This window comes from Cornus florida, unplaced genomic scaffold (genome assembly GCF_030987335.1).
Source record: "Cornus florida cultivar Cherokee Brave unplaced genomic scaffold, ASM3098733v1 CherokeeBrave_3.0.0_Hap2_Chr03, whole genome shotgun sequence".
Taxonomy (NCBI): domain Eukaryota; kingdom Viridiplantae; phylum Streptophyta; class Magnoliopsida; order Cornales; family Cornaceae; genus Cornus; species Cornus florida.
In genome coordinates, this window is record NW_026775573.1 from 56,182,371 (window position 1) to 56,254,459 (window position 72,089).

General features: G+C 36.4%; 2 protein-coding genes across 4 annotated transcripts; both read right to left on the bottom strand.

The window, feature by feature from the left end:
* Window positions 1-8,626: 8,626 nt before the first annotated feature.
* Window positions 8,627-17,577, bottom strand: LOC132301631 (inactive protein kinase SELMODRAFT_444075-like). Its single transcript, XM_059798870.1, has 9 exons — window positions 17,400-17,577; window positions 17,086-17,228; window positions 15,160-15,257; window positions 13,519-13,691; window positions 12,346-13,116; window positions 12,076-12,224; window positions 11,555-11,776; window positions 11,302-11,448; window positions 8,627-8,947 (listed from the first exon to the last, which is right to left on the bottom strand). The coding sequence occupies exons 1-9, from the start codon at window positions 17,575-17,577 to the stop codon at window positions 8,627-8,629; spliced, it is 2,202 nt and encodes a 733-aa protein (XP_059654853.1).
* A 10,184-nt stretch (window positions 17,578-27,761) lies between these two features.
* On the bottom strand, window positions 27,762-40,885 carry LOC132300581 (transcription factor GAMYB-like). Of its 3 annotated transcripts, none has more exons than XM_059797734.1 (4): window positions 40,799-40,885; window positions 39,017-39,439; window positions 28,791-29,796; window positions 27,762-28,325 (listed from the first exon to the last, which is right to left on the bottom strand). In XM_059797734.1, the coding sequence occupies exons 2-4, from the start codon at window positions 39,368-39,370 to the stop codon at window positions 28,057-28,059; spliced, it is 1,629 nt and encodes a 542-aa protein (XP_059653717.1). In that variant the 5' UTR covers window positions 39,371-39,439; window positions 40,799-40,885; the 3' UTR covers window positions 27,762-28,056. The 3 variants fall into 3 exon arrangements, with proteins under 3 accessions (XP_059653717.1, XP_059653719.1, XP_059653718.1); XM_059797736.1 differs by lacking the exon at window positions 40,799-40,885 and adding an exon at window positions 40,437-40,757; XM_059797735.1 differs by lacking the exon at window positions 40,799-40,885 and having other exon boundaries at window positions 39,017-40,757.
* Between the last annotated feature and the right edge of the window lie 31,204 nt (window positions 40,886-72,089).

Genomic DNA, 72,089 nt, shown 5'->3' on the forward strand with positions numbered 1-72,089 from the left:
TGGTCTAGCAACCACATGTTCTAGTCTTTCCACTATTTGATTTCGCATTTAATTTCAAGTTGTTAATCGTGAATTGCTTACAGCTTGAGAATTAATACTTACTTTAAGTATTTGAATCCTACTTAGTATACTTGAACTTGTATATTTACTCCATGAGTTTAAATTTCATTTAGTATACTTGTGCCGTGTATACTTGTCTTATGTGTATTTTGTTTAGCTTTGTATACTTGTGTTTGTATACCTGATTTATGAGTACTCTATATATATCGAATACTTGTGTATGTATGTTAGATAATGCCTATCTTGTTTAACATGATTTAAGGTACTTGAATATGTATGCTTGTATGTCATGTATTATGTTTTAATACGGTTTGGTGTACTTGAGCATGTATACTTGTATGCCATTGTTCATTTCAATTGCGTGAGTAGCTTAGGATGCTCCCCGAGTCTCATCTTGATATCGACGTTAGGTGGCATGAGCCCTTTTAACTTATTTCACCTTAAGGTGATAATTTTATAAAATGCTAGGTCGATGCATGCTCATTCCCTATAAGTAAACTTGTTTACTCACCCCGAAGTTACCGGGTTATTTTCAGGTACGAATACCTTAGTTCGAGGTGCGCATCATTCCTTAGATGACTTGTTGCTTTTAAGTTTATATTTTATGCAAATGTTAGCATGAAATGTCATTTTGTAGTTATATATATCAAAACTTGTATCCTTGATTCCAAATATGTAATGTGTACCTAAGTACACTTTTTGGATACTTATTTCGTATGTATGACATGATGCCAATGGCCATTAGTTCTAAAGTTTACAAATATGTTTTTAAAACTTGAGATTTTAGTACTTGGTACTATTTATCGACTTTTTTTTGAAAAATGTGTCGATCGATCCAAAACTTCCAGGGGTCTTGTGGGTGTATTTTAAGATTGCATTTTCAATTTAGGCAATTTAAAAACCTCCCGAAGCCCCATTTCCTTTCCTTTGGCAGCAGCTCGGAAAGATTTTAAATTTCTTGACCTAATTTTCTTGAGGGTATTCTGGGCATTTTACAGTGCATTTTCTTTATTTCCGTCTGCGTTGTCAGGTAGAAAACTCGATTTTAAGGAGGGTTCTTCTTCGTGTTTTTCCAGAAAAATTTGTTTGATGGCCCGTTTTTGCTCTCAGTTACGGACAGATCCTGTAGCAGCTTTTTAACCCTCTTGACCTCTTCTGATCTAAGGGCATTTTGGGTATTTCACAGCGAGTTCTTTTTCGTTTTCCTCCCCGCGGTCGGGTAAAAAACTCGATTTTAGGAGAGGTTTCTTCTTCGTGTTTTTCCTGAAAAATTCGTTTTGGACCTCGTTTCGACTCTCAATTCTGGCTAAACCCTTTTTCTTCCCCTAGCATGTCAGGATGCTCGTGTGGATGCTCGTGGGGTGCTCGTGGTGCCCAGTCTCTACGTCCTGACATCAATTTGTATTTTCGCTCGTTCTCCTTCAGTCGGACTCCAAATTGAGTGAACGTTTTTTTGACCTTGACTAATTTTTCGCTGTCTTTCTAACGGTGTGCTCGATTGTACCAAAATCTTTCTGGATAATTACCAGTTTACCCTTTTAGCCTTAAATGCTCTTTTTTCTTCGTCTTGCCGTTTCTCTTTCGTCCGGACTCCGAATCATGTGATTCTTGAATCCATCTTGATTAGTTTTTCATTGTCTTTCCAGCGGTGTGCTCGATGGCACTGGAATCTACACTTTTAGAAATGACTATTTTGCCCATGGGGGCTTAATTGTTATTTTTCCAATCTTTTGCTTTCGCATCAGTACTCATTGAGTTCCACAACCTCATGGAAGGTCTTCAAAGTGTCAAAAAGGTGTGTTGTGCCTTGGGAGACCATTGTCTTATTATTTGCTTCCGCATTTCGAATCCATTAATGGGTCGACACACTAGGTTTGAAAATCCAGGGCCGTCACATTTTAGACCATTTGTGGATGTTATCGGGATAGATTTATATCATAGTTGAGCTGGGAACTGTTAGCCGGCCGATAACCCATTTTGGGAAGAAGCCAAGACCTTGGAATTTTTATCATCGTTTTAACTGGCCGACACAAGTCTGTCGACCGACCGATGCACCACTGTCTAATTACCTTTATACCCTTCTTCAGTCGTTGAAGTTGAGGTGATTTATAATCTTTAAAATAATTGTAATTAATTATATTTCCACATTGGAAATAACCGTAATGCCTTAGATGACCTCGGGTTCAAGTAACGACCCAGTTAGCGATTCGGACCCCCGAGTTCGGGTCGTTACAGTGAAGTTAAGGATTTGTTTTGGATAGTTACCAACCATTGCACCCATTTTATTTACATTGTAATAATCATGGATTGTATCTTTGGGACCATGAATTTTGGATAGTTATGTATATTCATTTTTAGACATGTAATCTTAATCCTAAATGATGAATTTCATGAGGTATATGTAAAATTAAACTGAACTTGGGAACTTTGTCCTTGTGAAAATGAATTAATTTGACTATATAATTCAGCTAGACGGGAAATGGATGAGTAGTCAATTGAATGATTTATCATATACATGTGTGTGGGTGTAACGGGAGCCTTGAATATCTTATATATCACTCTTATCACAAGTTGGAGTACACCCTAATGATCCTCCATGGGACCTAAGTGGTGTCCATAACCATTTCCACCCAAATTAGGCTTTTCTAGGCCATTTTTATCATTCTTGCCATGTTGAACCGATTCAACCCCCTTAAACCTATTCAAGAGTGAAATTAGGTTCCAAACATGGGCACACTGCCTATATTGAACCAGTTCAAGTTCCCCAGAACCATATTATCTTAGCAACTTCCAACTTTGGATCCCTAATTTCGAGCAGTCATAACTTCTTCGTTTCAAATCCAAATAGGGTGATTCTTGCATTCAAATTGAATAATTTTGAGTCAGTTTTCCAATGATACTAACGCCATATTCAGATTACCACCATACTAAGAGATATATGTGTTTAAGTTAGACAGTGTCAAGATTTCTCTTAAACCGAGCATGGGTTAACAAACCACTAAGGTCCTTAGATAATCTTACAATGTTATGGAATGATTATAATGGATTGTATAAACCATATTTAACTTACTTAGGGTCAAATTGTGTTAGGTTTTTTGAATAAAATATAAAAGTTTTTTAAAACTTATTTTTGAAGAAGTGTGACCCCTTATGACTAGTTGTGTCTATTGGCTAAGGGTGTGAAAATAGCCTATAAATTTATGGTTATTGTAATAGATTACATACGGTTTTTACTTCCATCCTTTATATTTCTTTTTATTTAAACCTCTATTTCATTCCACCAAAATATTATATATATATATATATATATATATATATCTGAGTTTATGGGCAACATGACACAAAGACTTGGTGATTCGTCTCTCTGTGAACGTGCTTATAGAGGATACTGGAGTTGTATCTTGGAGCTTTTTATAGTCGTCACAACATGCACGTAGGGAGGCTGTAAAGGCTTTAGGACAGCGCATACTGCGTGCCTCTCCATTAAACAGGCCAGAAGTTTCTTTACTCCTCTTATTGATTTTATATATTTTACTAGCCTATTATTTCAGTATATTGTTTTATTTATACTATATATATTGTGTTATGATTATATTGTGATATGAATATATAAGTGTAACATTTTAATATGATTACGTGAATGAACTTAAAAATAAGATGGTATAAAAATATTAAAAATCCCCAACATTTTAATGCCTTTACATTCGTCTCTTTATATATCGTTCTATGTTTCCAAAGTTTTAAGTTGGTTGTCAATTTGATCTTCGTATCATCTTTCATATTTTATGTCGGTAATAAAATGATAGATTATGTTTTGCATTCACGCAATGATAATGATAGTGATAATATAGAATGTTTCATGTGTATTGAATCTCTTTTGAGTCATTGCCTATTCTGCCTCATATAAAATTGAATTAATACATCAATATATGTTACTGTTAATTGTTCCTTGTTTGTTACTGTTAATTGTTCCTTGTTTGAGTATTTGTTTGATATGTTGTATTGAGTAAGCTACGAGTAAAATAAAAGAAGTAGAAAGGAAAAACAAAAAAAAACAAAAAACCTTCACAGCCATTAGATTGTCAACACTGTAATGTCACAGTTTTTATTTATTTTTTATTTTATAAAAGCGTTGTATAAACTAAAAACTCTAAATGAATTCTAAAAGAAATTGTGTCCTTTTAAATAAAATTACTGAGGAATCACGTCTTTTAGAAAAGCTGTATACTGGTATAATCTGGAGACTGTTTACTTCTGAATTTTTAATATCCTTATATGAAAGAGTGAAAAGTCACGTCTCTTTGCATAAACTTATAACCTGATATTTTTTTTGTTTTAAAATTTAGAAGAATAATAGAGTAAGTTTGGTTTAATTTATGTTTTGGATATCTATATATTCATATAGTTAATTAATTGGTTAACATTAAAATTATTTTATTATCAGCTGTGCATTGTTATAATTACAACGCTATTGGAAACTCTGAGTAGGTGTTGGGAGACACCTTTGAATAAATTACTTTAAAAGATTATTGTTAGTTGAATTAACCGGAACTCATCCGGAATGTTTATTACCTTTGTCTAAAATAATGAAAACTCACATCGTTTAACTAATGTGATTATCTAAAATTAAAATTCTATAAGATTGTTGTTTCTATCTATAATCGTTATTAAAAGTCGCGTCTTTTACAAAAGTGTTTAAATTGTAACTTCTTTTTTTTTTTGTCATTTTGAATTCTAAAAGAAGTTACCTTCTGGAAGTAATTACCGTTGAATAAAAATATGATGAAAAAAAAATAAATCGTGTCTTTTAGAAAAGTAATCTAGTGAAACTAAATCTTACAATGTGTCCATATACTGTTGCACCTAATTACTGAGTTATTGACTTTGATTGGGAGTGATATTCAATTAATGTTATTGGAATATCCATCTCTGAAATTATTTCTAAAAGTTTAAAAGAAAAAGGAAAAAAAATTATAACATATATATATTTGTAGAGTGGTTAGAATTCAGGCTACGTGTTTGTATACGTATACATATATATATATATATATATATATATAATTATTATTTCACTGTTATTGATTCTATTTGGAATTATTATTAAAAAAAATTTAAGTAAGAAAACTTATTCAGTTAAACTCCTCTTTAATTCAGATTTTAAAACCATTAATTTATTTAAGTTAAAAGGATACCCAAACAAGAAGGGTGACTGTGTTTTATATCCATCATACAATTAGAAAAGTGACATATCTTTAGAGAGAGAGGTATTGAAAATTTAAATCTTCTTATTTTATATTCTATCCCAATTCAATAAAACTTTGTTTGTGTTACTGAAAATTTCATAAAGTAGTCGTTAATTTTTTCAGCTTGTATATCTGGTCTATGTAAGTGATTGTCGTATCATACTCATATGTAATGCAACTTTAGCGTTGTCATGACTCATGATATACATTATACAACATACATCGATTTTTCTGGGAATCAAGTATATTGGGATTCAACTTAATAAATGCTCTATGTAACTACTTTATGATACCTTACAAATTTATATTAGTGTACCAATGTGTGTGTGTGTGTGTATATATGAAGATGCAGATTGAGATGACATTAGAAAAAATAATTCACAATGTTATTTATAATGTTTTCATGCATTAATGTATACTAATCGAAATTGCATCACCCATATAGTCTATATAAAGAAATACAGGCATATCACAAATCTTTTTTTAGATATTATATTAATATGAAAGTTAAATAATATAGACTATGTATTATTAGGATAAGATGGTGAAAACTATCTGACATTGAATTTAGTAATAAAATTTTGTTGAATGTAATTATTTAATACCTTGAAATGTGGGGGTATATATATATAGTGCAAAATTATATGTATCATTATTGTAAGAATTTTTGTGATGATGAGAATGCTCTTTTTTGGCATGAGTTAGATATTTTCAGTATGCTACTCTATGCAAAGGGTATGCTTATAATTTTATTTCTACAGAAAATATTTATGAATTAATCGTTGTGTTGTTCTAGCCTTTGAGACAGGTTAACAGTTGATTCAAGTTAATGGCTAGCGATACAAGTTGGAAGATGCATGCACTACAAAGATGAATTAAAATAAAAAGACCAAGTGTCTTTTCTTTCTAGGAGTGTAGTCCTAGAACTCTCTAGAGAATGAAAATAATAATGAGACTAATGATGTCTTATTTTTCTAGGAGCGTAGTGCTAAAAGTGTTGAGGGGGATGGGTTAAGCCCCAAGAGAGTCACCTTCGGAAGTAACCCGTCCTTTGTGATTGGAGATATCATAAATTAGGTTCAACGGGTAAAAACAATCTGTACTGTGTGACTTATTTATAGCAATATCTTTTTAGGAGGTTTCTCATGAAGATACACTCCTACCCATCCCTATGGCACCAATGCTATTTAGTGTGATGTTAGGAAGGGCATTGCCCTGATGAGCCCGAGGCAAGCAAACTCTTGCAAGGTATAGGTCACATGTACCTTTGGAGGACTCACCTAAGTGAGAGTTGTCGTGAGGCCGCGACTATGCGAATTGGGTTGTTCTTTAGTAACTCTCATGAGAATCAAGATACCAGCGCATGGCCATTAATAGCGCTACATCGCTAACCAAGTCTTAAGTCAATATTGTGTGTGTTACATGTTGAAATCTGATTCAAGGGGCTGAGTTCAAGACTGAGTCACTCGGGTTCCTCAGATGGAGACATTAACACGAAGTGCAAGTTCAAGTCCGGAAGACTCTTACACCTATTGCATAGTATTCAGTTGCCAAGTTATTTTATTTTTCCATATTTCTATATTTATATCTTTATATGATATTTTGAAGTTTGAAGTTTTAAAAACTTGTGGGGAATTGTTAGGTTTTTTGAATAAAATATAAAAGTTTTTTAAAACTTATTTTTGAAGAGGTGTGACCCCTTATGACTAGTTGTGGTCTATTTGGCTAAGGGTGTGAAAATAGCCTATAAATATATAGTTATTGTAATAGATTATATACGGTTTTGCCTTCCATCCTTTATATTTCTTTCTGTTTAAACCTCTATTTCATTCCACCAAAATATTATATATATATATATATATCTGAGTTTATGGGCAACATGACACAAAGACTCGATGATTCATCTCTTTGTGAATGTGCTTATAGAGACACTGGAGTTGTATCTTGGAGCCTTTTATAGTCGTCACAACCTGCACGTAGGGAGGTTATAAAGGCTTTAGGACAGCGCATACTACGTGCCTATCCATTAAACAAGCCAGAAGTTTCTTTACTCTTCTTATTGATTTTATATATTTTACTGGCCTATTATTTCAGTATATTGTTTTATTTATACTATATATATATTGTTATGATTATATTGTGATATGAATATATAAGTGTAACATTTTAATATGACTACGTGAATGAACTTAAAAATAAGATGGTATAAAAATATTAAAAATCCCCAACAAATTGTTCCTCTTTAATGTAAAATTACCATTTTACCCCTAATGTGTCCACGGGTTCAGGTGAGGACCATGTTAGCGATTCGGATCTCCAGATTCGGGTCGTTATATATACAGAATGATCTAACCGATTAGATGCATTGAGACAGAGAAATAAGTTCTCTAGAAAACATGATGTAACCATTTAGATCAAAACATGTAACCGATCAGATCACATGAAGTAACTGGTTAGTTCACGCAAAGTAACCGATCAGTTAAACTAAACCAGATAAATGTTTTTGAGCATTTATCTTCATGTAACCGGTTAGACAAGATTATGTAACCATTTAGATGAGATCTAAATCTCATCTAACTGAGTAGATCAAGCCATGTAATCGGTTAGTTGGTCACCTATAAATGCCCATAACGGTTGTAAATGCATTTAATGCTTGTCAAATATCTCCAACAGTCATATTCCGACAATTAGTTCCTTTCATTTACCTTCAACAGCAAAAAGACTCTAGATAAGAGTAGGTATTGATTAAGGTAAGATCTATCTTTGATAAAACATTTGAAAGACCATTCAAGAGCATTTACTCAAGCAATCATTTCTCTTGTTCATTCAATCATCATCATAAATTTGAGCTTCATTTGATTCATTTTTACTCCTAGTCTTGTGAGCTTACATTTGTACAACAATCTTCAAAGAGATACTTTTGTACTATTACTTGTTACTTCAAAAACATTGTAAGGGTTCGTGTGACCTAAAAGAAGATTAGGAAAAGGTACGTTGTTCTCTTAGCAATCAAAGGAGAAGCAAAGATTTGCTTCTTGTGAAGATTTGCTCTCCACTCGTAAGGAAAATCCATTAGTGGATTAGGAAAGTCTCAAGAGGGATCTTGAACCGAGGAGTATGAGTTTTCAAACCTCGCAAAAATTGTCGCGTTATAGTTTGCAATTTCTCTACCTTTATTTCTCTTACATTAATGCTATAAATTGTCTACTTGCTTCACTTGATTATTGCATATATATTTGTATTTAAAATACCATTAGGAAGTAGATTTCCATTAATTGCAAAAACTAGATCAAAGGTACAGCAGTTAGCGATGACTACCACACTTAAATGACCATGTCATTATAACTCGTTTGTGTTGCCCTCTTTTTTTCGTAAGTCTTTCCAACATCAGAAGAGGATTGTCCAGAACTTTTTGCAGACAAGGTATGTGTTAATACAAAAGAGGGTGAAAGTGACCTACTCATGTGATTTCTGTTATTAGCTGATGATGATAATTCTTCATTTTTGCCAGCTGCTGCATAATCTTCTGATCCAGGGGACTCCCCAATGCTATTCTGTGAATCTGATAGCACAGGAGAGAACTCCATACAATCATTATCATTAGTTGTGTTGCCTTGATCTATGTAATTCAAATAATTAAGTACCTGCATTAATATCGAGTAGGAAATTAGTGAGATCACTTGAAAAGTTATATCATATAATTTTATATGCTCCAACTGATTGCAGACTAGGGTGTTGTTTGATACAGAAAAGATTAAGCACTAAAAATTTTAAGTTGTAGTTAGAAATTGAAAATTTCTTTGATACTTCTTTAATTTAAATTTAAGCGTTTAATGTTCAATAATAAGTGAATATCATGTTGGAACGTCCGAAGGAAGACGGGGTTGCCCATAAAATATGTAAAATAGAGAAGTGTATATATACATATATCTCTCACTCATAGAGAAGAGACAATATAGAAGTTTGACAGAGAGTAATAATGAAGGTAATAATAATTAGGGGTGAGCAAATAATCCGTCAATCCGGTCCGAACCAATCCATGGTTTGGTTTAGTTTTCAGATCTAATGATTCGATGATGGTTTAAAAAAATAGCAATCTGCTATTCGCGGTTCGGTTAACGGATTGAGCCCTGAAAAAACCAATCCGAACCGTTGCCTAAATAATATATTAATATATCATATATATATAACTATATATATACAATATACAATATTGAATATACTTACTGTATTTCTATTTTTTTTTATTCATTATTCTATTTGGATAATTTATATTGCCTATTATTAAGTATATAATTTACAAATCTATTGTTGTTATTTGGTATATGATTTACAAATTTTATTGCTATTACTGTTAGCATGTTACCTGATATATGATTTACAAATCTATTTTATTTTTCTAGTTTCAAGTACTAGTTTTTAATTCCTAATTTGATATTTTAATGGGTATAAAATCTAATTATTTTGGGCTATTTGAAAAGCCCAATCTGCCCAAACCGATCCGTTATTTCACGGATCGGTTTGGTTCGGATTGAAGGTCCACATGAATCGGTTCGGTTTCAAATTTCTCCAATCCGTGAGGACCGGTTCGAATTGAACTTTACCCCAAACCGAATCGATTCGATCCGTGATCACCCCTAATAATAATTTTTAGTAAAACATAGCAATATAGGTAATAATGAGGAAAACATAATAATAAAATGGCTAATAAAATATATTAAACCAAAATAAATAAGATTTTTATTAAAATATCCACACAGTCCCCACATATTTTAATAAAAATAAAAATATATTTAACCTCATTTTAGGTGGTATAATTAAATATTATTATTATTTTTTTTTCTTTTTTTGATTGGTATCGATGTTGTGTTATCATCAAACACAATTAACCGGCACTTATTTTTTAAGTGGCATCTATATTACATTATCAAACATACTCAATTGAATAAGTATTTAATTTGTCCACAATTAAGTATTGAATTAAGTTATCAAATAAGACCTCCATTAACGGTTAATCAAGCCATTGTACTTGGCCTAATGGCCCACCATGTAATTATCATTCATATATTTCAATTGCTCAAAATTCCGAAAAAAAAATAATAATAATAATAAAAATTGTAAACAAGACCTAAGAGGGTAGAAGAGAAAGCTAGAGCTGCTAAAAATAGAGGACATAAACCCTATTACACTGTAAAAGATAGACATAAATAGAGTAGAATAATTGTTGATAAGAATTTAAAAATATATTTTTTTTCTATTAGTAGCAATGGGTAGAATAATGTTAGTAAAAATTGTAATATCAGAAAATATAGTTAAACTAATTAGTGCTTATGCACCCCAAGTTGGACTATATGAGCATATTAAAGGATATTTTGATATATATAGATGCATTATTTCAAGGTATACATGGAGGAGGAAAATTATCTATTGGATGAGACTTTAATGGTCATATAGGACTGAGCTATCATAGAATTTATAATAGCATATAATCTTATAATAATGAAAATGTACTTATTTTAAAAAGAGATACGAACATTTAATATCAATTAAAAGTGAATCAAATATGACTTAGATTAAGGTTTTTCTCACTAGAAGTGTAAATAGACTCACTTTCAAAGATTGTACGATTATTTTAGGAGTGAGCTTAACATCGATCTCAACATAGGCTGAAAATATCAAGGAAGAGAAAAGGGATTATAAACCAAAAACTAGGTGGTAGAATTTGAATTATAATAAAATAGAATTTTAAATCTTTTCTTGCATCATATTATATATAATAGATCAATAATTTGTAAAGGCTTTCGGAGCTTACATTACTTGATACTACATATATATGAATATATATATATTGCTAGACATGTCAAAGCATAGGCATTTGCATCTTTTATAGGGTATGTTATTGTGTTCAACATGCAATGAAATGTGATTTTTGAAGGCAATTTTCAACCTTGACTTGCTGTTTTATAGCGTGCAGAGATTAGGCTCAAACATAACTTACCCAGATCATAGATATTCTCTTATGAGAATCCTTGGTCAGACATTTTTCTGCCACTCGAACCATCCAAAGGAGCTGGTGAACATCATGGAATTCTAACCTTTCGTCAATTAAATCCGGGTAGTTCTTTTCTTTCAGAAGTGGTCTTGCCTGTAAAAGCAAGCCATAGAAACCGCATACCATAAGAAATTTTTTTCCATGTGAATGTATATGAATTGAACAAAAAAAAAAAAAAGGTGGTGTTTCTGGTTGTTACCCATCCCACAAGACTTTTGTCTCCAAGTATCTTGTCATTCATCGTCAGTCCAGTGATCAGCTGTAACAGAACTACACCAAAGGAATAAACATCTGTCTTGGTTGACACTTTCCCACTTTCTGCATATTCCGGGGCTAAGTATCCGAGAGTACCAACAACTCTGGTCTCTGTGGATCGATCCGCGTCTTCATATTGAGTTCTTGCAAGACCAAAATCTCCTAGCTAACACATTGAACATGTTACAAAGGCCCAATTGGACACTGGTTTAGTTGCATATACAAGGTTTATTTGATGCTTTTATGTTGTTTTCTAGAACTCAAATTGGCCATTTTTAGCTCCAACATAGAGCCTTCTATGGAGTGGATTACCTAACTAATCCTATCACAAATATGAAGATAAATCTATTTTGTATCAATGACCTAATTTTAAGTTGATTCTTGAGCTTTTTCTTCTTTGAATATCTAAGAAACCTGCCTAAACAGTAAATATCATCAAGTTGAAGTAAGTATCTAGTGAATTACCAGTGGTTCATGATCATGGGTTATGAGAATGTTGCTTGGTCTCATGTCTCTATGGATGATGTTATTTCTGTGCAGATATTCCAATCCTTTGGCAGCTCCCAACGCTATTTTTATCCTCTGGTCCCAACTAAGAGGGCTTCGGGCAGATTCTGCACATTCCGAAAAAAAATACAAATAAAAATAAAATTCCTCTTGAATTAATGTCATACTTGGTGACACAGGTAAGCTCCTAGGTACGATATAAATTTGATAGCTTTGTTGTTTTCTTACTTGACAAATGTTGATCCAGCGAGCCGTTGCAAACATACTCATAAACAAGAAGCCTTCGACTTCCTTCCGAGCATGAGCCCAACAGCATCACCAAGTTCTCGTGTCTCGCCTTGCTGAGTACATGAACTTCAGTCTTGAATTCCTTCTCTCCTTGCGAGCTTGCAACTTTATGTTGCTTCACTGCAATCTTCACCCCGTTTTTCAGCTCCCCTTGGTAGACAGAGCCAAATCCACCTTCAGATAGGAAGTTCTTCTTGGAAAACCCTTGTGTGGCTGCATGGAGCTCTGCATACGTGAAGTCTTTCTTCAATTCAATCCTGGGCCGTGTGTTATTGCAAACGCTGCAAACGGAATTTCTAAAACTCTCCTCCGCTTTAGGCAATCCCTTCCTATCACCATCACTGATGTGCTGCTCTTTTTGTTTTTCATCTGGACTACCTGTAATATATGCTTCCGTTTGTTCTCTGCCGGCTGTCTCTTGTTCTGCATTTGTAATATAGTCTGCATCCTCAATGCGCAAGGAGGAGCTCCTCGCCTCAGAAATGCTAAAACTTGAGGTGTCAGTGTACCCCAAGCTTGAACTTGAAGCTGAAGTACTGAAAAAGCTTGCGGTTTCAGTGAAGCCTAGGCTTGAACTTGAGGATGAAGTACTCAACATTTGCTCGTTCAGTGAGAATTTGTATACTAAAGGCAATTTCTGTGAGTAGTCCCATGGGGGTACATCACCACCTTGTTCTTTGCCTAAGGTGGTCTTTTGAGACCTTGAGTATTCTGAAATGTCATGAACAAATATGTGAGTGCAATTCTTAACCTGCATTTGTTCTTGTGTATGAACTAATAGTAAATTCATGTCTTGATCGACTCAAATTGATTGTTATCCTCATAAACATGTTCTTTGTGTAAGGCATTTTCTGTTTTATTTTTGGTCTCATCAGATTTATATATAGTTGAATGCTAGTAAATTAGTATGAGAGTGAGAGAGATCTACAAAATTCCAGATATTGAGTCTGTGATAGAGAGTGACAGGAAATTAAACGATGGAACAATGGTGAATTCACAAGACAGACATTAACGGTATGATTTTGAGCAAATTTGATAGTTGTGTGCAGAGTGTTTGCTGCTGAGAATTTAATGGTGATCAAGACGAATCAGATAAAATGATGGCATATAAACTAGTTATTGGAGAAAGTTTATCTTCTGTACTTCCGGGTATCATTTCATCGTATGTAAAGTTGCCAGTGGTGTTTTTTGGCCCTCTCAGTTGTTCAATGGAGTTGTCCCGTTTCATCCTCGATATTCCACATGAGAGCTTCTCCAAGAAGTATTTCTTGTCTTTTTTCATCTGCCTGCACCGAAAAGAAAAGTAAGGATACAACATATATATATATTATCTTCTGAAGATCAATCTTCATTATTTTCAGTTTCTAGTTACTTCTGCAAAGAACTGAAATATTTCAACTATATCCTGCTGTGGTGCAAGTATGAACCATGAAGCTTTGCTAGTGATATGCTTACATCTATATATATATATATATATATATATATATTGTTAGGTTTGTACTATAAAAGAGATGTGAGTAAATATGAAAAGGTGTCTAACAAGGGTTGTGTCTATTGGCTAGAGGCATGAGGTAGCCTATAAATATATGGTCTCTTCAATAAATTTATGATGCTTAACTTATATCCTTATATGTCTCTTCTTTATTCTCTTCCTGCAACCCATACATTATATTATATTTTTATCTTTGAGTTTTTGGGGGCAACATGACAGTACAAGACTTGGTAAATGTTCTTTTGTAAACGTGCGCATAGAAGACACTGTAGTTGTATCTTGAAACCTTTCATAATCATCACAATCTGCACGTAGGGAAACTGTAACAGCACAGTATTGCGTGTCTTTCCATTAAACCGGTCAAAAGTTTCTTACTCTCTACTACTTTAATATGTGTTTGCTGTTATTTTACTGGCCTATTATTTTAGTATATTGTTTTATTTATACTATATATATATATATATATATATATATTGTGGTATGATCATTACAGTGTGATATGAATATAGAAGTGTTTTAGTCAAAGTGTATTTTGATATGATTGCCAACATATATATATATATAGTCCATACTATTTAAATGGATATTGGCCTTAAACCATGTGCATGTAGCCAAATTGGTTCACAATTCTTCATGCAGAAACTCAATTCAAGATCAACAACATATTATAATTAGTAGCTATTAGGACCAAAAATGACAGAAATTATATGTCAACATTTTAGAAGTGAATGGGGCTCAAAATTCCATTTTAATTCATTTCCTGTTGTAGTTTACTTAATTTCCCCCTTAATTATATGTAGCAAATCCCAATTTCTCTATTTTGTATTTCATCCGTATTATTAAAGTTTTTTAGATATTGATAAACAATTAGATGACTATTCAAAAAAGTTATGTTCTCTAATAGCACAATTTACTATTTTCATATGTTTGAGAGTTACCTTTTACCTTGAATAAACTTCAAAAACATGGAGGCAGATGTGTTGCCTCAAATTGTCACTCCCCAAAAAGCTATATTCCTCATACCATTTTTATATGTGTGTGTGTGTATTTCTCTGAGCCTTTTAAAGTATCAAACATTTTAGATCTGTTGAGTAATGTTGAATATTATACCTGCACTCTGAGTAGTTTATAATTTTGCATGTAATATATGTGCAGCAAGAGTACATCATATAACACTGAAACAAATCATATATTTGAATTGCATTTCCATTTCACTACTACTTTGTATTGGATCACAGAGAAGAGTTTAAATTTTGACTGACCTGTCAAGTATCACCCATGTTGCCCTTAAACTTTTAGCAGCTTCCAGAGCAACCACCTTCGGAGAATTTCCGGCATACAACTCTATTCTGAACTTGATCTGACAAAATTTTTGTACAAGAAGTAATCATCTAGTGAACCAATTTCTTTACAGCTATTAAAAACTACAACTTGCAACATGCTTGATTAAGAGCCTTATAGAAATCTGTAGTGTTGACTTTAAGAGAGTGACAAAGATATAAGTTGAATATAAGAGAGAGATAGAGAGACACAGAGATATATGTTGAGGTATATGAATCATGTACAAGGCGATATATAAATAGGTTAGAGATCACCAACGGCTATACACCAATTACCAATTACGGCAAAAATTTATACAATGGCTATAATATAATCTAATTATGTTAACAACATATACAACGGCTATAATATAATCTATTATGTTAGCATCCCTCTCAAACTCAAGGTGGTAGAGCTCTGCGTGGCGGATGAGCTTTGGAAAAAATGTGAGGTAAATAGCACTCTGATTATCACAATAGAGAACAGTGCCAGTGGAGTGAGAAACACCCATATCCAGTGAGGGTGTGGGACTTAATTGAGACAAGAGAAGAACTGAGCGGGGATCTGCAGAGAGAAGAAAAGGTCTCCGGGACTTGAATGAGGGGACGGATCTGGCGAGACGGACCGAACGGTGGCCAAGGACGGAGGTGAAGGCGAGCAATTTACGGCCGACGGTAGAGAGCAGCGGCAGAGGGCAGTCGGTGTCGGCGTCGTGGAGGAGCGATCTACGAGCTCCAACCAAGGGCGGCGTTGGGCGAAGCCTTGGCAGAGGGATGAGGAGAAGCATGTGATGAAGGAGCGGAAGGCTGGGGTGACGATAGGCGGCTGAGATTGACCGCCGTTGGTGGCTGACAGCGGCGGCAGAGAGTCCGTGTCAGCCTGCTGCGCGTCTGAGGAAGGAGAGACGCGTACGGTGTGGATTTGTGATGGAACGCAATTTCAACAATTTTAAAAGAAAATAAAAATAAAAAATAATAATTGATGATGCAGATTTGTGACGAAGATCAGAGGAATGATTCATATTAGCATGTTTAATATAAGAGAGTGACAGATATATATGTTGAATATAAGAGAGCGATGGAGAGAGACAGAGATATATGTTGAATATGAACATATATTCAGGTGTGTATGAATCAATGTACATGAGAGATATAAATAGGTTAAACATCAGCAACGGTTATACAACAATTAGGGCAATAATCTATATAACTGCTATATTATAATCTAATTACGTTAACATGTAGAATCTTTCTGATCAGAGGGCACATTTTCCCCGTATAATCCATCATTCATATTTCACTAAATGATTATTTTATAAGATATGTTATTCCTTTGAGGGATAAGATTCATCTTTCATTCATTTCTTCTTTTTTAAAAAATAATAATAAATTATGGTTGTGTTGGAGTGTATAATGGAAGTGGTCAAATTAAATTATTTAAGAGTTGAAAGCATGCAAAACTGAACTAGGCTCAAATTAAACAAAATATTGTAGTATTTGAAATTTTGTGAACATTTAAACCATATTGCAATGGAATAACTCATAAAGTGACTGTTAACTGCATAAAGCTTAACTCATCTAGAAGTTGGAAATATAAGCTCTGAACTAAAATTATCAGATGAACTAAATTGATAATTCTGCAAACATGACATGTAGAATTTAACTTTTAGATGTTGCCTTCACGAGTTATATGTTCAGATGGAGCAGAAATGAAAATTATGGGACTGCATGACTTAAAAGGGTTGTACGTGATAGAAAATCATTTCTCTTGAAAGACAAAATATATATCAGATGGCGAAATTTAGGAAGTTCTATGACCAAAGAACAGTAGTAAATGCAACATTTCGTTAGTGTTCGAGTTTGTACAACCTTTTTCATTTTACACTGCTCAAAAATATGCACAATCTCTTCATTTTTATAGTACTTCTCCATCTTTCTGGCGACTTCTTCCTCCACAATTTTCGGGTTAACTCCAAATATTGAACTCGAATCCACCTTACTCCTGTATCCCACTAGAGAAGAGAAGAAGAAGTAGAAGTTAGTGAGCAACATTAATTATACGATACTGGTTTTCTTTTTTCTTTTTTACCTTCACCTTTTCATTGATATCATATTTACCTCCATTTATACTTATATAGAGAATATTAGGGTTGAAAAAAAAAAAAAAAAGCATGAATTCTTACAGAACTTCCCAGCTCCCATGAAAGATAACGTACTAGGATTAATAACCTTGTGAAGAACTCCGAGCAGTGTAAGCTCGTCTCCTGGTTTAAGCAATGAGCCATCCAGGATCCATCTGATTGCGCTCCAACTAACATCTCTGGACGCGTCTTGGATCACCAACATCTTCTGAGCTTCCATGGATGTGATTTGTTTGATCAAAGACATTTGAAGTACTATATATGAGTCTACAATATGATATACTATTATGTCCAGAAGATCATATATACATGTTATAAAGGTTTGTTGTTTGATAATACTACACCAAATGCTGTGCTTTTCTATCTAGTTAAGGTGGTCCAATGTAGAATTCGATAAGACTTTGACATGGTTGTTATGATTCTTATGTTGTTTGATACTACACTAAATGGTTCTTATAATTATTACTATGTACATGACAGTTGCATATAATCTAGGTGAGAAATAAAATAGTGTGACAGGTGTTTGATTATTGTAATAACTTTAAAACAGGAACTCTAGTTAGCAGGAATTGAAGGATCAGAAAGATAAGAAAAATGAAAAGAAATCGGAAGTTCGCTGCAACTGATCTGATGACTAAAACAGACGGGAATGAAGAAGATGGTGAATCCAAGCAAGAATCTCCGATGTTAGCTCGAGCGCATATTCGGATATGCGGTGAGTTGGGGGGGCCTTTCAAGCTTTTAGGGGAGGAGTGTGGATGAAAACAATGCTTAGCGCCATAATTAATTTATGCAATGAAAAGGACATGAAAGATTGATATAAACAAAGCTCAGAAGATGTCCTGCATTGTCAGCAAGCAGTTTGTTTATTCTGGTTTGGATGGTTCTGTGCTGATGGCTGATAGGGACAATGCCAATTTGTTTGTACTTCAAATCCCAGCTTTTTCGGGGCTGGTTTGATCAACCCTATTTTCAATGTGTGCATTGAGTTGCGTGTATACCTGTTTTTTAGCATTTGTTTTACTTGTGCTAGATAGCCGGAAATCAAGCCAGTGATAGTTAAGTAAGTGTTTGATGCATTCTTTGAAGGAAACATGGTATCTAAAATCCACTCCTATGGCCCTAAAGGGTCTCCTGAGGCGAACTGTAAACTCGGGAGAGTTTGATTCTCATATGCTACAACCACCTTCATTTGGATGATGAAAAAAAAAAAAAAAGGTGTGTTTGAATGACTTTAGTAGAGAGAAAAGATAGAATAGAAAAGGATTTGGAGGGATAATCCCCCCAAATCTCTCAAATGCTCTCTCTCCAAAAATTACCCTACAGCCTCGTGTACCAAAAGTTTTCAAGTTAAAAAAATTGTCCGTTCTAAATGAAAAAAGTTATTTGGGACTAGAAGAATTCAAGAGATACACCTCTAATTGTTTGAATTGGGATCTGGGCAGCTCAATTTGTGGGTGCAAATATGGTTTAAGGGAACAACTTGAATGGTGTGTCTGATGATCTGATCTGATTTATTGAATCAATTATTGGCACACTGATAATTATCTTACCAGTTAAATAATATTCAATTTTGAATATGCCCTTGTACTTTTTGAATCTCTAACCTTAATTACATGCTAAGTAGATTCCTAGACATGTTCTCAAACTATATAAATGAAAAAAAATTCAATAAAATAATCTTACCAATTAAATAATATTCAATTTTGAATATCCTGTTGTACTTTGTGAACCTTTAACCATAATTACATGCTAAGTAGATTCCTAGACATGTTCTCAAGCTATAATCTTTTCATGTATATGTAACTTAAGAGTTAGTTTTGACTATCCAATCCACTGGATTGCTGGTGGACTCGTAATGGACGATTAGCAGCATCTGCTGCTAAACATTCCATAACACAGCCGCTGTAAAAAGCGCACTGTCTCTGATCCCACCAACCAGGATGGAGCCAGCATGGCCCGGGAACAACAGTGTCCCCGGGCCATGCTAGCCCATTAACATTTTTCAGTTTTTAGGCATTCAGCTTATGGAATTATAAAAAATGTCTTTCGAAATTTTTCAAACTTGTCCCTTGGGCCATGGTACCCTATTAATTTTAATTTGAGTAGTGATACTTAGAATCCGTTTGGGATTGCTGTTAGAATGTTAAAAATACTTTTAATAATAGAACTGTTATAAAAGTGGTAACAGTAAAACGCAATTAAACGTTTAGTGATACATTGTATAAAATATTTTTTATACTTGAAGCACTTCTAAATTTGTTTGGTAACAATGTTATTAATTTTACTATATTACCCTTACACTAAATATATACTAATTCCCTAATATTAAATATTATAAATTTCATTGAGTTCAATAATTTATATAAAGATCAACTTGTATTGGTTTTTTTTTTTTTTTTTTTTTTTTTTTTTTTTAATATCACATATTTTGTTTATGATATCGAATTTGTATTGAGTACTAAAATATAAATGAGTTAAACATATTTTAATGATGATTAATTTGTATCTGATTTGGGATCTTCAAGTCATAAAATAAGCAAATTTGCTCATATGCTATCCAATAATGAAATTTAATAATATAATATTTTGCAATATAGACAGCATTTCATAAAATAAAACTAAATTCTTTAACCACAATTAATAATCTTATTACTTGTTATTTAATATAATAGCATAAATGTATTAGAGGTATTTTAAAAACAAATTACAAGTCATAATTTATTAAAAATTAAACATCTAACAATTATATAATTCAAAGTCCCAAAATAAACTGAGATTAGAAGGCGGCTGGAGAGTCCAAAATAAACTAGGATCTTCGTTTGTTACAGAGTCCCGGATATTGTTTGCTATTTGTTTATAGAAGGGATAAAATTGTATTTATAAAAAATATAAAGGGATTAAATTCCAGTAACGCAATTTTAAAAGCTACAATTTCTAACTTCACTTAAACGGGCTTTTTAGACCTAACCTCTACCATCTATAAGAGCTTTTTTTTTTTTTTTTTCACCAAACACATTGCAATGCAATTTTTTAAAATGGAAGTGTTTTTCAGTAGTAGAGAAGCAATCCCAAACACCCACTTACACCGAACACTTGCAGTGAATTATCTAATCGAATCATTTTTAATTGGCTATTTATACCAAATATAACTAAGTGGAGGGCTCCGCTTCCTTATTTGTTTCAAAATTGGCCAATTAAAAAAGTATGTCTAGCAATTCACTGTAACTATTCGATGCAAGAATCATCTCCCTTTTAATTTTAATTTTTTACATTGGACAAAGTGAAAAAAAATACCCTTAATGTTTAAATTTTAGGCAAATATAAACAAAGATTTTTTAAAATATACAAGTGCGTTAAGTTTGAAAAAATTATCAAAGAATGGCTTGAAGTCACTGTTTGGTTATTTTTAAGACAGAAAATTTTGAAAATACCCTTTTTCTCTTCCAATAATGCCCTTATATATAAAAAGAAAAAAAGAGGGACACTTTAGCCATTTCACATTGAATTTTTTTTTACCATTTTTTTATTCAGTTATAGAAGGACACTTTAGTTTTTTCAGCATTCAGTCCCTTGTTTGTTCAAAAATTGAATGCTAGGGATTTTTCACGTATAAAGGGTTATACACTCTATATGTATGCCACATGGTTGTTTTTCGATCGCAACCCTTTTACAATTTATGCTTATAGTTTATTAAATTATAAAAAATGACCCTCTAAAATTATTATTTTTTTTTTTCCAAAAAATCCTTCCAATTCTTTCTTCTTCGTTTTCCCCTTCTTACTCTTCTTAGTTTTCCCCTTCTTACTCTTCTTCGTCATTTTTTTTTTTTTTTTTTTTTTTTTACTTCTCTTCAAAGAAAATTACTGTGAGCGCTCGGTAGGCAAGCAGGCATGTGAGAAGTGAGGCTTTAGTGCGAGCTACATGTGCTCACAATTCCCACATTGCTTGGGTGTGGAAGAGTGAAGTGCTATATATGCTCACAATTCCCACATTGCTTGGGTGTGGAAGAGTGAAGTGTTATATATAGGTTCATCACCATTCTATAACACAACACATTTTAAAGCCGTAATGGCTGTGAACCTATCAGAACTCCGAAGTTAAGTATGCTTAATCTGAAGTAGTACCAAGATGGATGACCTCCTGGGAAGTCTCTAGTTTGGGGGAGCCAAAAGCGGACAATATTGTGTCGGGTAAAGTGAGAGCTGTTACAAATGGTATCAGAGCTTGACCCAGCCGAAAGTGTGCCGACGGGGACGTCGGGCTCCCTTTTATGACACAACGCGTTTTAAAGTCATGATGGCCGTGAACCTATCAGAACTCCGGAATTAAACGTGCTTAACCTGGAGTAGTATGAGAATTATGTTATCACAATAGTGAATTTTTTTGGACCTCGCCCACCAACCTAGAAATGTAACGATACTCTACTTCTCATAACATAATTTAATAAAAACAGATTTCTAGTAGATATTAGTGGTTTTAATTATTATTTTTTAAGACCAGTGAGGAATGACCTATTAATTTATGAATTCTAACTTATAAGAAAGCTTGATAAGAAATAGCAAATGAGAGATCTTTTCTAAATTTTGATTTTTAAAAATTTTGTGAGACCCAGTAGAGGAGAAAAGACATGAGACTTTCTTGAATTTTGTTGATCTTGTTAGGAAAATGAGTTTTTTTTCAATATTTTGAAAAAAATTTAAGGTCTTTTATGATTTTTTTTTTAAGAGTTCAATGGGGCACTTTTATAATTATTAAAATTTGTATATAGAAATTATAAATAACAAAAACAAATTAACTGGGCCAATTGCCCACATTAGACCCAACACGTGGCTGACTAGGAGTCCAAGTTTGAAACTAGTCAGAAAATCTATATTGTGTTTGGTATGCAGGAATGGAATGCAATGCAAGTGAGAATGGAATGAGAATTGGATAAATGGAATGGTCATTCACATTCTATTGTTTGGTTGCAAATATAAAATGTGTACGAAAAAAATGATAATAACCATTCTAGTGTTTGGTTGGACTAATTTAATATTTAGAATGAAATGAATTTTAAATTGAATTCTCCAAAATACCCCTCTTAGTGACAACTAAATTAAAATAACTAAATAACATTCTTCTATAAAAAAATTTAAAAGAAATGGTGGATTGGTGGAGGTGGTGGATGGTGGTGATAATGGTAGTGGCGGTGGTGGTGTTAGAAGGCGGCGGCATTGGTGGCAAAAGGCGGTGGTGGTGGTGATGGTGGAAGTAGTGGTGGTAGTGGTGGAAGGCTTCAAGGGAGTAGGTGATGATGGTGGAAGGCAGTGGTGTAGGTGTTGGTGTTGGAAGGTGGCAATGGTGGAAAGCAGTGAAGGAGTCAGTGATGGAAAACGGTGGTATAGGTGGAATGCAGTGGCAGTGGTAGCGGTTATAATGACGGCAATGATGGTGGAAGGCACTGGAGGTAACGGTGGCGGTAGTGGTGGTAGCGGTGATGGAAGGCAGTGGTGGTGGTGGAAGGCAATGGTGGAGGCGGTGGTGGAAGGTAATGGAGGTAGCAACGGTGTAGTGGTGATGGAAGGCGGCAACAATGGTAGCTGTGGTAGTGACGGTGGTGGTTAGGGATGGAGCCAGAATTTTTGTTCAAGGGGGGCACATTGTACACTTAATGCATATAAATTAGTGTTTATGGAGTATATATACATAAAGAGAAATAGGTGCATATATATAGAGATTAATATTTTTGGAATGAGTAAATTAATAAATTACATATATAGAATATAATGAGACAATTTAGAAAAATAAAAAAAAATAAAAAAAAAATAAAAAAAATAAAGAAACATATAGAGTATATAAGGGAAGGAGAAATTTGAAGGGGGGAATTTTTACACATTTTCAAAAAAATATATACATATTCTAGGAAAATATATATATATATATCTAATAAGGGAAGGAAAAAATTCAGGTCCTATACTGGCTCCGTCCGTGGTGGTGGTGATAGCGGCAGCGGTGGCGGTAATGGTGACGGTGGTGATGGAAATGACGATAGTGGAAGGCAATGGAGGTGGTGGTAATTGAAGGTGGTAATGATGGAAAGCGAGGGCAATGGCGTAAGTTAGTGATGGTGGTGGCAACAGTGGAGGTGGAGGTAGTAGTGGAGGCAGCGGTAGTATGGTGGTTGAAGACGACAGTAGTGGTGGTAGAAGGCAATAGAGATGGAAGTGGTGAAAGCCGGTGGTTGTTGTGGTGGTGGCAGTGGTAGTGGTGGTGGCAACGGTGGTGGTTTTTCGACTTAAAACATGAGGGATTTTTGGAAAATAAATTTTTTTACAAAAAATTTACTTAGGAATGGAATGACCATTCCATAGGTTTTGTTGTGGAATAGACTTTCATTCTCTAAAATGGATTTTGTTTCCAATGGAATGGCCATTTTCACTTTAAATTATAATGCTTTTGGTGTGCAGAAATGAAATGGAATGGAATACAAATGGGAATCGAATGAGAATGGAAATGGAATAGAATGGTCATTTTCATTCTATTGTTTGGATGCAAATATGAAATGTGTAAGAATTGAATGATAATAACCATTCTAGTATTTGGTTGGACCAATTTAAAATTTAAATGGAGTGAATTTAAATTGAATTCTCTAAAATGCCCCTCTTAGTGACAAATAAATTAAATTAACAAAATAACATTCTTCTGTAATATTTTTAAAAGAAATTGTGGTCATGCTAGATGGTGGTGGAGGTGGAAAGCGGTAATGGTGGTGGAGGTGGAAAGCGGTAATGGTGTCGATGATGATGTTGGAAGGCGGCAGTGGTGGCAATGGTGGAAGGCGATGGTGGTGGCAGATGACAGTGGCGACGGTGGTAAGCAGTGGCGGTGGTAGAAGAAGTGATGGGAGTGGTTGAAGGTGTCAGTGGGGTAGGCGATGATGGTGGAAGGTGGTGGTGGTGGAATGCAGTAGTGGCGTTGTGGTGGTGGTGGTGGAAGGCAGTGGAGGTGACGGTGGTGGTGTTAGTGGTGGAAGGCAGTAGAGGTAACGGCGGTGGAGGTGGTGGTGATGGAAGGCAATGGAGGCGACGGTGGTGTGGTGGTGGCCGGTGACGGCGTGGTAGTGGTGGTTGTAATGGTGACGATAGTGTTGGCAATGACGGTGGTGGAAAGCAATGGAGGTTGCGGTGGTCAAAGGTGGTAGTAGTGGAAGTTGGTGGTAGTGGCGACGGTGGTGGTAGCAGTGGTTGAAGGCAATGGAGGCAGTGCGGTGTGGTGGCGGTGGTAGTGATGGTAGTCAAAGGCAATGGAGATGGCGGTGGTAAAAGACGGCAGTGGTTGTGGTGGAAGACGGCGGTGGTGGTGATGGTAGTGTTGGAAGGCAATGGCAGTCGTGGTGGTGGTAGTTTTTGAACTTAGAACATGAGGGTTTTTTTTTTAACTTGATTTTTTAAAAAATATATATTTGGAAATAGAATGGTCATTCTAGAAGTTTAGTTGTGGAATGAATTTTCATTTTTCGTAATTAATTTTCATTCACACTTTAAATTGATATTAAACAAATGAATGGTTGGAATGAACATTCCATTCCATTCCATTCTTGCACACCAAAGCAACATTATATACTAAATAAATGAATAGTTGGAATGGCATTCAACTCTATTCTATACTTGCACACCAAACACAGCTTTAGTGGAGGTCGATGAATGGTATTGGTTCCTACAATATCCCCCCGTCTTTTTCCAACAACTTTTACAATTCACATTATTGACTGAAATATTTGTGTAAAAAAAAGGAGGATCACTATCTCCCTATATGTGAAGTTTTACTGCAAAAGTTGAAGGAGAGCTGCATGATAAGAAGAATCGTTGAGTGTTCTCTGAATAATGAAACTAGTTAAGTAAGGTCACATCAAATAAGGGGCTAGGCTTGCTCGATATCACTTGTAGTGGATCAAGTGTTCATCATCCGATTCAAAAATTAAGTTATTAGAAGGTATTGTCTACCGATCTTTATAAGATCAAGTTCATCTCTAATCGATATGAGACGAGAACCCTAACAATTATCCTCAAAAATAAAATGATTTTGGTGCAATAAACCAATAATGAGCAGCCATGGGATGTAAAACAAAATTTCACTTTTTTTATTATTATTTCAGATCGGATTACAAGCTTGTTATAATAAAATTCGAAATTCCTTTGTCAAACAAATTTACATAGAAATAACAACCCATTCAACACAAATGGTTCCAAAATTTTAAAAAACTAGGTGACTTTATTACGGTGCTACCAAGGTTTCTGATAACAATCTTTGTTATTCCATCACCATTGTAAAAGTTTATCCAAGTCGATAAAAATTGAGACCTCCAAGAGAAAGAGATTAATATTCATAGAATAGTTATAGTTTGAATTGATCAAACTAATTTTTATGGACCATTGCTCTCACATGATGGGACTTTTCAAATGATAAATTTTGGTAGTAGAGGGCTGGAATGGATATGAAAAAGATAACACACGATCTCCAATTCGGATGTCGATGAATTGTTGTGTGAGTTGGGATAAGAATTACATTTTATTTACAAATTTTTTATTCGGCAACCAGGAGCGGAGGCCTTGTGGCCCCCTCTACTACTTTTAAAGTGGATGGTGAAAGTTCGAGTCTCCAAATGAGCAAAATGGTGTATGAGTGAGGTGTGTGTTTCTTGACAATGACAAATATATATATATATATATATATATATATATATATAGAAAAAATTAATAAAATAAGAATAAGAAGAAGAAAAAGGGAAAGAGGGAAAGAAAAATGAATTTTGAAGTAAACAAATTAGAGCATGATTGAACAAAAGAAATTTAACCTTTTTAAAAAGGCAATTAAATAAATTTAAAGAGGAAAAGAGGAAAAATAGAAAAAAAAGTTTTAAAGAGTTTTGAAAACTAATAATTTTAGGGGGGCACACACTATCTATGCCTGTCAGCATCCTCCAAATTCAAAAAATGTATCATTTCTCACGGATACGGGCCACATTCCTCCTTGGGCACACACAGGCTCCACCCCTATTGGCATTCTCTGAATTCGAAAAATGTATCATTTCTCATTGATACTAGAGTCAAGAGAAAAATAAGAAACACGGAGTAAATTTTTATTTTTAATTTTATTTTTACCAAAGTTGTGATCACATTTCTAAGAAAGAGTGTTGATGGCAAGTCAAAGAAGATGGCAGCAATTCGTTACCCAAAAAAAAAAAAAAAAAAGATGGCTCCAATTATCCATGCACCAGGAATGGCAATCCGCAGCCTCGTTGGAGATGGCTCTACGGCCAGGCCGGCTCAACAAGTATCTATGAGGGTCGAGCCTGAGAATGAGATCTAGACCCACAAAGCCTGACGGGCCTAGCCAACTTGGCCTAAAAATCAGCCAGCTTGGCCAGGTCAAGCCCGGGCCATGAGAACCAATTTTTTTCTATTTCGCCATTAGGGATGGCAAATTCCTCCTACCCGGTGGGTTTTCACCCTACCCAACACCACCTTTAGTGAGACGGATTTGATAGCCTCCTAAATGAGTCTGGGGAGGGTATGATAAAATAATTAAAAACTCGAAGTGAGTTTGGGAGGGGGGTAAATTTAGTGATGATCTTGCCCCGCTCCCGCCCCGATTAATTATGTATTTTTAAATTTTTTATATATATTTAATATTTTTAAAAACCTTGTTACTTTGCTGGAAGTATATTAACTTACTTTGCTGGAGGTATCCATTAATATATTAATATTCTACTTAGTAATTTAAAAGCTTGACTAGCTTATTTATTAGCCCAATTTGAGCACATTGGGCTAAATTTTTTTTTAAAACATAATAAAAGTGACATAACCCGTCCCGCACCGCAATTAAATAGAGTACGCGGGGCGGAGTCGATACTTTGTTTACTAAAGTAAGGGCGGGGATAGTATATTAATTACAAACTCGTTCCGAAATTAGAGTGAAGTTGATATGACAAAAATTTTTAACGAGACAGAGTAAAATTTAGCCAAAACCCGCCTCAACTCCACCCCTATTCGCCACATCAAAGTTCCAATTCCCCTCCTCCTCCACTCTCTCAAAAGCTCTCTTATTGCACTTGAATTGCTCTGATTGCTTTCGAATTCAATTTTGCCAACGATTTCAAAAGTCCTCTCTTTTAGTGAACTAATTTTGTGTTTAAGAACACCGAATCGACATCTTAAATTTGAAATTGAAAAAAAAAACTAATTAAAGTTTTAATCTAAATATTTTTCAATTCAACTTCTACCCCCCAAAGTGAATGGGATAATTCCTTCCCAAAGGGAACAGAGTGAATGCCTGAGTCCTAATTACTAAAATATATATATATATATATATATATATATATATATATATACAATGCAAGCCAATCCAAGTGTGGAAATCATATTCTTCAAATAACCAAAAACAATTAAATCAACAAGTGACCGCATCAAAATGGCATACTTATTCTACAATTATAACAAAAGTATGGATGCTTTTGTATACCTCATGAAGTATTATGCTTGCATACATTGCACAGCACCTATCCGCAAAGCAACAAAATATAGCACAACTCTCACCATAGATGAACTTCAGACAACAAATTTTAAACAAAAAACACAAGTAGGGTTCTAAGGATGTCGTGACTTATTTGACGAGGCATGCTTAAGGAAGTACAGACATTCCCCAGGCAGCAGGCACGTTATTCCGAGGCATATGAACCCCATCCTAGACTCGACGTCGTTCCAGCAGCCAAGTTCTTGTAGTCATTAGCTAAATCATCACCAAGAAGTGCCGCTATGGCATCAATCCTGATGCTTTGATCCTTGGCAGCGCATACAACACTTCGCTCGAGCCAACATGAACCAAGTATAGCATCAGGCTTGGAAAAATCCCATTGAGTAGAAGTTTCTTTTTTCACTCCATCCAGTGTCCAAGGCTGGTCAACAGATTCGGGCTTTACATCGCTTCCTGCAATGAAATCGAACATTCATAAAAGAAACTAAATATTTTTTGTGACAAAATCTGGGTGCTGGATTTACTCTGGTCTTTGATACATAAATGGAAAATGAAATATAAAATGAAAAGCATTACATACTAAGCGAAATATTTATATGCTAAAATATGCTGACTACTTTGGGGACTTTGCGAACAAATGGAGATATTTTATAGAATAATCAGGAATTCATAAATAGTTCTGTGTTTCAATTGTTTTATAGAGTTATGATAAATCTGACCTGGGAACATTTTAAGAACCTTTTTTTTGGATGTTTCCAACAGTAAATGTTGATACGCAAGTACAATCTAGAACATAGAATTTGACATCCATTTTTATTAGTGATAAGTTTGATATTTTTGGGAATGGTTAAGATTTTATGCTATGATGCTCCGACAATAAATCTTGAACATAAAATTGCATGAGATAAATATTCTTACCATGAAAGATTTTAGCAGGTTGCTTTTCCTCCATCGAACTTCCACTGGCACTTACAGGAGTGCACTCACTGAAAATTGAAGCTGCAGAGTTACCCAGTGGCGATATGGGGTCACCAAAGTGTTCCCATTTTATCTTGCACGTATTTAGGGCAGAACTGTCTGATATATCGCCTCGAGTGACAGTACCAGAATTTGAACTCTTGTCTGACAATTGATTCTTTGAATTGCAAAGAGTCTTTGCCTCGTGAAGTAAAGCATCTAATAGGCCACTGTTCTGTGGTGATAGAGAATCATAGTGGAATGCCCCAGATGGTGGGTGAGACCGAATGAAGTCCACTGATTCAAGTAAAGGTGGGGGACAAGATGAATCCCAGCCACCTAACTCAGTTTCTGGATATTGGAGTGAAGGGAGCTCAAACTTCACAGCTCTGGAAGCGGGCTTAGAAGCAGAGAAATTTCCATTCAAAAGGGAATGGTTGCCCTGGTTTACACCAAAAGGCAAGATGTTCTTGATGATAGGGTGAGGATCATATGGAAAAGAGGAAGCAAAGGATTGAGAAATTTTATTATAAGAACCATCATCCTGAGTTTGGTGAAATGGTGGGGGATCGTTTCTGACACTACCATCATACTCAGAAAATGAAGCTGCTGATTCTCGAAGAATCTTATGGCGATGAGCGTTTGGGGACAAAAAACAATAATATTGTGAAGAACAAAAACCTTTCATCAGCATGCTACTAGCTGAAACATCAGGATGTTCTAGGATATATGGAAAAACTCCCTGATTAGACTTTAAACTGTCACATGACACAAATGTGACATCAGGAATCTCATAATCACAAGTTTGCAAGAGAACATTGTGTGCTTTATTTTCACTAGCATTTTGATTCTCTTGCAATGCTTGCAAGCACACTTCAGGAGGATAAAGAGGTAATCCAGCACGTTGACGCCTCTTGATTCGAGTATTCCAATAGTTCTTTATCTCATTATCCGTCCGTCCAGGCAGCTGAAAATGGCAAGGAAAAAAAAAAAAAAAAAAAAATAATCATCTTCACTAAGTTGGTAGCAATTTACACATAAGCAACACATCCAACTGCACTAAACAGACTTCTTGTGGCATGCACATATACAATCCAAAGTTCTAGATGCAATATAAATGCTTCTAGTTTATCAAAGTTTACCTCTAACAGAAGCACAGGCATGGCATGTGCACACCTTTCGCCCCTTGAGCATTTCCATTAGTGAAGAAGAATTAGTTTCTTGTTTTTTAAATTTACATAATACTTTATCTTCTTTAGATAAAAAGTAAAAGACGGACATAATCAGTCCCCAACTTCAAACATATATTGCAAATTACTTCTGACAGATAATGTAGAAATTCTCTCAACAAAACCTTTCCACACTATTGAGAGTCGGATATAGTTCAAAGACTAAGCCGATTCCCTGCAACTTGGCCGAGTAGCAGCGGAATTGGTCCGAGGTGATACCCTGGTGAGACTGAAATTCACGTGCGACTCAGCCGGTTCTCCAGCAAACCAGTCAACACTCAAGCAACTCAGACTGTCTGAGCAAATAACAGCCGATTCTCTGAATGGAACCGCTCAATTTGGTCGCAAATCAGCCAGTTCACTTTTACTCAATCTGGTTCAATGGCAATTCACCCGGTTTGGGACCAATGCATCGGCTGCTTTGACTGTTCCTGATTTCTAAGGCGCCCAGATCACTATAAAGGGTTTTTTCTTCCCTTTCACACTTTTTTCACTCAAAACAATCCCTAAGCCACTTGATTTCATCATTTCTTGCAGCCAAATCTTGCTTACAAAACTCAAGAAACTTAACCTGCTTAGAAAACTGAAAATCAGAAAGCTGTACAAAACTCTACTTGGTTTAGATTTCTAGAAACTATTTTCTAAAAACTCAATTATAAAAAGACTTGTTTTCAGAGAACTATCTTTTACAGTTTTCTGTTTTCTAAGTTTTTGAGAACTGTCTTTTATAGGCTGAAATTTTCTGTTTTCTAAGTTCTTGAGAACTATTTTCAAAGTTACAAACCAATTATGTTGCAATTTTGCACTTCCCAACTTCAAATTAATCGGTGAGTTTAAAAAAAAAAATTCTTGAGCTTGGTTGCAAATTTTAACTTAGATCTAACTTGTACCTTTTTCCAAATTTTTGGTACTTTTCTCAAAGAAGTATATTTTTCACATGAAAACTTTTAAATGAAATTTTATTTATCATCAACATGTTATATCTTATGATTCATAATTTTATACAAACTTTTAAATGTACTGTTGGAAGGGTATTTTCTCGGTGTCATGCATGTTTCAGATGGAAGAAGACAATTTCAAATGGACGTTTTCAGGTGTGTATGGGCCTGTTACTGATAGTGATAAACCAGTCCTGTGGGAAGAGCTTTGCTTTGTTAAGGACTTATGGTCATTGCCTTGGTGCTTAGGTGGGGATTTTAACTCTGTTAGATCCCCATTTGAGAGATCCACAGGAGGTAGGTGGTCTTCAGAAATGACCATGTTTTCAGAATTTATTGACAATAATTTTCTTATCGATCTTCCGTTGGAAGGAGCGGCTTTTACTTGGTCTAATGGTAGGGAACCGGTTACTTTTTCTCGATTGGATCGTTTCCTGATTTCTGGGGCTTGGGAAGAGCATTTCCCGGATGTCTCTCAGGCTGTGTTGGTTAGAGTCACATCTGATCATGTACCTCTTGTTTTGGATTGTGGTGGTTTGAGGTCTAGACGCACTCCTTTCAGATTCGAAAACATGTGGCTTAGATCTGAAGACTTTCAAGGGAAGGTTCAGTCTTGGTGGCAAAAAGGGTCTTTCACAGGCTCTGCTAGTTTTGTGTTAGCTAGAAAGCTTCAGTTTCTTAAAACTGAGCTTAAGAGATGGAATAAAGAAGTTTTTGGGAATCTTGAATGGAAAAAGAATAGAGCCCTTGCTGATATTGCTGAGCTTGATCGTTTAGCTGAGGTGGGACAGAGTAGGGAGTCTTTACGCTCTCAAAGAGCCTCTTGTCAAGTGGTTTTTGCTGAGATTGCTCATATGGAGGAGATTTCGTGGCGTCAAAAGTCTCGGGCTTTGTGGTTAAAAGATGGTAATCGGAATACAAAATTCTTTCATAGACTGGCCAATGCTCACAGAAGGTGTAATCATATCGGAAGTATTCGGGTTAATGGTTTTGATTTGTGGAGAGAAGAAGATGTGCGCGGAGGAATTGCTTCTTTTTACCAGCAGCTTTACACTGAAACTTTGGATCGAAGACCTACTCTAGATGGTCTTCCATTTAATACTATTTCTGCGATGGATAGGGATAGTATTGAGATTCCATTCACGGAAGAGGAAGTGCTTAAGGCACTTTCTAATTGCAACGGGGACAAAGCACCAGGGCCAGACGGATTTACTATGCGCTTTTTTAAGGAGAGTTGGGAGGTGGTGCGAGAGGAGGTGATGAGTACTTTTCAGGATTTTTATTCTCATGGCACATTTGAAAAATCTTTGAATGCATCTTTTATTGCTCTCATCCCTAAAAAGGGCGGTGCATCTGATATCAAGGATTTTCGGCCAATTAGCTTAATCGGATGTATGTATAAGCTTATTGCCAAGGTTCTTGTTTCCAGGATGAGTAAAGTGTTGGATGGTCTTATCTCAGAATCGCAGAACGCTTTTGTTGGTGGAAGGCAGATTTTGGATTCTGTTCTTATTGCTGGGGAATGTGTTGACTCTAGATTAAGAAGCGGGGTTCCTGGCGTTTTGTGTAAGCTTGATATCGAGAAAGCTTATGATCATGTTAATTGGAAGTTTGTTTTGTATCTTCTTCGGAGGATGGGATTTGGTGATAGATGGATAAAATGGATTGACACTTGTATCTCATCAATTATGTTTTCTGTTCTTGTGAATGGCTCTCCTGCGGGTTTTTTTGCTAGCTCACGTGGTCTGCGACAAGGTGATCCATTATCTTCTTTTCTTTTTCTCATCGTTATGGAAGGTCTGACTAGATTAATGAGAAAAGCGGAAGATTTGGGTTACATTAGGGGGTTCAGAGTTGGCAGAGATGTTGATCATCAGATCCAGATTTCCCATCTTTTATTTGTTGATGATACTTTGGTATTTTGTGATGCTGATATTTCTCAACTCAGATATCTGAGGTGCACTCTTGCTTGCTTCCAAGCAATTTCTGGGCTTAAGATTAATGTCGGAAAGAGTGTGCTTGTTCCAGTGGGGGATGTTCCAGATATTTCCTCCTTAGCTGCTGTTTTAGGGTGCGGAGTTGGTTCTTTTCCTCTTCCTTATTTAGGATTGCCTTTGGGAGTTTCTTCTACTCTGGTTGGGAATTGGGACTCAGTGATTAATAGATATGAGAAAAGATTAGCAGGATGGAAAAAGCAGTATCTATCTAAGGGTGGGAAAGTCACACTTATAAAGAGTACTCTTTCATCCCTTCCTACCTATTTTTTGTCTTTGTTTCAAATTCCATGTTCTGTTGCTGATAGAATTGAAAAAATTCAGAGGGATTTTCTGTGGGGTGGAAGGGGAGAGGAGTTTAAGTATCATCTTGTTAATTGGGATCAAGTTTGCCAACCATTGAGATTCGGAGGGTTAGGCATTCGAAAAATTGTTCCTTTTAATCGTGCTCTCTTAGGAAAGTGGTTATGGCGATTTGGAAGGGAACGACATCGTCAGTGGAGAAGAGTTGTCTCGTGTCGTTTTGGTGAGGGGAGTGGGGGTTGGTCATCTCTTCCAGTTACTATTACGGGAGGCGTTGGTTTGTGGAAATTTATTCGGAAGGGATGGGATGTTTTCTCTACTCTTATTAGATTCAAAGTTCGTAATGGCAGGCATGTTCGTTTTTGGGAGGATCTTTGGTGTGGCGACCAGTTGCTTTCACACTCATTTCCTAGGCTTTATAGCATTGCAACTAATAAGCATGTTTTCGTGATTGATTGTTATCATCTTGATAACAATGGAGTTACGTGGGATGTGCGGTTTAGGCGGTCTTTTCAGGATTGGGAAATGGAGGAAGTTTCTGCCTTTTTTGGATATTTTGTATAGGCAGAAGGATATTGGCAGAGGGTGTGATGATATTTTGTGGGTTCCTTTGGCTCATGGTCGGTATGATGTCCGATCTATGTTTATTCATTTATCCAATTTCGTTGGTTCCGAGTTTCCTTGGAAGTCCGTGTGGTGCTCTAAAGCCCCTCTTCGAATCGCGTTCTTCGCTTGGACAGCTACATTGGGGAAGATTTTGACTTTGGACAATTTGAGAAAGAGAGGTAACATCATTGTTAATTGGTGTTGTTTATGCAAAGACGATAGTGAATCCGTGGATCATATTCTTTTGCATTGTCCTGTGGCGTTTGGTTGTTGAAGTTTTATTTTCAGCATTTTCGGCATTTTTTGGGTAATGCCTAAGCACTCCTCTCAGTTGATTAACGCTTGGAAAAGCTGTCCTGTTAAGAAACAAGCTCGTGCTTATTGGAAGATTGTTCCTCATTGTGTCTGGTGGTGTTTGTGGCGTGAGAGAAATAACAGATCCTTTGAAGGAAAAGAATCGTCCTTAGCTAATTTAAAAATTCATATTCTTCGTTCTTTATTCTTTTATGTTAGAGGAAGTACATGCTCCTCGATTGATGATTTCTTTGATCTCTTGAATTCTATTGGTCCTTAGATCTTTTCTCTTGTATTAGGGATGCGTTCCCCTTTTGAACGTTTTTCTAATATATTTTTACTTATCAAAAAAAGAGAAAAGTATTCATTGAAGGTGCTCAAAAGGGGAGGCAACCCACATATCATTCAATTGAGTGTTACAAAAATTTGATAAAAGATTTGTGATATTTTGCAGAACTTAAAAAATGTCACGATCCAGAGAAGTTAGAGAGGGTGGTAACGGTGTTGCTGGGCCTTCAAGAAACCATGGTAGTTGAGTGTGGGACTAGGAGTGGCATGAGTGGTGATATTGGGTGGAAGTTTGGTGCTAAGCTATTCAGGGAAAGTTAAAAGCAGGTAATCATCTCCTTATGGAAGAAATCAAAGAATTTCTTGGGAATCCTACAAAATCCATTCTAGATAATGATAGAATAAAAGAAAGATGCATCTTTTGCAGTAAAGTTAACAACAAGATTACAAGAGTTAAAGAACATTTGGCTCATAAGAAAGGGAAGGAAGCAAGATCAGGATGTCCACCAGTGGACATGTCAGAGAACAAATGATGAAACATGCAAAGGAGGGAATGGAAGGAAGGAAAGATAAACAAAGGAGAAAGAAGTACAGGCACATACCTAGGGAGAACTAAGATCAGGGGCATGACCAGTTTGTTGATCTGGGAAAGGATTTAGATGATAATGTGGAGATTAATAAGGCTCATGGAGAGTTTAAGGTCCAAAGAGTGCATTGGAGACAACAACATGGGATGGGTTTTACTCTCCATGAGGTTGGAGTAGGTAGTAGCATTGGTGGTCGTAGTGATGGTATGGGTAGCCTGGGAAGGGGGATTGCAAGTTTATTTAGCATTAGTAGTAAATCATCACGTCTTGCACATGAATCTGGTGGGAGTGGGAGTGGGACTCCTGGGACATGGAGTGGCAGTGGGAGTAATAGGTTAATGTAGATGCAGAGGTGATATTGAGGTTTATGTTTGATGTCCTTGTTGGGTATGGCCTTAAGGTGAAATCTCCCATTGCTAAGTCATTTGTTGAAAATACTTGCCTAAGGCATATAAGAAGATGAAGAAACAGGATAATGATTTTAAGCCTTCCTTTGAAGAGAGATGTATTACCGTGATGTGTGATGGGTGGAAAAACCAAGACATATCATAAATTTCATCCTTTATTGTAATAATACATTAAAATAGGACCACTAAGTTTTGCTACTAGTTATTAACACTGTTGTCTATGAGATTGGCAAACAATAAGTGGTACAAATTATAACAGATGATGAGAGTACAATAAAAGCTGCAGGGAGAAGTTTGATGAGGAAGAGAAGGCGTTCATATTGAACAGGTTGTGCAGCTCATGCCATTGATCTCATGTTACAAGATATGACAAACAAAAGCAATTTCGCCAATGTTTTGAGCAGGCAATGCAAATCACAAGCTTTATTTATAATCATGAGTGGGTCCATAATTTTATGAGGACATTTATTGGTGACAGGGAGTTGCTTTGCTTTTCCCACAAATTTTATTGCCCTCCAAAGCATTGTCGGGTACAAACAAGCCTTAAGGACAATGTTTACGTCACATGAACAAACCTTAGGTATGGACAATCATCCATTTATCTTATTCATTATGTATGGAAAGGTTCTATATTTTACGTTTTTACTATTTTTTCTCTAGTTACTAATCTTATGAAAAATAAATTAAAAAAAATTATAAAATTATAAAAAAAAAAAATCTAGGTGGTGGAAGTTAAAGAGCAGTCCTGCATTTGCTTTGAAGCATATTATCATTGGAAAGGATTTTGTAAGAGAAACAATGAAATTATGATAATGAAAGAGTCATTGATCAAAGTCCTGAGGATGGTCAATGGGGATGTGAAACCCACTATGGGATACACTTATGAGGACATGGATCCTGCTAAGGTGCAAATCAAAGAGGATTGCCAATATTAGAAGGATCACTAGAAGATACTTGACAACTGGTGGACACACACGCTTCATTATGACTAGCATGTAGCCAGCATGTAAAAGTTATAACTTCAATTAAAACGATTTACTAACTTAAGAAGATTCTGATCTATGGAATTTTTTGTTTTCTACAAAGCTGACGAATTTTGTTTCCATCAGGTTATTTTCTTAACCTACAATATCGATACAATAGCAAGCAACCACCAAGTGAAGTGGTCTCAAAAACAATGGAGGGCAACAAAATTAGAGCCCAGTATGGAAAGAAGACTAAACTAAATAGTTTGTGCTTTACAGTTTTTAGAAAAGCAACTAATAAATAGCAAGTATAATTAATTATTTTGTACGAATACCTATTTCTTGCAGCTTATACTATTTCAGGACAAAATAGAATTTTGACGCTCCTACCACACTACATGCAATCACTTGTTTACTTACTTGTGTCCTGGTGAATAATATTACATTCCACACATTTTCAGTTCAACAATTGTCTTACTCCTTAACTCTTTAACTATTAAATTTTTAATCGAAGTTAATTGTTGTGTTAAAACTTTGCAACTAAATGATAGCTTTTGTAACTGGTTCTCCAGAATTACGGAAGACAGCAGTAAGACGACGTCGTCATCTAATTGTGAGCATAACTGGAGCACATTCAACCTCATCCACACCAAGACGAACTACATGCAATCACTTGTTTACTTGTGTCCAGGTGAAGAATATTACATTCCACACATTTTCAGTTCAACAATTGTCTTACGCCTTAACTCTTAACTATTAAATTTTTAATCGAAGTTAATTGTTGTGTTAAAACTTTGCAGCTAAATGATAGCTTTTGTAACTGGTTCTCCAGAATTACGGAAGATAGCAGTGAGACGATGTCGTCATCTAATTGTGAGCGGAACTGGAGCACATTCAACCTCATCCACACCAAGACGAAGAACTGACCAAGTTTGAGAGACTTACAACAATTCGTGTACCGTCACTAGAATACAAGACTGAAGGTTAGGCTTTTTATCTGTAGTACTATGAGGGAGATTGAAAGGAAATATAGCCCCATCAACCTAGATTACTTATTTGAGGAGGATAATATCCTTACCCCGTGATTAGAGAAGGCGGAAAATCCATTGCTTGACTCTGGTAGTGATGATCTTAGTATCTTACTTGAATGATTGGTGATTTGGCTAGGGATGCTAGAGGTCCCTCTTCTTGTGCTCGTGGTAATGATGACAGTATTTTCTCCTTTGTAGCAATGAGCAATAGTAATGACGATGATGATGGTGGTGTCAATAATAGTGGTATTGATACCGATGCTGGAGGAGTAGGAGTAGGAGTAGGAGTAGGAGTAGGAGGTATGGTTATGGTGATGATGATGTGCCTTCTTCTAAGCAGCCTGAGCCTGAGCAATATGTGGGTGATTACTCCGTATATGGAGCAAGATATGAATAAGAGAAATGCAGGTAAGGAGGATGATCAACCATCACTGTTTCTTACTAGACATTCAGGAGAAGCAGGTCCTAGTACTGTCACTGCTACATATTCTTAAAGGAATCAGAGACAGTGTGATCGTCTTAACGCAAAAGTGAAGGTGCTTAATTGTGACCTGGAGATCTCAGGTTCTAAACAAGAAAAAACATCTCTGCATGCAAATGTAAGACTGCACACATCTAACCCTTACTAGAACCCCCATTAGCAAAAGCCTCGTGCACTAGGCTAGCCCTTTTATTGTCATCAGATATGTATGCGAGTACTGACCAAAGCTGCAATATGCCACCACCTCCTCGACTTCAGGGGTGTGGTTACGAGTATGATAATGGTTATGGCTATAACTTTGGACACTCACACCCTTGGTATCTCCTCAGACTTAGATGCCTTATGGGTACTATGCACAAAGGTACAACACTAGAACCAATCAGCCTACTAGCTTCTCAGGATATCCTCGGGCTTAGGGTTATAACCCTACAACAATGAGTCTGTGTCTGTGATCAACCACGGATGGATGATACTTTGCAGATTATTGACCATTTATTCACCCTCCATCTTTGAGCTCAACATTGGAAGTTCCAAGATTCCCAGCAAGATAAACAAGAAGATCCAAAATGTCAGTGCTTTTGGTGACAAGTGAGAACTTTGAACTCAATACACTTTTGTATCGTACAATAGTATTCCATTCAGATTCATTTCAGTTAAGTTTAATCAGATCACACCTTACATTCAATACAGACCAAAACCAAACAATAGCAAAACTTACAAAATTATATTAGAACTGCACAAAGAAATCTAGAGGAGCAGTTTTAAGTTAAACATACGTAACACAGCATGTAAACTTTTCACTCTTTTAACTATCAAAGAAAACCACAGCATTTATTTATTTATTTTTAATTACAATAACTAGTGATCCCGGTTTTTTTTTTTTTTTTTTGATAGATAACTAGTGATCCTGTATTTTTAGAAACTACAAAAAAAATTATATGCTGTTTCTCTTTTTTTAAAACAAATATTTAAATGCACCAAAAAAATAAATAAAAATGAAAAAAAAAAAAAAAAAAAAGGAAGATAATATCATATACACATAATAGAAATAACTATAGACTCACATGTGCAGCCATTCGTGCCCATTTATTTCCCATCTTTGCATGGAGTTCAATGATCAACCGTTCTTCCTCCGCAGTGAATGCCCCCTTCTTTAAGTTTGGTCTCAGGTGATTCGCCCATCGAAGGCGGCAGCTTTTCCCACAACGGAACAGTCCTGAATGCTTCCGAATAGCATTCCATTTCCCCTCTCCATGCTTCTTGACATAGTCCATCAGAATTGCATCTTCTGCAGATGTCCACGGCCCTTTCTTCACAACAACTCCTCCGCTCGTAGTGTTACCTTCATCAATTAAAGGTGAACCAGTTTGATCCTTGGAGAACACCTCATCTTCACTGTCACTTGTCATGTGACTCATCCCGATTACTCTGGTCCACCCCAATTTCAAACCAACAGCTGAGAATCATACAAACAGAAATGCAATATCCTGAAAAGAAATGGAGAAACAAATATGAAATGCAGAGATAAAAAAATAAATAAATAAATAAATAAAAAATAAGGCTTCATGTCTTAAATTCAACCAAAAAGTGAGTAATTTACTAAAGCCAAAACAAATTTAAATAATTACCAACACTAAGCCAATAATAATTAAATTCGGGGAACTTTCTTTGTGACATGTAACAGAAACACCCATAATTTAATAGAGATGTGTACCAAATTACATACCAGTTGAATTAATTATTCAATCAGTAATTAGTAGAATTATCAGTTGAATGCATAAATTGGGGAAAATTAGACACTAGGAAAAAGAATAGAAGTCCCTTCTAAAATTCCAAAAGACATCTAAACCGGAAAAAAGCTATAAATGAGAAGAAAAAAAAGTATTTAATGATGGCATGATTTAATTTATTTCAAAGAGCAATTCAACAAGTCATTATCACTTTAACCAAGCTAATGATTGACCCCCCAAAGCAGCATAAAACCCATTCCATAAAATAAAAAAAAATTAAAAAAAGGAACCATTTTCTTGGCATATCACTGACTTCAAAATTCTAAAAGTAATCCAGAACCAACCAGACCCGCGGACACGCATACACAATAGACACCAAAAATGTCAACAAGTAAAATAAATAAATTAGTTAAATATGTGGTTTAGTTTGCCGTAATTAACACAGATCCAAGCTCCACCACAAAATTGAGAGAAGTCAAAACAAGATATGTAATATTCTGCAACAAACCAAAAAATAAATAAATAAATAAATGGTGTAGATGCAAAATCCAAAATGTGAGCAGCAGACACCCTCGGGAAGACAACTCCAAAATCAAATAAATTCGCTGTAGTGCAAACACGAGTGTTGGAAGCTGATCGTATATCACACCTGAGACAACATATATATATATATATATATATCTCAAAACTGAGCTGACAATTACAAAATGTAACACTAACGGTAACACAAGATACAATTACAAAGTGCACAAACCCTAAATTTACAAAATCACAAGACTCCAAGTATTGATTGAGCCGTTCGTGCGTGAATACAAGAAGATAATAATTCGAAGCAACACATGAGAGAGAGAGTGCTCAAAAGCTTTTAAAAATGAGCCGATAATGAAAGTAGAGAAAAAAAATCCCATCATTAAATTCTTTTTAAAATCCAATTGCCATGAAATTCCACGATTCCAAACACTGTGCAAGGAAAGTGAAGAGAGATGCAGAGAGAGCATTGAAATTATGGAAAAAGAGTAGAGAGGAACAGAAGAGTAAACTGAGAGCGACTTGGCGAGACAATCATAAATACAGGAGAGAGAAAAGAGGAGAGAGAAAAGAGAGAGATGTTAGTACCCTTTACTTCCCCACCACCATCTGCGTTTGCCCCCAACGGCGCCCCGGTCGCGGCTTGAGGCCCATTAAATAGCAGATATAGATATAAACACTTCATTTTTTATATTTTTTTTTAAACCAAGATATAGAGATAAACTCAAATCACGTGGTATTCTCTATTGTGTATATATATATATATTCTTGGGAAGGAAGAGTAAGAGAATCATAAAATTATGTCATAAATAATAAAAGTTTAAGAGCGATAAAAATATATCATAAATAATAAAAATTTGAGTGAAAATATGTGCAGAACGGAAGCGCACTCGATGAGATCAACACTTATTAAAAAAAATTATGTGACTTAAGTTTTCATTTTAAAATACGACACACCTATTCAAAAAGCTACGGGTAAAATGATGACATCGGAATTAGTGCAAAATATGCATCCATTTGCATGAATGTCACTTCACATGTTAAAAATTCAATTGATTGGTAAATGACATAGTATAGAATCACATTAATTTTTAAAATAAAATAAAATAAATTTAATACATTGATATTCTACTTAATCAAAAATATATACATAAATACATATTAGTCTTTGAACGTAAATAGAATTTATCATTTTTTATTAGAGTAGTCTCCAGGAAAATTGAATGTAGCCTCCACATCAATACATCCAAAGCTTCTAATTAAGTTGTTGCCCTTTTTCTTTATTCGGATAATTTATCATTTTTTATTAGGGTGGCCTTCAGGAAAATCGAATGTAGCCTCCACATCAATACATCAAATCATCTAATTAAATCGTTGCCCTTTTCCTTTATTCGGATAATTTATTATTTTTTGTAAATAAAATAAAAACTTAATTTTCTAATTAACAAAAAGATATTGGGTGAGCTCCGCATACGATTTTTATTTGTTGAACATACCAATAACATAGTATAGTCGGTAATATTTACTCAAAAGTGCCATAAATAGGGCTGCAACTCGAGTGGGTTAGGCAGGCTTGGCACTCATCTCGGGTTAGGCCCATATAAAAAATCTTCAACCCAAGCCCAGGTGTAATACCCCTCGATTTTAGAGTCACGGGTGACCAAGTCCGAGCACAGATCCGAGGGATACTAAACAATTAATATATAAATAAGTACAGAATACAAAAGTGAAATAAGAATAAAATAATAAGCTGAAAAGAATTCTAATTATAAAATCCTCAAAAGTTACTATTGTTAAAATCCAATAATCCAAAATAACTCCATTAATTTAACAACTCGGGAATCCATCGAGTGGACCCCTAATAAAATCACAAACTGGAAAGGAAACAACTGAAACCAAAAATATAGCTAAACATGGAAAGTAATCCTACATAATCGGAGGAATGAATGTCTGTATCTACTCTGCACGACTAAGCTCTAACCTTGGAATTGACGAATACCTGAAAAATAAGAGAGTGGGTCAAGCCCACATGCAAGTCCTATCCTACTACGATCTATACAGAAACCCGATACGCAGATACATCCTAGATAGCTCAACAATAAATAGAATAGTCCATATATGTATAAATACACACTATAGGACGCTCACTAGTCCAATAGGTCAGTCTCAGCCTGAGTAGAGATATCATGCAAATCGCACATACCGTAGTCATGTGTACCTAGACCTACCAGGGAACAACACCTATGTCCATTTATCCATCCTAGGTGATATACGCACCCTAACCATGGTCCTGAGACTCAAGCTCATACCATGGCACCATAACATAAGCATATAAGTCCTAATACAAAATATCATCCATCTGGTATAGTGCCCTGATATATGTATAACAATTCATTCAGAAACCAAAGTAGGTCATTCAATTATTTGTTGCCATGACACAAATATGAGTAAGACTTAACCTTATGGTTAATCCATACCTCAATCCAGAATAGGTAAGACTTAGGGTTTGAACTAATCCATCCCTAGTATGCCACCGTCTCATACCGATGCATACAATTCTCTAATTAGCATAATTTATAAAATAACACTAGGTATTCATCAACTATTCTCCAAAATATGCATCAATATAAATTAATACATATATAACGATATTAGGTATTCATTATAGGACCCAAAAATCATGTTCCAACTATTTAAATGACTAACATAAATTCAAGCATTTAAATCATCCAAATCGTTCATAACTTGATACAATTAAAAACAAGTTAAATACCAATTTATTCCAAACCAAGCATAGTTAATTGCAAGTAATTCACTACACTTATAGTTCTGTTTAAATATGATTAAACAGTATTAAATTATATATAAAAGAATCTACAAGTTCTAGTATGTAAGTTGATTAACAACCAAAGTGCAACATGTAGGATTTTTCCCTAAGTTCACACTATCCATTCCTTAATCCATTTATGAATTATTATTTTCCTATATTTTTACAGGTCTATGACAATCATATACATCATTTAAAGCAGCTTAAATGAAGTAGAAATACCTTGTACAGTCCAAACGCAGCCTAAAACAGTTTAATACCTAATTCTGGGCTAGAGCAGGCTCTCACAAATTGAAAGCTTGCTCCATTAACATGGGAGCCGGCTATATGGAGCTAGGAGCTGGCTCCACACTCCTTGGAGCCAGCTCCATTGATGAGGGAGCTGGCTCCCTCCTTTTAGGAGCCTTCTCTTTCACTTCCTGAAGCCGTCAGCCTTTTCTGCTTCGTCTTCCTCGCCTCCGGCGATACCCAAGACCTCTGTAATTCTCTTAACACTTGTTCCAGTGTTTAATCAATGTCCCAGAATATTTATAAGACATCGACATGCATCAACAATATCAATTAAACCAAACTTAAACTTAAAGAAAGTAAGATTCAGGTAAGAACTTTAAGAATTCGTAAATTAGTTTGATTCAACGAGATTAGATATAGTTTAAACATGCATAAAAGATCTATTTTAGCATTAATTAAATCCCTGGAGTCTACCTAGGCATGCACAGAACACAGGTTTAGGGGAAAGAGTTAGACTAGAGACTTGCCTTTAGGTTTCCGTTCAAAACCTTAAACCTCCGTCTCTGAATTTTCTGACCACTTCCTAGATTGCCGTTCCACTCCTCTGTTGCTCTTGGTTCAACCCACAAGCACTCCGTCCCGTCCTCCTTGAACCTCTCTGTTTATCTCTAAAATTTTCCTCTCTGCCTCTCAATACTCTCTATTCGTGGTTTATGTCATAAACCCTAGACAAACATCATATGATAGTATATATATAGACTAATATAAACCCTAGTCCACTTATAATTAGAGACGGCCAACCCTAATTAACCCCAGTCGGCCACCACGTGAAACATAAAAGAAAAATAAAACCTAAATTAAACATTAACCAAACCCTAATGTAAACCAATTAACGTATTTAAATAACTAACCAATTACTTCAATAAAAGAAAATAATAATCATACAATTAAGTCAATTACAGAAAAATAAAATAAAATACAATTAAATAAAATAATTCATTTAAATAACATAATTCACAATTAATTCAAATAAACAATTAATTAATTAAAATACTAGGACTATCCTTTTAAAATTAGGGGTATTACAGGATCTGGTCCAAATCGTGTGGGGTAAGGGAGCCTGCTATATCTTGTACCGGATGTGTCTTTGACGGAGACGAATCAAACTGGTGGTATTCCTCGTCTGACATAGTGTTGGTTTCTGGGTGAAACATGCTGGCAGTAACACACGCTGCTGTATGTAAGATTCTAGCCTTGCGGTGACCTATAAAATTTTCTAACTTTGGTCTTGGTATACTAAGTCGAAGGAAGAAACAACAACGAATTAAATAGAAGAAGGAAGAAAACAAGGACATAGAACTTACCACATCACTACGACTGGTACTACTTGGCTTTCTGGAAGATGGAAATAATTTGAATAAATTTTATTCAAACCATCTCGATTTATAAAAAAAGAACGAAAAAAGATAAGGAAGAGATTTATGGTAGAGTTCTAAAAGAAATCTGCTTGGTGAGGGACGATCAGATCCCAGCGGGCTATTTTATATAGGAATTTACTTCTACAAGGTGGAATCGCAGACAACATGTTAGTCAGATAATCGGATTAGGAGTCAATCCTTGAATAGGATAACCACACTGGCAGCCCCACATGAGTCGCCTATGTGTCGAAAAGTAGGCTGCCAACATGGCAGCTTGCCACATATACGAGCTGCCAATGTGGCACTACGACAAATATTTCAAAGACGTCCAAGGTCCTAAAAGAAAATTTTAAATTTTTTTTTCCTGGTGTAATACACCTAATTTTAAAAGGATAGTCCTAGTATTTTAATTAATTATTTAGTTGCATTTTTAATTATTTAATTGTTTATTTGTTTATTTATTTGAATTAATAGTGAATTATGTTATTTAAATGAATTGTTTTATTTAATTGTTTATTTAATTGTATTTTGTTTTTTTTTCCTGTAATTGACTTAATTGTATGATTATTATTTTCTTTCATTGAAGTAATTGGTTAGTTATTTAAATACGTTAATTGGTTTACATTAGGGTTTGGTTAATGTTTAATTTAGGTTTTATTTTTCTTTTATGTTTTGCGTGGTGGCTGACTGGGGTTAATTAGGGTTGGCCGTCTCTAATTATAAGTGGACTAGGGTTTATATTAGTCTATATATATACTATCATATGATGTCTGTCTAGGGTTTACGACATAAACCACGAACAGAGAATATTGAGAGGCAAAGAAGGAAATTTGAGAGATAAACAGAGAGGTTCAAGGAGGACGAGACGGAGTGCTTCTGGGTTGAACCAAGAGCAACAGAGGAGTGGAACGGCAGTCTAGGAAGTGGTCGGAAAATTCAGAGACGAAGGTTAAAGGTTTTGAACAGAAACCTAAATGCAAGTCTCTATTCTAACTCTTTCCCCTAAACCTGTGTTCTGTGCATGCCTAGGTAGACTCCAGGGATTTAATTAATGCTAAAACAAATCTTTTATGCATGTTTAAACTATATCTAATCTCATTGAATCAAACTGGTTTGCGAATTCTTAAAGTTCTTAACTGAATCCTACTGTCTTTAAGTTTAAGTTTGGTTTAATTGATATCGTTGATGCATGTCGATGTCTTATAAATATTCTAGGACATTGATTAAACACTGGAACAAGTGTTAAGAGAATTACAAAGGTCTTGGGTATCGCCGGAGGCGAGGAAGACGAAGCAGAAAAGGCTGACGGCTTCAGGAAGTGAGAGAACAGGTTCCCAAAATGAGGGAGCCTCATCAATGGAGCCGGTTCCTAGCTCCATAGAGCCGGCTCCCAACCCTTGGGAGCCGGCTCCCATGTTAATGGAGCAGGCTCTCAATTTGTGAGAGCCTGCTCTGGCCCAAAATTACGTATTAAACTGTTTTAGGCTGCGTTTGGACTGTACAAGGTATTTCTACTTCGTTGAAGCTGCTTTAAATGATTCATATGATTGTCATAGACCTATAAAAATATAGGGAAACAATAATTCATAAATGGATTAAGGAATGGATAGTGTAAACTTAGGGAAAAATCCTACATGTTGCACTTTGGTTGTTAATCAACTTACATATTGGAACTTGTAGATTCTTTTATATATGATTTAATACTGTTTAATCATATTTAAACAGAGTTATAAGTGAAGTGAATTACTTGCAATTAACTATGCTTGGTTTGGAATAAATTGGTATTTAACTTACTTTTAATTGTATCAAGTTGTGAACGATTTGGAGGATTTAAATGCTTGAATTTATGTTAGTCATTTAAATAGTTGGACCATGATTTCTGGGTTCTATAATGAATACCTAATATCATTATATATGTATTAATTTATATTGATGTTTATTTTGGAGAATGGTTAATGAATACCTAGTGTTGTTTTATCAATTATGCTAATTGGAGGATTGTATGCACCAGTATGGGATGGTGGCATACTACGGATGGATTAGTTCAAACACTAAGTCTTACCTATTCTGGGTTGAGGTATGGATTAACCATAAGGTTAAGTCTTACTCATATTTGTGTCATGGCAACAAACAATTGAATGACTTACTTTGGTTTCTGGAAGAATTGTTATACATATATCAGGCCACTATACCAGATGGATGATATTTTGTATTAGGTGTATACGGACTTTATATATTTATGTTATGGTGCCATGGTATGAGCTTGAGTCTCAGGACTATGGTTAGGGTACGTATATCGCCTAAGAAGGATAACTGGACATAGGTGTTGTTCCCTGGTAGGTCTAGGTATGCATGACCACGGTATGTGCAATTTGCATGGTATCTCTACTTAGGCTGAGACAAACCTATTGGACTAGTGAGCATCCTGTAGTGTGTATTTATACATATATGGACTATTCTAGTTATTGTTGAGCTATCTAGGATGTATTTGCGTACCGTGTTTCTATATGGATCGTAGTAGGATAGGACTTGCATGTGGGCCTAACCCACTCTCTTATTTTTTAGATGTTCGTTAGTTCTAGGGTTAGAGCTTGGTCATGCAGAGCAGATACAGACACTCATTCCTCCGACTACGTAGGATTACTTTCCGTGTTTAGCTTTATTTTTTGTTTTAGTTGTTTCCTTTCTAGTTTGGGATTTTATTAGGGGTTCACTCGATGGATTCCCGAGTTGTTAAATTAATGGAGTTATTTTAGATTATTTGATTTTAATAATAGTAACTTTTGAGGATTTTATAATTAGAATTCTTTTCAGTTTATTATTTTATTCTTATTTCACTTTTGTATTCTGTGCTTATTTATATATTAATTATTTGGTATCCCTCGGATCTGTGCTCGGACTTGATTACCCATGCCTCTAGAATCGAGGGGTATCACAGTTGGTATCAGAGAACTCCAGGTTCAAGTATCTCTAGGATTCTATCATATAAGACTTCCGCGTAGCGTATTCTCTTGTTTAGAGCTTAAGTTTAGGATTTGTTGTATTCCTTTACGGTTTGGTTTTTGTCGTACTAATGTCTGTGTTTTTATGTTAACAGAATGGTTAACGCTAGAACCAGATGGAACAATCAGCGGCAAAGGGAAGCGGCACGTAGGCAGCAACACCTCCTATGACGTCAGCAAATGGAGGAAGAGCAGCAATTGCTTGGGTTTCAGGATGATGATGGTCAGTTCTATGGAGGGTGGGAGGAAGTTCAGCAAACTCAGGATCAGGGCAGAGATCCAGAGTATCCTCCTCATATCAATGACCTCATTGCTCGGGCTATAGAAGTAGGGGTAACAGCTGCACTTCGGAATCTACCACAGGTTCAGCAGGCACCGATACTGGTACCGGTGGTTCAGACTGATTCTTGGGAGAAGGCCAGGAGTTTTTTCACAAAGGGGAGCCTATCTGAGTTCACAGGCTCCACCGATGCGAAAACAGCTCATCAATGGAAGAAGGATATCAAGCGACATCTTCAATTAGTTCAGTACACGGAGGTTCAAAAGCAGATGTTTACTACATTCAAGCTGGTCGGAGATGTACTACAGTGGTGGGAGTCAGCTACCACTATAGAGGAGAGGAATTTATTGACTTATGATCAGTTCGGTGCTCGTTTTGATGAGAAGTACTTTCCTTATGCAGTCAGGGCAGCTATGAAGACGGAGTTCCTTGATCTGTAACAGGAGAACATGACAGTGGCAGAGTATAAGCAGTAGTTCACGCGCTTGTCTCTTTTTGCTCCAGAGGAGGTGGATACAGAGGAAAAGAAGCGTAATAGTTTCGTTAAGGGACTCATGTGGTCTATTAAGTTATCTATTACCGGTTGTCCGGCCTATATTACATATGCTCAGGTAGTAGACGCTGCTTTACAGTAGTATCAGTTGACCATGGACTTCAGACAAGCTAAGGGTGAGAAGCGGGGTAACAGAGACTCTGCTAACCAATCAGCTGAGAAAGGAAATGGTAATGGACACCGACAGAATGACAAAGGCAAATTCCAGGGACAGTAGTCTTGGAAAAAACACAAGGGTGGTTTAGATGCTCACAGAGATGGGGCACCTATTCAGAGGCAGCAGAATTGGGGATCACAGGCAAGATAAGGTCAGCCACAGGCTGACCGACAGAGGAGGCCATTTGGTAGTTTCCAGGGTAGTTGCTACATTTATGGAGAGTATAGTCATACTTCCAGGCAATGTCCTAAAGTAGGACATGGACAGGGACAGCATATGCAGCAGGACAAAAGGCATCGGTACCTTTACCCGCTCCACAGGTTCTACGGATTTAGGGACAGACATATCCCCGCTGCAGTCTCAGGGACAGGCACTGTAGCAGTTGTATTATGACAGGGTTTTCAACCCTATGCCGTAGGATATTCAGGCACCTCAGGCTGTTGAGGGTATGTTTCTTATTCATGGTTCAAAAGGTCGTGTTTTATTTGATACAGGAGCTACACACTCATTTGTAGCTAGATCTTTTGTTACTTTATTTGGGATGACGACACGAGTATGCAATAGACCTCAGGGTATTTCTACACCTTTAGGCAATACTGCCATTTTGCATGAGAGTGGTGGGCCTGTGACACTAGATATTGGTAGACTCAGATTTCTAGCTAATCTTTTGGTCCTGGACATGCACACTTATGACATGATACTTGGGATGGATTGGTTATCGCACTACCATGCCCAAGTTAATTGTTATGATAGGTCTGTTGTTTTTATTATACCTGGTCAGGATATGTACGTCATTGTTATGCCACATTCTAACGGGGTCACTAGCACTTATTTATTCCATATGAAGGAGGAAACGGAGGGAGGGATTACTATATCTTTAGATAGCATACCAATTGTACAGGATTTTCCAGATGTATTTCAGGAGATTCCAGGGTTGCCACCAAGTCGCGAGATCGACTTTGTGATTGACTTAGCTCTGGGCACTACGCCTATAGCTAGGGCACCACATAGGATGGCACCAGTGGAGATGCTAGAGCTAAGGGATCAGATTCAGCAATTACTCAGCCAGGGTTTTATTCGTAGGAGTACTTCACCTTGGGGAGCACTAGTTCTGTTTGTGAAAAAGAAGGATGGTTCGCTTCGCCTGTGTATAGATTACTGGGAGTTGAACAAGGTTACTATTCAGAATAAGTATCCTTTTGATGAACGCTGAAAAGTGCACATTTAAACCCCTTAAGCTTGAACATTCTAGGACCTTTATCTATCTTATTTTCCCGTTTTAGACTAATTTCGTGTTATTCTCTTTTTCAGGTACTTATCCCCAAAATAAGTAAACTAAGCTAAATAAGAGCATAATTGAAGCAACCTTAAGATGAATCAAAGAAATAGCAAAGTGGGAGCAAAAGGAAGCAAGTGGTGCAAATTCAGCAAGTTCGATCGATCGAAAGTTCATCGATCCCAGCACTTCAAGATGGATTTGAGCTATTTTGTCCTTATCCAAAGATCCCACAAAGTTTGATCGATCCAACTTCCTTCAGATCGATCGAAAATATTTCATCTTATCCAGTTATACCACCCAACCTACCACTTTTGTCTCTTTACCAAAAATATCTCCAAAATATCTTAAATTTGTCTTTATCCAAAAAGGATCGATCCAACTTAAATTCGATAGATCTCAGCCATGCTCGATCGATCTCACCACAAGTTCGATCGATCGAACTTCTCCAGATCCGAGAAAATGCAATTTCCAGCTCATTAAAAGTTGTCTCATATCTAATCATTAGGAGGGAATCTTGGAGCACGAGCCTAGATATTTTGGGGTGCCATTTGACCTACCTATATAAGAAATATGAGCCACCTTTACAAGATATACTTGAGGCTACACTAGAGACTTGATACTTGATTCTTGATACATTATCCATAGACTTAGTGAGGAAGAAAAGAAGAGAGGAGGCTAGAAACACAAGCTTGGAGTTCTTCCATCAACCAAGAAGAGGAGCAATCTCTACCATGGAGTTAGCCCTTGAAGGTTGGAGGACACCATCCATGAGTGGCTAGACATCCTCTTGGGGCTAGAGTTAGCCCTAAATATGCTTTCTACATCTTGATTTATGTATTTTTTAGGGGATTTGTATTGTGATACATGTTTTGACATATTTATATACATAGATCTTGTTTATTCAATGATTTGTGTGGTTTAATGCTTCCAATTGTTCATTTTATTCTATCCATATGTCTATGTATGCTAGAATAGATGTTCATGTGCTTGTCTCTAGATGTTGTGTTCTTGATGCATGTCTATGTGTATTGATGCTATAGATCTAGAGATTGTCAAGGCATAGTGCTTAATAGAATACTCTTGTGGTTTATTTGATGGTTCATACTCATTTCTTGATGGATTGTGCCTCTCCCTTAGTTTAATTAGTTTAATTTCATGTCATTAACTTAATTGCAGTGTAGTGCTAAAGGACCCTTTGTGAGATCTTTCTAACTTAATCTCTAGTTAAATCGTTGGCCCGCGTAGAGACTTGTGTTTCAATTCTTAGATAAATCGTGAGCCCACGTGGAGGCAATTTTATTTTTCTTTGCATGTTGTTCAAGCATGGGAGTATGGGATCATTGTATGTGGAGATGTGTTGATTGATTTGTTGAGGGGGCGAAGTGTTTGCTTAGTTGATTTCATTGTTATGTTTCTTGAATTCCATGCGGTCTTGACCAACCCTATCATAACCAATGGAAAATCTAGAGGGTCATCTTGGTTATTTAGACCCGAATTTCATGGAACATCCTCATTTTCACCAATTTCCTCCCGAAGTTCAAGCTCCAATTCCTCCTATAGTCCTTCCTGATCATTATAATCTCAATGCATACCATGCACCTACTTGCATCATGCTTCCTAATTTTGAGGCCAATCAATATAAAATTAAGCCCGAGACCATTCAAATGTGTCCACTCTTTTATGGCTTAAATGGTGAGGAGCCATATAAACATCTTAATGAATTTCTTGAAATATGTTCCACCGTGAGGTACATGAATGTCCCGAAAGAAGTTCTTAGACTACTTTTTTTCCCTTTCACACTCAAAAACAAAGCAAAGCATTGGTTCAATACTTTGGAGGCAAATTCAATAACTTCTTGGTTACAAATGCAAAATGAATTTTTAAAAAATTTTACCCCGTGAGTTTGACCAATGTTTTGCGAACTTCTATTCGTGAATTTTCTCAAAGGGAAGGGGAGTTGTTGCATGAGGCTTGGGAGATATTGAATGACTTGCTAAGAAAATGTCCACATCATGGTATTCCAAAATGGCAAGTCGTCCAATATTTCTATGAAATCTTAACCGACATGCATAAGGACATAGTGGATACATCATGTGGAGGTTCATATTTTGGAAAACATGAAGATGATATTTGGCACCTCTTTGAGAAAAATGAGTGAAAACTCTTTGCACAAACATTACACTTCTCGGTTTGATCATGATCCTAATAAAAAGGAGAAAAATGCAAAAATGTGTCAAGTTGAAGAATCAAAGGAAATTGTAGTCGAGGTTAAAACTCTTTCTGAAAAACTTGCTTAATTCTTGTTAAGTCAAAGAACGGCTATCAATTCATCTCCTCTTTATCATATTTCTCATCCTTGTGAGCCTTGCATGACATGCTCAAGTGTTCTACATACTACTTCCAATTGTCCCCATGGACATGTGTTTGATGAACATTTTGAACAAGTTAATGCCACATTTGCTCATCCTTATTCAAGTGCATATGTTTCAATGTGCAATGACACTTCAAGTCTTTATCAAGCTAAAAATTTTCAAAGCAAATACATTCCACCTCATAAAAGGAATGGAGGTCCCCAAAGATTTGTTTCTTCTTCTTCTCATCACCAAAGAATGAATCACTTTTCACATCCTCAAATGTATAATTCCCAAGTTTGTTCTCATTATCCTTATGCACATTCAAGCAATCCTATATTCGAAGATAAGGTTTTAGTGGCTTTGGGTAGTTTATAAATGAACACCAATTTGTTGCATTCTCATTCTCAATCCATATCAAAGCTTGAATCCAAAATTGGGACCATAGCTAATGCATTGAATGCAAGAGAAGTGGGTAAATTACCTAGCCAACCCGAGAGGAATCCAAAAGCCCAATTTTGCGTAGAAGCAAACCCTACCTCGGGGTGTTCTTCCCAAGCACAAGTGCAAGCCATCACCACTTTGAGAAGTGGTAAACAAGTTGACAATAGGGTTGAACAACTAAAGGAAGATAGTGAACCGGTGCAACCAAAAGTTGTCACCCGTCCCGTTTCCAATCCTACTCCTACTTCCTTGGATGAAAATGTCCCTAATCGGAATTCTCAATCTTCTTCATCAATTCCTCTAGTTGCAAGGTCTTATGAGCCAAAAGCTCCCTTCCTTTATGCTTTAAAAGAGACTTCGTCTTTTGGGAGGCAAGAAGGAAAAATTCATGACATGATGGAAGTTTTTAAACAAGTCAACATCAATCTTCCTCTCTTGGATGCAATTAGACAAATTCCGCCTTCTGCAAAAATTTTGAAATATCTTTGCACACAAAAGAGGAAGAGCAAGGGACAAGGCCCTAAAACAGTGTTTCTCACGGAGCAAGTAAGCTCCATCATTCAACATAACACTCCACCTAAGTTCAAAGATCCCGGTGCTCCGATCATTTCTTATGTGATTGGAAACCATGAAGTTCGTAGAGCTCTTCTTGACTTAGGAGCGAGTGTTAATTTGATTCCTTACTCCGTGTTTGTCCAACTAGGTTTGAATGAGTTGAATCCAACTTCGGTAGTGCTTTAATTAGCCAATAGATCCGTCAAAACACCTAGGGGCATGGTTGAGGACATTCTCATCAAAGTTGATAAGTTCTACTTCCCGGTTGATTTTGCAGTTCTTGACACTGAACCGGTTGCCAATCCTACCAACCACATCCCAATTATCTTGGGAAGGCCATTTCTTGCCACCGCAAATGCAACCATCAATTGTAGATTCGGGGTTACGGACCTTTCTTTTAGTAATATGATGGTCAAGCTTAATGTTTTCAGTGTAAGTCGACATCCCATAGATGAAAACGAGTGTTGTCTTATAGATGTGTTGGATGAGGTTGTTGAAGAGTCAATTCTAACCATAGTTATGAAACAACCAATTGAGGATAACCTTTCATCTCTCCTATCCGATAATCCTTTTGCTTCTTGTCTTCTTGAAATGTATGGAAATTATGGGTTTGATGATGAAAAATCAATGAATGAAGTAAGCAATCTCAAGGAATCTGTTGCACGCTTGGATTTTTCACCTTGGAAAACTCCTATAGAACCTCTTCCTCCACTTTCTAGCACTCCGCTAATCCCATCTCTAGTCTCTCCACCAACTCTTGAGCTTAACTCTACCTTCCAATCTCAAGTATGCATTCCTAGGACCAAAAGACACTTTTCCGGTCATCATCTCTTCAAGTCTTGAAAAGGGCCAAGAAGATGCGCTCTTAAATGTGCTTAAAGAAAACAAAGAAGCCATAGGATGGAGTGTGGTGGATCTTAAGGGAATTGATCCTTCTATTTGCATGCATCGCATACTTATGGAAGAGGATGCAAAACCTTTTAGGGATGCCCAAAGGAGATTTAATCCAAACATGGAAGGAGGTAGTCAAGAAAGAAGTTGTCAAACTTCTAGATGCCGGAATTATTTACCCAATCTCAGATAGCAAATGGGTGAGTCCAACTCAAGTGGTTCCCAAGAAATCGGGGATTACGGTGGTTGAGGAAATCTCTAAGCGTACCGCCAATTCATGGCGTGTATGCATTGATTACCGCAAATTAAATGCCGCCACTAGAAAAGATCACTTCCCTTTGCCATTCATTGATCAAATTCTAGAGAGATTGGCCGGGCAACAGTACTATTGCTTTCTTGATGGCTATTCAGTTTATAATCAAGTAGCCCTTGACCCCCTGGACCAAGAGTAAACCACTTTTACTTGTCATTTTAGCACATTTGCTTATAGACGGATGCCCTTTGGTTTGTGCAATGCCCCTACCATATTCCAAAGGTGTATGATATCAATCTTCTCGGACATGGTGGAAAAGTATTTAGAGGTCTTCATGGATGATTTTTCTGTCTTCGAGTCTTCATTTGATACATGCCTCAAAAATCTAAATTTGGTGCTTAAAAGATATCGTGAAACAAACCTTGTTCTTAGTTGGGAAAAGAGCCATTTCATGGTTCAAGAAGGTATTGTTTTAGGTCATGTCATCTCAAGGAGGGGAATTGAGGTAGATAAGGCGAAAGTTGAGCTTATTTCTGAATTGCCTCCATCTTCAACGGTGAGAGAAGTGCTAGTTTCTATCATCGTTTCATCAAAGACTTTAGCAACATTGCTAGACCCTTGTGTAATCTTCTCGCCAAGGAAACTCCTTTTGTCTTTGATCAAGCATGCCTTGATGCTTTCCATACATTACGTAACATGTCATCATCCGCTCCTATTATGCAACCCCCCAATTAGTCACTACCATTTGAAATTATGTGTGATGCTTCAGATTATGCCGTGGGGGCAGTTTTGGGATAAAGGGTAGGAAAGCTTCCATGTGCCAAATACTATGTAAGCAAAACTTTCTCGGGACCTCAATTGAACTACTCCACTACCGAGAAAGAGTTATTTACCATAGTATATGCCCTTGATAAGTTTCGGTCCCATCTCTTAGGGTCTAAGGTTGTTGTCTATTCTGATCATGCTGTCTTGAGACATCTTTTGACAAAAAAAGGAAACAAAACCAAGATTGATTAGATGGATTTTGCTTCTTCAGGAATATGATTTTGAAATCAAGGACAAGAAAGGCACTGAAAATACGGTTGTTGATCATCTTTCAAGATTATTGATAGAACCTTCCCCTAGCCCACCTATTCATGACTCTTTTTCGGATGAATAGCTCTTTCAAATTTCTAATGGACAAATGCCTTGGTTTGCCGACATTGTAAATTATTTGGCAATTGGCAAGCTTCCAACTTCTTGGTCAAAGAACGAGAAGAATCATTTCTTTGCCAACATCCAGAATTATTATTGGGAAGACCCTATTTTGTACCGTTATTGTCTGGATCAAATTATGAGGAGATGCATTCCGAAGAGTAAAATTCCAAGTGTTCTTGTGATTTGTCATACCCTTGCATCTGGTGGGCATTTTAGTGCAAAGAAGACCGCCTTGAAGGTTCTTCAAAGTGGGCTCTTTTAGCCCACTAGCCATAGAGATGCTTACAATTTTTGCAAGTCGTGAAAAAAATGTCAAAAGATGGGATCAATGTCAAGAAGAGATATGATGCCCTTGACCAATATCCTTGTTGTAGAAATCTTTGACATATGGGGCATTGATTTTATGGGACCATTTCCTATGTCCTATGGTTTTCAATATATTCTCCTTGCCGTTGATTATGTTTCCAAGTGGGTGGAAGCTTGTGCTAACAAAACAAATGTCCATTTCGTGGTTATCCAATTCATCAAATCCAATATCTTTGCTCGTTTTGGTATGCCTAGGGCTATGATAAGTGACGGAGGAAAGCACTTTTGTAACCAATTCTTAAGGCATTTATTTCTTAAGTACTTTGCTACTCATAAAGTGGCCACTCTTTACCACCCTCAAAAAAGTGGGCAAGTAGAAGTGTCTAACCGAGAAATTAAGCATATTCTTGAGAAAACGGTTAACACCACCCGGAAAGATTGGTCACGGAAGTTAAATGATGTGTTGTGGGCTTACCGGATGGCATATAAAACTCCCATTGGCATGTCTCCCTATAGACTTGTATATGGAAAGCCTTGCCATCTTCCGGTTGAGTTGGAACACAAAGCCTTGTGGGTGGTTATAAAGCTCAATCTTGACCTTGATAAAGCCGAAGAGAACCAGTTATTATAATTGAGTGAGTTGGAAGAGTTGAGACATAATGCTTATGATAATGCCAAACTCTACAAAGAAAGGACTAAAGCTTTTCATGATAAGCACATTGTGAAGAAGTCTTTTGCACCCGGTCAAAAGGTTTGGCTCTTCAACTCTAGATTGAAACTCTTTCCTAGGAAGTTGAGAACCAAATGGGAAGATCCTTATGAAGTTATCTCTGTTGCACCTCATGGGGCAGTTGAAATTCAAAATTTGAAAAAGGAGAACATTTTCAAGGTTAATGGGCAGAGATTCAAACCTTACATTGAGGGACAGGTCTTCCAAAGACATTTGGAAGCTGCACATTTAATAGACCCTGTTTATGAAGACATCTAGAGTTATAATGCAAAATGGAAGAGTTTTTGCCTGTTCGATCGATCTCAATGAGAGTTCGATCGATCGAACTCCATACCTGCATCCTACCTGCATCCAATCACCTCTCTGTCCAATCGTTCGAAGAAAACCTGCATATTTCAGCTCTCTATCCCATCGCTCGAACTTGTTCCTAGATCGATCTCTAGTTCTTCGATCGATCCAATTTCATCTTGGATCGATCTGCAGTCTCAACACTTAGAAAAATTTTGGATCTGCATAAACCTGTATCCAAAGACCTCTCTGTCTCATCGTTCGAACATGTCTTCAGGTTTATGCATGTTCGATCGATCGAAAAGTTTTTGAGATCGATCTGAACTTGATCGATCTGAACATCTTTGGTTTGACTTTGTCTTCCCTTTTTGAATTTAAAGCAACATTACGTCTAGCTAGAGACGTTAAACTTAGCAATCATTGTTTATATTTTCTTTCATATCATTTAATCTTGTTTATTTAAAAAAGAAAAAAAAAAACTCTCTCCGCCATTGTGCCCTTATGCGTAGTTATGCTACTTTCATCTTCTCTTGGGCTTGGTCTCTAATCTTTCTTTTATCTTGTGTTATATTGCTTTAGAATGCATGATTTGATTATTCTTATCCCATTTGATATTTGATGTGAGTTTGCTAGTGTGGTTACTCAAGTGGGTTGTTGATTCCAAGTTTGGGGGAGACGTCTTTCGAATTGGGTCATTACCGGGCTTCATGTCTTTGCCACCACAATATACTCTTTCCATTGTTCTCATTGCACATTGAGGATAATGTGTGGTTTAAGTTTGGGGGTAAGGTGACTTTGTTGCATTCTACATAAGTTTAAGACTTAATTACATTATAGAGATTTGAGATTGATGTTAGTTATGATTTTGATCTTTTAAGGACTATATGCTTAAAGTTTAAAAATTGTTTGACTTAAGAGTCCAATACTCCTTGTATGCCTTGCGGATGCCATTTAGGAGTAAATTTTTTGAAAGATTGATATTTTGCTTACATTTATGGTCCACATCATCTTGACTTTGTGATTGTTTTGAGATTCACTCTAGGATTCTACACTAGCACAGGCGCACACTAGCACTCATTCGTGGGGTACAAACTTTGTTGATTAATGATTTGGTTATATCCCAATTGGGCTAGTAGTGCATTGAAAGCTTTCATTCTTGATAAAGGTGGATAACAAATCCTTTTCATTGAGTAGCCGGGATTCTAGCCTCATCAAGCACTAAATTTCTCGCGCTGAAAGGTGGAGGACCCAAACTCTAAGTTAATAATTGAATGATCAAACAAAAAAAAAAAAAAAAAAAAAAAAAAAAAAAAAAAAAAAAAGAGGGAGAGAAGAAAAGTTGCAAAAGCAATAAAAAAGTGAGGACTTCTCCCAAAAAGGTGAGAAGTGGGAAATGATTATATGAAGGTTGTTTTGATTTGTAGCCTAGTTGATTTGAGCGTGTAAGTCCATAGGGGTGTTTAAACACCTAATGCCCTAAAGCCGTCTGGTTTGGGAGTCATTGACCTAACGCTCGACCTCATGAATCGCTAGAAAGCTTAGTAGATCAATGCATTGCACTATGCTTCCATCTTTGATCCTTAGGATAGTAAAAAAAAAAAAAAAAACTCGAGTGAAAAGAATAAGCGTACCTAGAACAATAAAGCTTTAAAAAAGGTCCACTCTTTCTTTTGATGATCGGTATTAGATTTGTGTGCTAGTTTGAGGGTAAAAATGTGGTCATTTCTTTAGTTGGCTTAGATAATAACACACTTGATGCCGGTCCACTCAAAAAGGATTCTAGTATTGTTTTGATTCGCATGATCATTTTCTTGATGTGTGGAGGACCATACTTGCTTGCTTGATGTTGAAATTTTGGGAGATTACTTGGAAATGTTTGAAAAATTGCACACTTGAGGTAGTTTTCTCCCAATGCTTGTTTGCAATATTGGTGCCGCTTTAGTAAGAATGAGCTTAATGTTTGTGGGTATCATTTCTGGAAACCCTCACGAAACTTCACTCGTCCACTAGGGGTAACCTAGGGGTTTAAAAGGCTTGTTGTATTTGTTAAATACAATCATATTCCCTACGACAGTGGCGTTATCCATTTATTGCTTTCTAGATTCATAGTTGTATAGTTGTTTATTTCATTCCTTTACTTTATAGTTCATTGCTAGGAACTAGCAATATTTAAGTTTGGAGATGTGATGAGCGCTGAAAAGTGCGCATTTAAACCCCTGAAGCTTGAACACTTTAGGACCTTTATCTATCTTATTTTCCCGCTTTAGACTAATTTCGTGTTATTGTCCTTTCAGATATTTATCCCCAAAATAAGCTAACTCAGCTAAATAAGAGTATAATTGAAGCAATCTTGAGATGAATCAAAGAAAGGAGCAAAAGGAAGCAAGTGGTGCAAATTCAGCAAGTTCGATCGATCTCAGTAAATGTTCGATCGATCGAAACTTCATCGATCTCCGCACTTCAAGATGGATCTGAGCTATTTTGTCCTTATCCAAAGATCCCACAAAGTTTGATCGATCCAACTTCCTTCAAATCAATCAAAAAGATTCCATCTTATCCAGTTGTACCACCCCACCTACCACTTTTGTCTCTTTACCAAAAAATATCTCCAAAATATCTCAGATTTGTCTTTATCCAAAAAGGCGCCTCCATAGAGGATCGATCCAACTTAAATTTGATAGATCTCAGCCATGTTCGATCGATCTCACTACAAGTTCAATCGATCGAACTTCTCCAAATCCGAGAAAATGCAATTTCCAGCTCATTAAAAGTTGTCTCATATCCAATCATTGGGAAGGAATCTTGGAGCACGAGCTTAGATATTTAGGGGTGCCATTTGACCTACCTATATAAGGAATATGAGCCACCTTTACAAGATATACTTGAGGCTACACTAGAGACTTGATACTTGATTCTTGATACATTTTCCATAGTCTTAATAAGGAAGAAAAGAAGAGAGGAGGCTAGAGACACAAGTTTGGAGTTCTTCCATCAACCAAGAAGAGGAGCAATCTCTACCATGGAGTTAGCCCTTGAGGGTTAGAGGACACCATCCATGAGTGGCTAGACATCCTCTTGGGGCTAGAGTTAGCCCTAAGGATGCTTTCTACATCTTGATTTATGTATTTTTGAGGGGATTTGTATTGTGATACATGTTTTGACATATTTATATACATAGATCTTGTTTATTCAATGATTTGTGTGGTTTAATGCTTCCAATTGTTCATTTTATTCTATCCATATGTCTATGTATGCTAGAATAGATGTTCATGTGCTTGTCTCTAGATGTTGTGTTCTTGATGCATGTCTATGTGTATTGATGCTATAGATCTAGAGATTGTCAAGGCATAGTGCTTAATAGAATGCTCTTGTGGTTTATTTGATGGTTCATACTCATTTCTTGATGGATTGTGCCTCTCCCTTAGTTTAATTAGTTTAATTTCATGTCATTAACTTAATTGTAGTGTAGTGATAGTTTAGATATTAAATGAGAGGACAATCCATGCTTATTGTTTGATATTCCATACTTATAAATGCAAGTGGCATATTTCTCTAATTTTGTGATGTGTTTGGATTGTGAGCTTAAAGAGGAATTAATGGCTTAGTTTGATATATTATGCTATTCATTGTGTTGTCTAGACAATATATGCTTAATTGGTCATCCATGCTTGTTGAAACAACCACACACACACCTGTTTATAATACATGATTTCCTTCTTATTAATCATTTATTAAGGGTGTAGAAGAGCTATGTTTAGTGGTGATCTCTAAACCCCAAGATCTCTCTCTCTCTCTTATTTTACCTCTATTGCATTTAATTGTTCACTTTAGTCTAAATTGCATCTTAGTGTAATTCAACCACCAACCAATCTTTTGATCACTCGACCTACTAACCCTAATCTCGATTCCACAACCTAATACGACCCACTAATCCCTTGGAACGATCCCTACTCATCCTTGCTATATTTTTAGTTAGCGGTGGTAGTGGCATCTATAAATGTAAAACTTGGCCACACTAATTTGCACACAAATTTGGTGACACGGTACGGCACCCACCACCTTTGCCTAGAATTGATGATCTTTTTGATCATTTGAAGGGAGATACATACTTCTCGAAGATTGATCTGCGTTCTAAATATCATCAACTTCGGGTTCGGTAGCAAGATGTTCCGAGGACAGCGTTTCTCACTAGATATGGTTCTTATGAGTTTTGTGTCATGCCTTTCGGACTGACTAACGCGCCTGCAGTTTTCATAGACTTAATGAACAGAGTTTTCAGGGCTTATTTAGATTAGTTTTTCATTGTTTTTATAGATGACATTTTTATTTATGCAAAGTCAGAGGACGATCATGCTAGACATCTTCGTATAGTCTTGCAGATGCTTTGTAAGTACCAATTATATGCCAAGTTTGAGAAGTGTGAATTTTGGCAGCGGGAAGTGAAGTTTCTGGGTCACGTGGTGTCAGAAAGAGGAATAGCAGTGGATTCGGCCAAAGTGTCAGCAGTGGTAGAGTGGGGACAGCCTACTTCACCTACCGAGATTTGGAGTTTTCTCGAATTAGCAGGATATTATCGTAGGTTCATCCAGGGGTTCTCAAAGATAGCGGGACCGCTCACTTACGTAACTAAGAAATGAGTACGATTCATGTGGGATGAACACTGTCAAAATGTTTTTGATGAGCTAAAACGCAAGTTGGCTTCTGCACCGGTTCTGTCTACTCCACAGAGTGGGATTGAGTATCTTGTCTACACCGATGCTTCTTTGCAAGGTCTTGGATGTGTTTTGATGCAGGAGGAGTGACTAATTTCGTATAGATCTCGGAAGTTTAAGCCTCGTGAGCTTAATTATCCAACATATGATTTGGAATTGGCAGCTGTGGTCTTTGCCTTACACATTTGGAGGCATTATCTGTTGGGGGAATCTTTCAGATTATTTAATGATCATAAGAGTCTGCAGTATTTGTTCACTCAGTTGAAACTGAATATGAGACAGCGTAGATGGTTAGAGTTTGTGAAAGACTATCATATCTCTATCCAATACCATCCAGGAAAAGCGAATGTGGTGGCAAATGCACTCAGTCTAGGAAGTGGTTAGAAAATTCAAAGACGGAGGTTTAAGGTTTTGAACAGAAACCTAAAGGCAAGTCTCTATTCTAATTATTTCCCCTAAACCTGTGTTCTGTGCATGCCTAGGTAGACTCCAGGGGTTTAATTAATGCTAAAACAGATCTTTTATGCATGTTTAAACTATATCTAATCTCGTTGAATCAAACTGGTTTGCGAATTCTTAAAGTTCTTAACTGAATACTACTGTCTTTAAGTTTGGTTTAATTGATATCATTGATGCATGTAGATGTCTTATAGATAATCTGGGACATTGATTAAACATTGGAACAAGTATTAAAAGAATTACAGAGGTCCTGGGTATCGCCGGAGGTGAGGAAGACGAAGCAGAAAAGGCTGACGACTTCAGGGAGTGTAAGAGCGAGCTCCCAAAAGGAGGGAGCCAGCTCCCTCATCAATGGAGCCGGCTCCAAGAAGTGTGGAGCCAGCTCCTAGCCCCACAGAGCCGGGTCCCAAGGGTAGGGAGTCGGCTCCCATGTTAATGGAGCAGGCTCTCAGTTTGTAAGAGCTTGCTCTGGCCCATAATTACGTATTAAACTATTTTAGGCTGCGTTTCGACTGTACAAGGTATTTCTACTTCATTTAAGCTGCTTTAAATGATGCATATGATTGTCATAGACCTATAAAAATATAGGGAAATAATAATTCATAAATGGATTAAGGAATGGACAGTGTGAACTTAGGGAAAAATCCTACATGTTGTACTTCGGTTGTTAATCAACTTACATACTGGAACTTGTAGATTCTTTTATATATGATTTAATACTGTTTAATCATATTTAAATAGAGTTATAAGTGTAGTGAATTACTTGCAATTAACTGTACTTGGTTTGGAAAAAATTGGTATTTAACTTGCTTTTAATTGTATCAAGTTATGAACGATTTGGAGGATTTAAATGCTTGAATTTATGTTAGTCATTTAAATAGTTGGAACATGATTTCTGGATTCTATAATGAATACCTAATATCATTATATATGTATTAATTTATATTGATGCATATTTTAGAGAATGGTTGATGAATACCTAGTGTTGTTTTCTCAATTATGCTAATTGGAGGATTGTATGCACCGGTATGTGACGGTGGCATACTAGGGATAGATTAGTTCAAACACTAAGTCCTACCCATTCTGGATTGAGGTATGGATTAACCATAAAGTTAAGTCCTACTCATATTTGTGTCATAGCAACAAATAATTAAATGACCTACTTTGGTTTCTGGATGAATAGTTATACATATATCAGGGCACTATACCAGATGGATGATATTTTGTATTAGGAGTATACGGATTTTATATATTTATGTTATGGTGCCATGGTATGAGCTTGAGTCTGAGGACCATAGTTAGGGTGCGTATATCACCTAGGATGGATAATTGGACATAGGTGTTGTTCCCTGGTAGGTCTAGGTACACATGACCACGGTATTTACGATTTGCATTGTATCTCTACTCAGGCTGAGACAGACCTATTGGACTAGTGAGCGTCCTATAGTGTGTATTTATACATATATGGACTATTCTAGTTATTGTTGAGCAATCTAGGATGTATCTGCGTATCGGGTTTCTGTATGGATTGTAGTGGGATAGGATTTGCATGTAAGCCTAACCCACTATCTTATTTTCAGGTGTTCGTCAGTTCTAAGGTCAGAGCTTGGTCATGTAGAGCAGATACAGACACTCATTCCTCCGACTACGTAGGATTACTTTCCATGTTTAGCTTTATTTTTTGTTTCAGTTGTTTTCTTTCCAGTCTGGAATTTTATTAGGGTTCACTCGATGGATTCTTGAGTTGTTAAATTAATAGAGTTATTTTGGATTATTGGATTTTAATAATAGTAACTTTTGAGGATTTTATAATTAGAATTCTTTTCAGTTTATTATTTTATTCTTATTTCACTTTTGTATTCTGTGCTTATTTATATATTAATTGTTTGGTATCCCTCGGATCTGTGCTCGGACTTGATTACCTGTGGCTCTAGAATCGAAGGCTATCACAGTTGGTATCAGAGAACTCCAAGTTCAAGTGTCTCTAGGATTCTATCGTATAAGACTTCCGCGTAGCGTATTCTCTTGTTTAGAGCTTAAGTTTAGGATTTGTTGTATTCCTTTACGGTTCAGTTTATGTCGTACTAATGTCTGTCTTTCTATGTTAACAGAATGGTTAACACTAGAACCAGATGGAACAATCAGCGGTGAAGGGAAGTGGCACGTAGGTAGCAAGACCTCCTACAACGTCAGCAAATGGAGGAAGAGCAGCAATTGCCTGGGTTTCAGGATGATGATGGTCAGTTCTATGGAGAGCAAAAGGAAGTTCAGCAAACTCAGGATCAAGGCAGAGATCCAAAGTATCCTCCTCATATTAATGACCTTATTGCTCTGGCTATAGAAGCAGGGGTAACAACTGCACTTCAGAATCTACCACAGGTTCAGCAAGCATCGATACTGGCACCGGTGGTTCCGACTGATTCTTGGGAGAAAGCCAAGAGTTCTTTCACAAAGGGGAGTCCACCTGAGTTCACAGGCTCCACCGATGCGAAAGCAGCTCATCAATGGAAGAAGGACATCAAGCGACATCTTCGATTAGTTCAGTGCACGGAGGTTCAAAAGCAGATACTTGCTACATTCAAGCTAGTCAGAGATGCACTGTAGTGGTGGGAGTCAGCTACCACAACAGAAGAAAGGACTTTATTGACTTATGATCAGTTCAATACTCACTTTGATGAGAAGTACTCTTCTTATGCAGTCAGGGCAGCTATGAAGACGGAGTTCCTTGATCTGCAACGGGGGAACATGACAGTGGCAGAGGATGAGCAACAGTTCACGCGCTTGTCGCTTTTTACTCCAGATGAGGTGGATACAGAGGAAAAAAAATGTAATAGTTTCGTTAAGGGACTCATGTGGTCTATTAAGCGATCTATTACAGGTTGTCCAGCCTATACAACATATGCTCAGGTAGTAGACGCTGCTTTACAGTAGTATCAGTTGACCGTGGACTTCAGACAGGCTAAGGGTGAGAAGATTGCTCTTATTAGGGATCGCATGCGCACTGCTCAGAGTAGGCAGAAGAGCTATACCGATCGTCACATTCGTGCATTGGAGTTTCAGATTTGGGATCGGGTTTTACTCAAGGTCTCTCCTATGAAAGGAGTAATGTGCTTTGGGAAGAAAGGGAAGTTGTCACCACGATTTGTCTGTCCATTCATGATTACGAATCGGATTAGCGCTGTAACTTATCGATTGGCGCTTCCAGATAATTTGGATCGCGTACACAATGTGTACCATGTTTCCATGTTACGGAAATTTCTGCGAGATGAGGATCAGTATCAACATATCGATGTTGGGGAGATTGAGTTGCAGCCGGATGCAACCTATTTGGAGCCACCGTGTCGTATTGTCGACCGTCGGGATCAAATCCTTTGTAATAAGGTTATCCCTTTGGTGCGTGTTCAGTGCAGTCATCACAATAAGACTGAGTCTACTTGGGAACGGGAGGATGTCATTCGCTTACAGTTTTCTGAAATATTAGAAGAAGGTAAAAGCGAATTATGAGGACGGAATTCCTTTTGTTAGGGGGAAAGAATGTAATACCCCTAATTTTAAAAGGATAGTCCTGCTATTTTAATTAATTATTTAGTTGCATTTTATATTATTTAATTATTTATTTGCTTGTTTATTTAAATTAATTGTGAATTATGTTATTGAAATGAATTATTTTATTTAATTGTATTTTATTTTTCCTGTAATTGACTTAATTGTATGATTATTATTTTCTTTCATTAAAGTAATTGGTTAGTTATTTAAATACGTTAATTGGTTCACATTAGGGTTTGGTTAATGTTTAATTTAGGTTTTATTTTTCTTTTATGTTTCACATGGTGGCCGACTGGGGTTAATTAGGGTTGGCTGTCTCTAATTATAAATGGTCTCGGGTTTATATTAGTCTATATATATATATATATATATATATATATATATATATATATTATGTATGTCTAGGGTTTACGACATAAACCACAAACAGAGAGTATTGAGAGGCAGAGAGGGAAATTTGAGAGATAAATAGAGAGGTTCAAAGAGGATGGGATGAAGTGTTTCTGGGTTGAACCAAAAGCAAAAGAGGAGTGGAACGGCAGTCTAGGAAGTGGTCAAAAAATTCAGAGATGGAGGTTTAAGGTTTTGAACGGAAACCTAAGGGCAAGTCTATATTTTAACTCTTTCCCCTAAACCTGTGTTCTGTGCATGACTAGGTAGACTCCAGGGATTTAATTAATGCTAAAACAAATCTTTTATGCATGTTTAAAAGATATCTAATCTCGTTGAATCAAACTGGTTTGCGAATTCTTAAAGTTCTCAACTGAATCCTACTATCTTTAAGTTTAAGTTTGGTTTAATTGATATCGTTGATGCATGTCGATGTCTTATAAACATTCTGTGACATTGATTAAACATTGGAACAAGTGTTAAAAGAATTACAGAGGTCCTGGGTATCGCCAGAGGTGTGGAAGACGAAGCAGAAAAGGTTGACGGCTTCACGGAATGAGAGAGCAGGCTCCCAAAAGGAGGGAGCCAGTTCCCTCATCAATGGAGCTTGCTCCAAGGAGTGTGGAGCCAGCTCCTAGCTCTATAGAACCAGCTCCCAAGGGTCGGGAGTTGGCTCCCATGTTAATGCAGTAGGTTCTCAATTTGTGAGAGCCTGCTCTGGCCCAGAATTAGGTATTAAACTGTTTTAAGCTGCGTTTGGACTGTATTTGGTATTTCTACTTCGTTTAAGCTGCTTTAAATGATGTATATGATTGTCACAGACCTTTCAAAATATAAGGAAACAATAATTCGTAAATGGATTAAGGAATGGACAGTGTGAACTTAGGGAAAAATCTTACATGTTGCACTTTGGTTGTTAATCAACTTACATACTGGATTTTGTAGATTCTTTTATATATGATTTAATACTATTTAATCATATTTAAATAGAGTTATAAGTGTAGTGAATTACTTGCAATTAACTATGTTTGGTTTAGAATAAATTGGTATTTAACTTGCTTTTAATTGTATCAAGTTATGAACTATTCGGAGGATTTAAATGCTTGAATTTATGTTAGTCATTTAAATAGTTGGAGCATGATTTTTGGGTTTTATAATGAATACCTTATATCGTTATATATGTATTAATTTATATTGATGCATATTTTGGAGAATGGTTGATGAATACCTAGTGTTGTTTTATCAATTATGCTAATTGGAGGATTGTATGCACCGGTATGGGATGGTGGCATACTAGGGATGGATTAGTTCAAACACTAAGTCCAACCTATTTTGGATTGAGGTATGGATTAACCATAAGGTTAAGTCTTACTCATATTTGTGTCATGGCAACAAACAATTGAATGACCTACTTTGGTTTCTGGATGAATTGTTGTATATATATCAGGTTACTATACCAGATAGATGATATTTTATATTAGGAGTATACGGACTTTATATATTTATGTTATGGTGCCATGGTATGAGCTTGAGTCTCAGGACCATGTTTAGGGTGCGTATATCGCCTATGATGGATAACTGGACATAAGTGTTGTTCCCTGGTAGGTCTAGGTACACATGACCACAATATATGCGATTTGCATAGTATCTCTACTCAGGCTGAGACAGACCTATTGGACTAGTGAGCGGCCTATAGTGTATATTTATACATATATAGACTATTCTAGTTATTGTTGAGCTATCTAGGATGTATCTGTGTATCGAGTTTCTATATGGATCGTAGTAGCATAGGACTTGCATGTGGGCCTGACCCACTCTCTTATTTTTCAGGTGTTCGTCAGTTCCAGGGTTAGAGCTTGGTCGTACAGAGCAGATACAGACACTCATTCCTTTGACTACGTAGGATTACTTTCCATGTTTAGCGTTAGTTTTGGTTTCAGTTATTTCCTTTCCAGTTTGGGATTTTATTAGGGGTCCACTCGATGGATTCCTGAGTTGTTAAATTAATGGAGTTATTTTAGATTATTGGATTTTAACAATAGTAACTTTTGAGGATTTTACTATTAGAATTCTTTTCAGTTTATTATTTTATTCTTATTTCACTTTTGTATTCTGTGCTTATTTATATATTAATTGTTTGGTATCCCTCGGATCTGTGCTCGGACTTGATCCCCGTGGCTCTAGAATCGAGGGGTATCACAGATCCGGCAAACTTATTCAATTCCAGACAGTGTTGCTCTTAGACTTCCTACACTTGATGATAGAGGATTCTTCTTTTACCCAACTGAGATTTATTTCAATAAGTCTGTTTTCATTATTGGATTGCGTTTTCCAATCCCTTTTTTATTAGGGAATTGCTTTGTCACCTTAATCTTGCCCTGACTCAACTCTCGCCGAATGCCTAGAGAACAATGATGGGTTGTTTAGTACTATGGTGAGCTTGTTCTAATACCTCACTAACTATCCAGGAATTTCTTCATTGCTACATTCCCAAAAGGGGTGACTGGTTGTACTTCTCCCCACGGGATAGTATTCTTATCTCTGGAAATCCCCTTAAGTATAAACCATGGAAAGGTCGTTTCTTTTTCATTTCTGGGGATGGCTGGGAGTTCTTTCCTGATGAGAGTGTTTTCCTTCGAATAGGGACTTCTATTCCTCATGCGTGGTGTAGTCAAAATTCCACTGGTGAGTTGTCCATAATAGTACCCTCATTTTTTTAAAAAAAATTGAGTTATTAACAGAGTTGTTGTCCTCTTAGGCTTTAAAGAGATTGCCATTTCATCTGATGACCTCCAGTGAATAAAGAAAGCCTTTAATCACTCAGTGAGGGAATGGTCTTCACTCATGACGCCTTAGACTTTGTTTACCCATGGTCTTGGTCCTCAGCTTGTTGGCAAGTCCTCTGTAACTATATCCAGAAAACTTAATAAAAGGCTTCTAGCTCAATTCAAAGAAGGCTTAAGTGACCTCCTACCTACTTCATCCGCAAAAAGGAAAAAGGAGAAGCCCACTATTACAGCACAAGGAGTCTTACCTATTCTAGTTGTTTCTCCACATGTATCCGACTCACAACTCCCTCATGATCTTGTGCATGAGACTAGACCACTCCTTACTGAAGCAAGGGTACTCCCCTCAGACCTCTACTCTTCAGCAGCATCAGTTCTAGGCAATGCTCAATTTGCATTTAAGAAGATACGTGAGTTTTTGTCGAAAGAGGATATGATGTATCTGTACTCTCGCCCCCCAACTGAGATTGTAAACCGGCTCATGCATGATCTCTCACGGGTTAAATCTTTCACCATCCTCTATTTTTTATTTAGCTTTTCTTTTCTTCTTTATTTTAACTTCTTGTTCCCATGTGCGTACAGGTTAATTCACACGCTTATTACTTATCGTGTCTAGCTGCGAAAAGAGGGGAGCATTACACTAAAATCTTGGCTTCCATTCGCTCCCAACATCAAGCCGATTTACAGGTGATAAGCGCCGAATGTTGCATATTCAAGCGCCCTTAATTGCATTAGTTAAGTCCATTGTTCGTTTAATTACGTAGATTACTTTCATTTGTATGTTTTTGTGCATTTTCAGGTTCAATTGCAATAAAGGAGCAAGAAGGGTGTGTTGTAGAGTTTTTGAATATCAAGGTGCCAATTTTGAAATTCTGGCAGCAGTGAAGCCCAAACTTTGTTCGCCATTTTGACCTACCAAACTCAAGAACTGGACTTCCCTCATAACATGAAAGATTTAGATCTCTGAATCAGCTTTCCAAATCTTCAATCGGTTCATCATTCGGAGTTCGGAGCAGAGAGTTATGATCTTCTTATTAGAGGTGCTCAGAACTGCCTGGCAGCAATGAAAGTCTTCCTTGTTCTTCAATTTCGACCAACCAGACTTGAGAATTGGATCTCCACCAAAACATAAAGTTTTTATAGCTCTGAATTATCTTTCCAAATCTTCAAACGATTTGTCATTCGGAGTTTGGAGCACAAAGTTATAGCCGTTTTACCAAAGTAGGTCCGGGCAAAGCAAAGCAAGCATGGAGCAATCTGCTCCAATTTCGAGTGCTCGAGGCCTTGCTTCGAGTGCTCGAAATTCAGGCAGAATTGCCTTCGGGAATTCTCAGTTTGGGGGCCACTTGTGCATTGGTTTCCTCATTTCTACTTACTTCTTTATGAGGTGGTTGGGGATGTTTTTGGAGGGGAGAGAGAGGCCTTACCTATACAAAAGAAGAGAAGGGAGGCCACACAGAATGAATCTCACTTTTGGATCAAATTTTTGGAGGGGGAAAAGAGGAGCAAGAAGAGAGTTCTTGGAGCAAATAAAGGGGAGCTCGAAAATGGAAGTTGGATCCATGGTTCTTCTTCATTCTAAGGCTCCCATGTGTAACTAACTCCTCCTCTAGGGAGGTAATGGAACCCCTCATTGTAAGCATGCTTTACTTTTGATTCTAGTTTGGGGAAAATAATGTATTTTTGTGGTGATTCCATAATCTAGAACTCTTACTTGATGTAATGAATTGATTTTGATTTAATGATCATGTTGGACCTACTTTCTTGTCTTAGAATGTATGTTTTCATGGTTGTATGGTTTACATTTTCATGGTGACAATGAAGATGAGATTTTTGGAATGGTTTTAATGGCATGTTGTTGAGAGATTTGATAGGCCATAGCTTAGGTTATTCCTTTGATGGCTTATTCTTAATTCTTAGCTTCATGTGCTCTTATCATGTGATTGATGGTTTGACAATTTCTAGCTTAGTGAACATGTCTTAAATTACACTTTAGTTTAGGTAATTGAGCATGTAAAATCTTTAATAAATTGTTCTTGCCTATTGATTCCATGAATCCTCTGAAGGTAATGTAGTAACCATGAGTAACTATTTATCATAGCCACATATTTATGTTGTTTTTCCCCGAATGAATCATATTCTAGCATGTTTATATTGTAGGTGGTGAAGTTACTTCCCTAGTCTCTTTTACCCACATTTTATCTCTTTTAAATTCTTGCAAGTTCTTAATTTATGCATCTTTACATTCCTATCTTTAGTGACAAACAAACACTCTATACCCCTTCATCATCCTAAGAATGACTCTAGACACTTAGGTTGCCTTAGACTAGTGCAGTCCCAGTGGTTCGACTTACCCGACCAATAGCCCTGTTTTACAATGATTCGTGCTATTGCGAAGGTTGATATTTAATTGACCAACCGATCAATTTTTGGCGCCGTTGCCGGGGACTTGCATACGGTTTAGCAACCAAAGTTTTAGGGTTAAACTTAGTGTGATTGTTAATATTGTGTTTCGTGCATATTTCTCGTGTGGTTTAACCATTTTTATGTTGTAAGATTCTAGGGACTCGACTCTCGCCGTGGGAACGCTAGTAAAGTGTAAGTCTAGAGGACCCTAGGTAAGCTTCTTGACCTTTTAGTTTCGCATTGTTTTATATTGTGCATGTGTTAAGCTTAGAAGTAGTTAATTTATTTGCAAGCCCTTGTTGAGGCTATATTATTGTTTTAATTTCGTGTTCAAGCATCGGTCCTTGTCGTGGCCAATTTAATTTTTGTCTTGATAATTGAGGAGAGAAGGAATATTATATATGGAGGTTATGGTGATGAAGTGTTGTGTTGATTGCTTTGTGTGTTGTTGAATTACTCCTAGATGGAGAATAATTATCTCCCAACTCAATTCTACACACCACATACGTTTTGTGCCTTTTGCTCTAGTAATACACATCATACAAGAGATTGTCTTCCAACGAGACAATTCTCGGATTTCTATCTAGAGCAACCAAATGCAAATTTCTCTGAACCGGGTAGTGATCCATACTTCAATGGTTATAACTCGGGTTCAGGAGATCATCAAAACTTCTTGTGGCTTGACATAGGAAATTCCGCCCCACAATCTCTTGGGCAACATTTTCACTCCAATTTTCAACCCAATGATCATTATTTCCAGCCCTTTTCTTCTCCTTTTCTACCGTCTCCATTGGATGAGTTAATAGCTGCGAACGAAC

Excerpts from the sequence above, each read along its gene's own strand:
- LOC132301631 (XM_059798870.1), bottom strand. The coding sequence starts at position 17,577 with ATGGAAGCTCAGAAGATGTTGGTGATCCAAGACGCGTCCAGAGATGTT. Across the intron at positions 11,777-12,075 it reads CCCATGATCATGAACCACTG|CTAGGAGATTTTGGTCTTGC; the intron begins GTAATTCACTAG and ends TCAATGTGTTAG. Across the intron at positions 8,948-11,301 it reads AGAGAATATCTATGATCTGG|GTACTTAATTATTTGAATTA; the intron begins GTAAGTTATGTT and ends ATATTAATGCAG.
- LOC132300581 (XM_059797734.1), bottom strand. The coding sequence starts at position 39,370 with ATGAGTCACATGACAAGTGACAGTGAAGATGAGGTGTTCTCCAAGGAT. Across the intron at positions 29,797-39,016 it reads GGGCACGAATGGCTGCACAT|CTGCCTGGACGGACGGATAA; the intron begins GTGAGTCTATAG and ends TGCCATTTTCAG. Across the intron at positions 28,326-28,790 it reads ACCTGCTAAAATCTTTCATG|GAAGCGATGTAAAGCCCGAA; the intron begins GTAAGAATATTT and ends ATTTCATTGCAG.